Source organism: Trichophyton verrucosum (genome assembly GCF_000151505.1).
Source record: "Trichophyton verrucosum HKI 0517 chromosome Unknown contig00255_1.f1.exp, whole genome shotgun sequence".
Classification (NCBI taxonomy): Eukaryota; Fungi; Ascomycota; class Eurotiomycetes; order Onygenales; family Arthrodermataceae; genus Trichophyton; species Trichophyton verrucosum.
The window spans coordinates 1-59,916 of record NW_003315485.1 but is presented as its reverse complement, the minus strand read 5'-3'; the positions used below and the strand labels follow the sequence as shown (position 1 = coordinate 59,916).

Genomic DNA, 59,916 nt, shown 5'->3' with positions numbered 1-59,916 from the left:
CTTTCTTCTTCATCTCGTCAACAAACAAACAAAGAAAAGAAAAGAAAGAAAGAAAAAGAGGAACAAATGGAGCCCCTTCTGTTTTTCGCCTCTTTTTTTCTATTTATATCCCTCTCGCTCGCCATCACATCACATCAACAACAAATAATAATAAGGTAAAACTCGAATTGCTCTCTCCACGCCCTCATGCCATGTGGTTTTTTTTTTTTCCCTACCCATCCTTCTCCCGCCTCGACTCGACTTGCCCGACCCGATGGACACCCAAAAAAGCAACGGTTTTAAGGGGGTTTCGATGAACAGATGTGAGTAATAATAATAATAATCATAAAAAAAAAAAAAAAAAGATGAAACAGCCTCCAATCTCTGCCCTACCCCCTCCCACCCCTTGCTTGACCCTAAGACTTTTTTTTTTTTCTTTCTTACATACTTGCTTCTCAACTTCCACGTGGCGAGGGAGCTCGTCGTTTCGGAAGTTAATGGACCGGGGGGGGGGGGGGGAAGGGGAGGGCAACAACTTTTAAGACTTTTTTTTTAAGATGAAGAAGGGAATTCCATACGCGGAAGCCCCCTTTTGTTGACTACTACTCTATACGACTCCTCCTAGTTACATACGGAGTACTACTAGTTAGCATCTACTACTCTCGACGGGCTGCATGTCAAAAAAACTATATGGCATGTCGGTCGGCGTCTTTCGGAGGTAAGGAGGCGGATGGTCCGGACATAAGGCCGTACACCAACAGTAAAATCGAGAGAGAAGAGATAGAGAGATAGGGAGATAGGGAGAGAGAGAGGCGGACGGTCGAAGGAGATCTGTCCGTCCGCCAGAGTCAGGTCGCCGACCAGAAGGGGCCCTTCGAGGGAAGTCTATCTCACCGCTAGCCTCAGCCTTAGCCTCTTTACCTGCATCATTATTACTTACTTACTCTTACGGAGTACTACCACTGTACTAGCTAGCCTCATGGCGAGTCCCGTCCTCTCGTCGGATTCTGTTCGGAACTGGGTCGGCGCGGTGGCCCTGCATCATCCATCCATTCCATGGGATGCATCAAATACAGAACTTCCATTACTAGTTGTTTATTTACATCTCCGTACTGTATGTATATTCGTAACAATAACGACAACGACAATAATAATAATACTAAGACTAAGAAACTGTTGATATCAGACTTAGTCTCGTCTCGGCAGCCTCTGCTTTAAGGTATATCCATCGAACACTTATGTATATCCAGCGAGTATTGCTGGCGTCAAGGCTAACTCGCCAACGGCCCCCTACCCAAGCCAAGGCATGCATGCTCGACCACATGGTACCCTGGTCGGCCTGCCTGCTCCCCTGCCTGCTCCCCTGCCTGCCGGCCCTTGTCTCTCTTCTCCCTCCTGCAGTCTCTGGGCCCTTTCTTGGTATTCTTCAGGGCGTCTCCATGGGTTGGTAATCAGTTCGGATTCTTCGCCCTCCAAGACTTCGCGGCGCCTTGGCTGCGCTGCTCGGTCATCATCATCTAATCCTTCCAAGACCGCAAAGAAGAAAACATCACGCCAGGACGCGCAGGACTTCACTGGACGCCCGGCGGACGGCGACGACGATCAGCCACGAGGAGTGGCTCAAAGGTTGCCCTCTTACTCAACACTCGAGTCGGTCTTTTGTCGGTGAGACCAGCTGTGGCATGACTGATGCAGCCCGGTCTGTCTTGTCGACATGTTTTGGCGGCAGGGCAGGACATCGGCAGGGGAGCATCATCAATAATATTCCTCACATCGCATCGCATCGCATCCGGCGGCTGTTTTTTTTTTTTTTTTTTTTGTTCCGGCCTGGCTTGTTCTAGATGTTTTATACCCTTGATCGCACAAACATATTGTACCTAGCCCATGTTTACATATTTTATTTACCCCCTTCTATCGGACGAATAAATAAGTTGCCATGCCTGTGAATAATGATTCTTTGAATAATAATACCTTACTTACATATGTATACATAACCAGACGACGAGACGACAGGGTCCCCTGCCCTGGTCCCCCTTCTCCAGACTGACCATCATTCGATGCATCTACCGAGCCCCCCTCCCCCCTTCTTCCTCCAAGATGCGTTATGCGTCGATCATCGTCAGTGAGTCAGACTTTTCTTCTTTTCTTCTTCCATGCTGCTGTTCAACCACGCGGTGATGTGATGTGATGCTCGCTCCATGGTTGTACCGTGACATATGAACATCCCATTGGGACAGTTCTTCTCTCCTGCTGTGCGATGGTGACGGTGACGGTGACGGTGACGGGCCAGCCCACCATTGCATCAACAGTACATTCATACCCATCATACCCACGAAGTACCAAGTACACATACCAACTCAGTACTTGGACGGTACTCCGTACTTCCATACCCAAACTTGAGATGCCATGATTTCTTCAACGTCATGCCGGCCAGGATGGAGATGTCGTCACCCTCTCGTCTGAAATGCTCAATTTTTCAGCCAGACATGGGGCTTTCCAAGTTCGGCCAACCAGTCAGTCAGTCCTCCGTCAGTCGGTCTGTTCGTTGGTGGTGGCTTGACCTTTGATCGACTCTTTGAACGAACACCCATTCCATCATCGTCAGTCGACCGGTGATCGCAGGCCAAAAAGCAAAAAAGGGCTGGCTGTGTATGTGTATCGAAGCCACGCGTCAGGTAAAGAAAGCAAGTAACGAGAGAAAAGAAAAAAAAAAGAACAAGCATTATTACTTATTCTTTAATTATCATTATCATTATTATTATTATTTTGTATAGTTATGCGACTATTCGAGTGTTGCTGCTCATCGTTCGCCGAGGGTGATACAGGTCACCAAGAGCTGAATAATGCTTATTATTCTTTCCTTTTTGCCCTGGAGGGGGGGGAAACCAACAAGTTCAATTATTGTATTGGCTTTTTACAGAGAAAGGAACACGTTCCATTGAGTTTCTGTCTTCTTTTCTTCTTCTTAAAACCGGCGTTTGGGCGGCACTGATGGGCCATCGATCGTGGCTGGGGCTGGGGGCAAGCGAGAGAACTGATCGACCGCCCGCAAAAGTATGTATCAATCACCGTTGCCCCAATTCAACCACCTCAATTGCGTTCCTACCTGCCTCCAAAAGCGTGGAAAGTGGACGGGAGTTTTGACGATCATTTTGCTATCTCTTGGGCACGAGATGGTAGAGAGTAAATGGGCCAAAAAATAAAAAGGGGGAGGGGGCAAGCCAGACGTCATCGGTTGGTGGGACGGAACTTGGGCTGCCAAAGGAAGTCTTTTTTGCTCTGTCCGCTTGCCTGGCCTGCCTGTAAGCATATTGATACTGTACATACGGCAGGGGTAGGCGCAGGTGGTGGTACAGTTATTTACGGTTCGGTGCAATGACTGGAACGGCTGGGTTTGGGTAATTCGTGGGTAATATTATATCGAGGTTCCAGAAGTTACCAAACGGTGCCAGAAACTGTTGGACCGTAAGGAAAAGAATCGCCTGGCTAGCCCCCCCCTCCCCCCTTTCACCTACCCGTCTCTCCACCACCTGCCCAATGCCCCGGCCCCGGTAGAGCCTAGAGCTGCGACAGCCTCTTCAAACGACACCTCGACCCGGAACATTTTGCCGTCTCCCATCCCATAGCCATTGACAGGCAGCACCAAACCCCATTCAACCAGCTTCTCCCACGCTTCTTTGGCAGCCTCTTTACCCCATACCCGCCCCGGCGTTGCCGCTGCGCCAGAGGCCGATGCCGATGCCTTGGCCACGGTGAGCAGGCGCACGTACTCGCTGTAAACGGCCGCAAAGGATAGGCTAAGTGAGGCTGCCGTTGCCGTGGCCGTTGCCGTTGATTCATGCAGCGCCGTTAGCCGGGTTGCCGTAAGTAGTAGCGACAAGGGTAGGGAGACGTTGCTTGATGAACCCGAGAGCTGGGTGAAGGGAAGCGGTGCTGGGTCTGGACAGGCCAGCGAGTTTGATGCAAAGGACTGCGTGCCGGGGAGCTCCGCTTTGGTGCCTGCCACGGAGCCTAGTGCCATTGACGTTATCGGGACCAGCGCACTGCGGAAGAAGTCCCGCACACTCTTGCTTTGGTAGTATATCGGCTCGAGATGACGTGCAAACTCGGCATCTTCAAATAGGTCCTACCAAGCAAGTTATTATTTTAATATATTATTATATGTTTATATATATATATATATATGTTCATATATATATACTATGTTTTGTTTGTTAGATTGGGACAATCGCGTCGACGTACCTGGATATAATCGTTCCACCCCTTTAGGAGAATTGGTCCCTTCTCGCCGTCCAACGGACAAGAATCCACCTCATCACCTTCAACCTTCAACGAAGCCATGCATATATCCACAAACTCAACAAAACTCCTGGGCCGAGGGAGAAACACATGTCGATGGCTGAACCTGCTCTTCACCCGCTTCTCAAGGTTCTCAGTAACTTCAACCTTCGTAGTGAGCCCCAACACCGCAACAGGGGCCTTCTTTGCCTGTGCAATGTCAAACAAGTTATACAGCAGCGTTTGTCGCGGGTGATACGAAAACAAGTCAAACTCGTCCAGCACGATCACCACCGATTTCGTAGTTGTCATGCCATTCTCCTCAGGCAAGGGACCCGTTATTTCTTCCGGGTGGGATAGCAACGCAAGCAGCGACGCCATCGTGTCAGCGTAGCTTGACGGCTTTTCCAGATCCTCCTGCGGATCTATCTCGCGCCCCAGCTGCTGCCATATCTCCCGCAGAGCAACCTTGTCGTCTGTGTGCAGGAATCCATTCAGACGAACAACGTGGAAGTCATCGGCATTGGTTTTCGACAGAGCTGCTAGAGCCGTGTTTACCACCGCCGTTTTCCCACTCCCTCTGGCCCCGAGTAGCAGGAGTGAGTTCCCTTCGCCTGCCACAACGGTCTGTTCCAGAAGCTGGAAGACTGTCCGGTATTCGTTGTCTAGTCCCTTGAGTGGTATCAGGCGTTTGCCGTTTAGCTTTTCTAGAATGAACTCGCCGAGCGGTGCCAGCATTGGTTCCAGACCGTGCTCTTCGCATAGTGATATGAACCTCTCAGCATAGGCAGGTTGATTGACTGTCTCAGGAGGCACTTCTATCCGCTCTCCAAGCTCCGTCTGAAGCTGAATCGCCGCATCATTAGCCACTAACTGCGCTATAGCCAGCTCGTCCTCGTCCTCGTTCTCACGATCACACGGAACTTCCCACACATCGTCTGTACCACTGACGCCCTTTTTCTCTTTTTTCCCTTTTAATCGACCATCTCTTTCGTCTTTCTTGTTCTCCTTCTTGTTCTTCCGCCCAGTCGTAGTTGTAGTAGTGGTGGTTGTAGTGGCAGCGGTTGGTTTGCTTGATTTCCGTGCCAATTTCTTCGTTGACGACGATCCAGCTATACTAGTCTTTGTCTTTCTGCTTCTCTTGCTATTCTGTGTATCCTCTTCCTCCACAACCCTCGGTCTCGGTGGGCCTGCACTGGTGCTCACGACGGAATTCCCCGTCACCCTAATCCGGGCACTTCGTCTCGTCGACTGTGACGGCGCTTCATCGTCTTTCTTCTCGGCTACTTCTTCTGTACCTGTATTGACAGTACTCTCAGGATCAGTAGCAGGAATATTATTCTTGCGCGACTTTCGAGTTCGGGTTGGACTGGGAGATTCTCTTCTCTCTGGTTTGGGGTCAAGGTCTGGGTTGGACACTCTTCGCCGCTTTGACGGACGAGAGTCGGATTCCATCACGACTGGATGAATGGCGGTCTATAAATAGATAAGCATCTACAGGAACGTCATGACTCGAGCCATCAAGCTGTGGTACCTGTTTGATTGCCGACCATGAAGCTTTCCTTCTTTTATTTACATGTTTTCATTTCAACCTTGGAAAGCTCGAAGTCTTTTTAGCCGCAAGCGCTGGTCACGTGAACAGGAAGCCGCGAGTTAGATTTAACGTTAAAAATGTTGCCGATAACGACAGGAAGATGTTTTTGATAGACGACGATGGGCGAGAAGGAGAAGAAGTAAGGACAAGAAACTCTTTTCAATAATAACATTGCACGCAGGCATGCATACCATACTCTCGGAAAAGAACAACAACCACTCAACCAACCAAACCAGTACCAGTCAATTGATTGATCAAGATCAAGTAATTTAACCGATGAATCAGGCAATCAATTAAACGTCTTTTTTTTTGGTCACGGATTCATCCATCCATCAATCATCGCCTTTCACTTGCGCCATAAATTAAAGAAACAACGGAAGGGAACAAGGTAAGAGATAATTTTACACACGGCGTTACACAGGGATAAGATAGGGGAGGAGAAATAAAAGCATCAAGATCGAGGAATAGATAGGGAGGTTGGGGGAAAAAGGTGAGAGGGAGGAAGGGGAGTTGGGTGATTAGGGGTGGGGGGTGGTGAGGAACAAAGTGAAGCTGGTAACTCGAGATAATCCACCGGCCAAAAAAGATTTCTTTAAAAATATGACGAGATAAGATAGGTTAGGGTGACGGAGCAGTTGAGTCACTTCGGTCCAGGGGGGTGGGAACAGGAAGGATATAAGAGAGGAAGGATATTTGTTATAGGAGAGGAAAAAAGCCCAATATAACGAAAAAGAAATAGAAATAAAAGGAAGAGAAAACAAACCAGAACCAGCACCAGCACTAGAAACTAGCGCGTTAACGCTTCCCATTAAAACAGAAATAATCCCATATACGACTCGAAGGAAAAAGTAGGGTAGGAAAAGGGAGAAGGGAAAGGGAGAAGGGAAAGGGAGATATAAAACGGAAAGTATAGAGAGAGGTAGTGGGAAAACCGAGGTAAAAAAAAAAGACAACACTCCAGATTCCTGTCCATCCATTCCAGTCAAAGATAGAAATGAGCAAACTAACAAATGAGATAGGAGAAAAAAAAAATAGAACGCCGATTTAAAAACACCTCTTACAGATCGAGTACCGGAAACAGCATCACATGTACAAGACATGGGATAGTGTCAACCTCCCCCAAAAAAAGAGGATAAGAATAAAACGGAGCTAGGACCAAGCCTGGTTGGTCTTTTTTGTTCTCTTTCATTCACTTCATGTGGGATATATAGACGGAGGAATAAAGAGAGAGGTGGAGGGGTAAAGCAGGACGGACAAGGGTTAACCACGATCAAGGAGTCGTGGATCTCGGGAACTCAGATCCTGGATGGCATTTGACTTTGCGCCGTTGCTTGTGGAGGGAGAGTCGGTATGAGATGGTGGAAACAGGGTTGAAGGGGATTGCGGAGAGTCCTTCATTATAATGTCCGTTGAAGCGGGTGGATTCTGACCAACGCCATTTGTCTGAGTCTGGGTCTCCGCAAACTTGGTGAAGGGTAACTGTGTTGTGGGACTTGGATCTGCACTACCCGTTGAAGCCGCGGGACTTGTACTGTTGGGCAGAAATGGGTTGGGAGCCTTTTCTGTGGTTGGGGTTGTCAGGGTCCCGCGGCGACTCATGTAGTCATTCAAACTCAGTTTTTTCTTCACGGGGCTTGGAGCTGTGAGACTTGATGTGGGCGTTAGAGTAGGAGTAGCAGCCGCAGGTTGGCCGGGACTGGTGGTCTCCAACTTGGACGACTGAGAAGGTTTTGTGACGGCAATGGGAGGAGCGGGCTTGGATGCTGAGTCCGGCGAACCCACACTGTCAGTTGGAGGAGGGAGTTGCGGAGGAAGGGGTATTCGCATATCCGGCTTCCCTGGAATCTTGCGAGGAGTAGGCAAGTTGTGTGCGACTGTCGAAGGGAGGTGGAAGAGAGGGCAAGGAGGTGGCGAGGACAGCGAAACGGAGGAGGTAGTTGTAGGACTGGCCGAGCTGACCGTAGCATTGGGAGGTGTCATCGAAGAGTCCGCGTCCTTCATCTCAATGTCCGATGCATGCTTTGGTGAAGGGGCTAGCCTTGAGTTCACTGGCGTTGACGGAGGGAGCATGGTGCCCGCACTGGCGGTTTCTGAAGAATCTAGACTGGGTATACTGTCTAACCGGCCATCTTCTTCCATCTTTATGCGATCTTCGAGACATCGTCGCAGCAGTCGTTGCGAAAGAGTCATGAACCGTGGAGCAGGGAACGGTTTTGGTGGAACATATTGAGGGTCATTCTCATCAGGATCAGTCTGGATAGAACGGTCAATGTAGACTGGTCTGCTCAACGGCGACACTACACGAGGTGTGCTAGCGGCAGATGTCTTCGGAGGAGTGAAATGGCCATCTCGACGTTGAGACGCAGACTCAGGAGACATCTTGGCTGGCGAGTGAGATGACCTGCGCGAGTTGGGTATGTCAAGGTGCGGAGGCTTCGCTGACTTCTAGAAAGATAATTAATTAGTATTATAGTCGTTATACGATCAACAGTCAAAGGGATCTGGAGACAAAGAAGACCAGGCGGGGACATACCGATAGATTAGGGCTCTGACCACGCGGAGGATGAACCCGTTTCTTCTTCTTGGGATGTTGCTGATCATGTTCGAGTTGCTCAAACTTCTTCTCTGCAGCCGCTATCTTCCGCTTCTCACGAGCCGACAACTCCCCGTTATCGCGTCCAAGAGCACCAGGAGTTAGATCTCTGTTGAAATGGTGATCCTTGAGGGAGCCAGACGTTGATCGTGCATCAGCATGGTCATCATCATCTTCTTTGCGAACGATCTCGCTGCCTGACCGACTGTGGGCGGCAACGTATCCCGAGCTATCAGGTGAAGCAGCAGTTTTTGTCTTGGCCTTCTTCCTGCGTCCGTTCGCCTGCTTAGTGTTGGACTCCAGCAGCGACTTTGGCTTCATGCGGCAGTCAATATTTGCCAGGAGACATGGTTTTACTGAATCATCACAGGCACAGCCACCAAAATGGGCAAGAACGTTACTTATTGAGATGGCAGCCGCGTCTGGTGACCCATCCGGCAACCCTTCTTCCTTGACCAGGCCGTTGGAGGGAAACATCTTGGGATCGAGATACCAGGTGGTCGATATCTCGGTGTCCATGGGGATATCCTGGTTTGCGACGAAGCAGAAATGGTACTCTACCTGGTTTGTGATGTACGTTCGCATTGTGACGTTTGGACGACAAGACCGGCGGATGTACCGGAGCACAGTGCCTTCTTCCCTGCTGTCGATGTATATTGGTAGCTGAGGGTGGAAAAAGACGAACGGCTCAGGGTGGCGAAGTTCCTGCCACCTACTGTCCGGGTCATGACAGTAGTCTCTGAAGTGGCCAACTTTACCTCTGACCTCGCCTACGATCTCGTCCTTGCGCACGTTGCTCTGTACCTTGAGACACTGCCAGGTTGGGTGCCTGCCGTCGATTTCGACATGATTGTCGACAATGGTCTGCTTTGTGAGAGGTGGCCAGGTTGAAGGATCGAGCGGCTGATCGGTGTGATTGAAGACTTCTTTGGCGCTACGACCGTTTGCAACCTGAGCAAGCGCAAGAGGGTCCTTTACCCACGAAGCCAGGTCGTTGGTGAGACCGATGGTACGGAAAAGGTTCCCTTGCATGTCGAGGCTGGCATTGTCGTTGTCGTAGAGATGAAGAAACTCGGGAGAGTAAAGCGGAATCTGGGGGAAAGAAGAGCCTGGAGACTTGCCGTTGATGTTGTTTCCACGCTTACGAGAGTCACCACCACCGACAGAGCTTATAGAGTTAGAAGAGCGGTGGGCTCCTCGTTGCTTCTTTGTCTGTTGGAGTTGTTGGCCTTGGTGGTGATGGTGACCGTTCTCTTTCGAAGCCGTGGAGCCGGCTCGTTCGTGCGAAGACCATCCGTTACGCTGGTCGCCACCGACGCCAGAGGGTGAGCCGATATCCTTTGGCTTTTTCTTCTGGCTCTTGGAGCCGGAACGACGACTTTTCCTCTGTTCATCGGTGGCATTGCTGTTGGAGTCGTTCTGCTCCCGCAGCTTGCGCTGGCGCTCGGTGGCCCGCTTGCCGTCGAGGTGCCTGGGCTCGCAGTCGACGCAGTTGTGGATGTCTGGCACATTCTTCTTGTCGATGTAGTAGCAGGCGATGTGTTGCCAGGTATCGCAGCGTTCGCACAGGACGGTGCTGCCGTCGTCGTCCTCAAAGGAGCAGATGCACTTGATGGTGTAGGGCTCATCTTCTTCGGCTTCGTGGGTCGAACCAGTTCCGTTGGCGACCGGGGAGGGCAAGGGGGAGGTGGTGGCCGGAAACGGAAACGGATTCGCCGTTGAATGTGCGTGAGCAGTCGAGGAGGTATCTGTCATAATCTGACAACATACCTCCTCCGAGGTTCAACGATGGGGTGATGAAAGGGAGCCTCGACGCCAGCGAGGGGACATATAGAGAGGAGAAGCGCTTGAATCTTTTCTCCTTTTTTTTTTTCTCTCAGCTTTTTGCTCTTTCTGATCCTTTTTTGTTGATATTTTTCTTAGCACTTTTGTCGTAAAGACGCAGCTGAGGAGGTTTGATGGCCCAGGGGGATCAGGTCAAGGTCATCACGGTCACCGCTGGCTCAATCGCAATCCACACCAAACGTGGACGGGAGGCGATCGCCACGAGATGTATATACTGGCCGGCTCAGAGGCAACTGGCACGCTCGATAGAGACGATGCTGCCGATGGCCGTCGGGTGCTGGGTGGTCGACGGTCGTCCTTTTTTTCGTCTGTCGTCTGCCGTCCCCTCTGGCGGTCCTGTTTCGTGTTCCAAGGGTCGTGAGTCGTGAGGCGACAGCGCAAGGCCTGGTCTTTACGCAGGTCGCACCGGCTGCTGATATACTGAGGATGGACTCGAGGCTGTGCTGGCCGTCAGCGAGACAGAGGGCGAAGGTGAGGTCGAGGTTGGGGTTGAGGTTGAGACGAGAGAAAGAAGAAGAGAAGAAGAGAAGAAGCAAAAAAGTCACCAAAAAGAGCCAAAAAGGGCGAGAAAGGCGCAGAGGCCAGAAGCGGACTAGCGTGGAGTGGAAGAGGCGCTAGTCTGCTAACGGACTAGTGCATGCTGTGGCAGGCTAGACTCAAACAGGACTAGCGCAAGAGGTAAAAATAGAGCTAGTTTTATCTTTGCTTAGTCAGAAGATGAGATCACCTGATGTTAAAGATGAGTCAGAAATTAGTCATCACGTTTTAGGCTTTGCCGCGACTCAAGCTGAAACTCGCGATGTTAGAAAGACGAAGAAGAAGCAGATGAAAAAAAGACGGTGATGATGATGATGATGCTCATAGCTCTGGAGAGGATCGAATGACGGGAGAGACAAGAGGGGGAAGGCCGGAGGTGGCGGCGACGGCGGCCTCTGGCCCTGGTGCATGTTACATCCCTCGTTGCAGGCATTTATTAGTCATGGATAGGTAGAAGAAATAAGGGGCTCGCCCTTTGCGGCGACTCCTCCGGTGTCTCTCTCTCTCTCTCTCTCTCTCTCTGTCTCTCTGTGGATGTCTGGATGTCGAGCTCTCACAGGTATCTAGCATCATCATTATAATCGCCCGCTATAGACTCCGTAATCGTCGTCGCTGGCTGCTCTTCCTCTGCTGCTCCGGCGATCTGCCCTGTCCGTCCGTCTATCTATGCGTCTCTATCGCGGGTGGATCGAGCCTCGACTATCTCCAATCGGGCAACTCGACCACACGAACTTCTCTGCTCCAACTCTGCGCTCTCCTTTACACACTCCTTCACTCCTCCACTCCCTTCACTTCTCTTCACTTCTCTTCAACTAGGCCGTCGTCGTCAATCTTCACCCTAATCCTCCCTCCAGCTGTGTCGGCCTCTGATTCCCAGCAACCCCCGGAAGACGCTCGCTCGCTGCCTCTCCCTGCCATGCCCGGCGCCAGCTAAGGCCCCGTCCCGCCGTACCGTACCCGCTTCCCTCCTAACTAGCTACCCGGCACAAAGGAGAACGCTCTGCAACTACGTAACTCCTGCTAATAAACCACCCTGAGCGCCTGCGCCGTGCCCGCATTTCCCCTCTGCCCATCCCAGCTGTGCAGAATTCTGTGCGAGAGACACAGACAGAAGCGAAGAACGAGCAAGCCATGTCTGCCCTGAGCAAGCGTCAGCAGGCGCGCAACGAGCGGACGCTGCAGGATCTGATCACCTCCGTGCCCGGCAACGACAGGTGTGCTGACTGCCAGGCCAGGAACCCAGGTCGGTCTCACCTCCTGTTATTATTACTATTATTTTTCTTGTTGTTTTTAGCCATGCTAACGATGGAATCGCTAACAGGATGGGGAAGTTGGAATGTAAGCCGTTGACTCGAGTTCGCCGCCGCCTTTTTTTTTCTGCTCACGTCTAATAACAAGCCGTTTTGGTTAATATAGCTGGGGATATTCCTGTGCATGCGTTGCGCAACATTGCACCGTAAACTTGGCACCCACATTTCCAAGGTCAAGTCTCTGACCATGGACAGCTGGACGGCAGAGCAGGTCGAGGTGGGTTCTCCCTGGTGACACTTGCTGCTGCTGGCGTCGTACTGACACTTAACGGGCTCCCAGACCATGAAAAAGAACGGGAACGTAGCTGTCAACAGGATATACAACCCGCGGAACATCAAACCCTCCATCCCCCTCGACATAGACGAGGTCGACTCGGTCATGGAACGCTTTGTGCGCAAAAAGTACGAGCTCAGAGCCCTCGAGGATGGTAAACCGAAGCCGCCCAGCAGACAGGACCCGAGCTACACTTCAAGGCCTGCCGCAGACCTCTCTCTGCCTTCTCCTTCCTCCCCGCCTTATGCTACGGCTACTCTGCCTTCCAAGCCCAAGTCGAGGTTCGCCTTTGGTCTGCGCTCGTTGTCTTCCTCTCACTCGTCCTCGCCAAGCTCAAGCAGGTCCGCCACTGTAACCCTCCCTTCCCTACGCCGGAGAGAGAGTCTCGAGACCTCTCACGTTCATTCAGTCCCTCTACCGAACAACAAACAGTCCAGGACACTGGGAGTTAGCATTGCAGATCGTAATGGGTCCCTGGAGTCGAAGCTCGAGAAACTACGGGAGATGGGCTTCATGGACGAGAGAAGGAACATGACCGTTCTCAAGGGGCTGAACGGTGATGTAGAACGCTGCATAGATACGCTGACCAGGCTTGGAGAGAAGTCGTCGATAGGCGGGCCACGGTCTCCTACCTCACCAACCGGCACACAGAGCGGCTATAGGACCTCCTCAGGCTCGACAGACATGTTCACCCCTCCCTCTAGCTCCTCGAATCCTTTCGATAAGCCGCCAGCGAGCGTGGCTGCTGCTCCTCCTAACGGGAACGTAGGGATATCAACCAATAGATCGGCTACTGGGGGTAACACTCCTACAGAACAGAAGCCGGTCTCCCATAACCCATTCGATGCCCTGGACCAGTCATTCCAGAACCTCCAGGTTTCCTCCCAACCCTTATTCCCCAACATGACGGGCGGCTATCCCAGCCAACAGGCCAACTTACAGCTGTCTAGAGCCCAGCAGACCATGACACCTCCTGTTCCATCGATCCCCCATCAGCACCAATTCCTACAACTGCAACACCAGCAACAGCAACAGCAACAGCAACAGCAAGGCTACGGCTCGGTGGCTCAATCACCTATGCACGGACACTATAACCCGTTCATGTCGCACTCTACACCAGCAACACCGTATGCAGGAACTCCCACCCAACCGCTGTCACCTACAAACCCTTTCTTCACGCAACCGCAGCCGCAACCGCAGACGCAGCAAAATGGGCTTCAGCAAGGAAACACTTCACCATTCACCCTCCAGCACCATAATACCATGCCAGCCCTCTCTCCTCCTTACATGTACCAACAGCCTCAGCAGCAGCAGCAGCAGCAGCAACCAATCTATCCCATGCAACAACAGCCTACTCCTGCTATGCCTGCATACCAACAGCTCAAGCCACAACAACCCCAGCAGCCAAACAGGATTGATAAATCCAGTATTCTTGCGCTCTACAACTTCTCTCAACCTCCCCCTACCATCCCCGAACAGCCACAACAGCAGCAACAGACCCAGCAACAACCTCAACTGTCGCACCTACAAACAAATACCCCATTCTCCACAAACCCATACCAGACCACCCCCAATGCGAGCCCGATGGTCCAGTCCGCCCCCGCAATCACCACAGGCACATACGCAAATCACAATCCCTTCTTCGCCCCTACCAATGCAGCTCCCAGCCAGCCAGCCAGCTTCGTCCCCACGGCACCAACCCAATCACAGGACCCCGCAGCTCCCGCTCCCGCTCCAAATAACATGGGATTTTCACGAACCCACGTCAGCCAGGAATCTATCGATATCAGACAGGCTCACAGTGGGCGCCACAGCCCTGATATCTTCGCCAGTTTAAGCGCCAGATATTAAGCACTCCCCTTTCAAGCGTACCGTACATACATGAAATTCATTGCATACATACATCCATACATAAACCATTGAATTGCCAGCGATACCACGAAAAAAAAGAAAAAGAAAAGCGCATCGATATATAGCCTGTCAGTCAGTCAGCAAGCAACACTTGAATTCCTCATTCGAAAAAGACCATCGTTACCTTCCGCCGGTCTCGTCGCCCTATATGCATTTTTTTTTTTTTCGCCCCTTTCCACCTGATAATGAAATGAGCTTGTGGATCCGTCTCTTGTCTCTCTTCTAATCTTCTACCAGCCTACCTTTTCTTCTGGGGGGCCACTTATCTGATACCATTCTCTCTTCTTATTCTCATATGTTCGTTCACTTCCTTCTAACACCATCGCATACACTGCAATGCATAAGTGGATGGATGATGGGACCCGACACTTTTTTTGTTTTTGTTTTTTTGGCTTCTTTTACTTGAAACTACTTTTATTCACTCCTTGTTTTCACTTTACGTATAGGAGGTAGCATACCGATCCTATCCTTTCTAGTTTCCGTTGCTATTCTACATGAACAGTTACCCTCGTTCTCACTTCTCTTCTCTTCTCTTCTTTGTATAACCAGCACCCTTTGCAAATCTGGCTATTTATCTTCTTCCGTTCTGGTCTTACTGCTTTTATTACAATGTTTGAAAAACTCGTCCTCGGTTTATTCTATCTGCTTGCTTATTTGCTGCGGGGACACTACAGTTTCAAGCTTCTTATTACAGATAGACCTTATACTTAGTTAATGATATGAGCGTTTTGCTATGCCGTGTTATGACTTTACTTTTGCTCTTGTTCGTATGCGTGGGGGATACAGTGAGACAACTGTCTGCCTTACGGAGCAAAGCTGATTGAATACCGGGCTAATATCAATTTATGTATTACAAAAATTAAACGACTATCTAGGTATGTTCATCCGCTTGTATGTATGAATGTAAAGCCAAGCCGGGAAGGGCTGTTGTATGAAAAGGATAGCTCCAGGGACGGAGAAAGTCTAGACAGCGCCAGGCAGTCATAGCGATTTTTCAAGACCACAGATCGCGCTGTGCATTCGTTGCTTGCCGTCGGGCGATTATCCTCTGGTACATTGAGACAATGTTGTCTTTCAGCTGAAAGATTGGAGCCTTGCGTCGGCGCTGCCACGGCCAGTTCCATTGCTGAGATCGTCGTTTACTCAATGACCATGACGAAAATGGAGATGAGAGCGAAGGAAGCGAAAACGAGGTCTTGAACGAGGAGAATATGTCTTGTGTCTTCTTTGTCTCTGGTGGACTGCTGCTGCTGCTGCTCCACCAAGGAATCCATGATGAGTCTGACTGTGGCTGGGCAGCACTGTCTCGTTCTCTGGCTAAGACATCGATGATCCGGTCGAAGCTACGCTGTTGCTGCTGTTGCTGTTGCTGCTGAGAAGCAGGTTTCTCGCTTTTAGGGATAGTTTTGCGAATCTGGCTGGTCCGCCAGTCCGATTGGATCTTCGGATCACGGCACCAGACTATCACGTCTCCCTTTCGGCGTGCGTCGTCATGCCAGGCCGTGTTGAAAGTGCGATAGCATTCGGCGTATGAAGATGAAGAGCGAACATCTTGTTTAAGTGTTGGCTCTAGATGGGAGAAGAAGACAAGGTAGTCTGGCCAATCATGCTTGTGAGTAGAAGCAGATGAGAAATGTTTAGAGAGTATTCCAGTGCTAGCCATATGTTGGGATAGGAATTCAGAAGGATTGTTGTAGAATTGGTCCGCTTCATCGACGTAGGTGGCTTTTTCCTCTGGGGAGAGATTGACAGGTGGTTCACAACCCAGAGCCCAGGCGCGGATGTGAGGAGATACCAAATGTGACCGCCAGGGAGTGCTATGGCATGGCATGAGAAATCCCGCAGTAAGGCCACGGGAGGGCTCATACTGGTAATGGGTATCCTGTTGTACGCGGAGGTATCCAAGTACATCAATGACACCTGAGGCGTGGATAATGGACGTATATGCGGCAATGGTAACGTTGACCAGCACTAGGAATATTAAGAGAAGTCTCCGCGGGGTATATGATCCAGAAGCGGAAGATATGGAGGGAGTGAAGAAGTTGGATACTGGAGCGGCAGCGATGATATGAAGACAAGGTAATAGGGGGTATATGAAGCGGACTTCCTTGTGAGGGACAAGAGAGAGGATTGCCGGCATTGCAATGCAGGCAAGTGATAGCTGCCGTCTGACTGTTGTGGCCAGACTGGTAGAGCAAGATTGTTCCGATGCCATGAACAATGACTGGAACATGCCGATGAAAGCAAATGGGAGAGCAGTGATGAGTAGAAGAGGGTATCCCTGTGAGAGATAGTAGTGCCAATCATTTCTGCCGTAGAAGACGGCAAGGGACTGGACTACATTAAAATAGAGGAACCTGAAGGGTGGAAGTGTCCATGTTCCATAATAGGCACGATCCGCTAGGACGGAGATAGCCAGGATGGAAGAACTGCCTTTTGCGTCAGCTGATGACATCTACATGTTGGGCTATGTCAAGACTTACCCGCAGAGGATGCATTCTCTAAGAAGAATGATGAGAGGTTCTAGGGACTTGGTCCACGAGAGCCGTGATGTCTGGCTCTGGCGGAGAGTGGTATATACCAGATTGGCCGCCAGACAGAACCATATAATGGTATTAGTCGGGCGTAGGACACACGCCAGCGAGGCAAGGATCAGGCATATCCTCAGGCTAGACCTATTAGTCTGGGTACATACTCCGTATGTTCGAGATATATGGGTGTAGCATACCGGGTAACGTCTCTAGTGGTCACCAGCGGCCACCTGCCAGGGAGAGACCACTGCCATGGCCAGAGATACAGGGCAGTGACGGTAAGCGTGGTCTCCAGGCAGTTTGATAACGTCCGAGTAGAGCAGAACCACTGCCAGGGACTCAACACCGTCAAACCTAGCTGCTCGCCCAGTCAGAATAAAAATGTACATCCTCCCGTAAAGCACGGCAAAAAAAAGGGGGAGGGGGGAGGGGGAAGTCTCACGATCCAAGTGCTTTCTGGTCTGCCATTGTATATCCGCCTGCCCAAATTCCAGGCGTAATAGTCCCCCACGGCGGAGATGATGCCCTGAACAACCTTGGGCCCCGCTATCAGGAGGTCACCCCGTAGTAAGGGGGAGAGCTGGAGCACGTTGGCCACCGCATCTACGGCTTTGTAGACGGCCGCAAAGAGGTAAGGGTGAATCGACGACCGCAGCTGATGCTCCCATTCCTACAGAACGCCCCAAATTGTCAGCCAGCCGCACCTCCCGCATCTTCCTTTCTTTTCCATCCTGTCTCTGTTTTTCTCTCCTCTCTCTCTTTTCTCTCTGTTTCTGCCCTTCCGGGGTGGGGGGATGCATACCCATGTAATCCAAGCGCCACTGTCCCGGCCAAAAGCAATCCCCCATGCGGGCTCGAGCGACTGGAAGAACTCGTCTGGCTGGAAGAACGTCCGGACAAGCAGGCCGTTAGCGATGCGCAGGGCCAGCAGCAGGAGGAAGACGTCCGCCGCCCGCCGTCCCTGCTGGGCCCCCTGGCTGCTGCCGCCGTGGCCCCTCGAGGCAGCACCAGCACTCCGCGCCTTTGGCATCGTTCCGCGCGGGAAAAGGAGGCGAACCACTCGACTCGCTACCAGCGTTTCCCTCCCTTGGCCGGCGGAGGAACTCTGAGCAGCGTCAAGGGAGTTTAACTAGGTTAACAGGCTAGGAAAAGAAACGAAAACAAAGCACCAGCAAGACGAAGAAGAAAAAGACAAAAAGAAAAAGACCCGAAGATGTCGACCAGAGGGCGCGATGATGTCAAGATCCATGTGACCCGCCGGTTTTCTTACTCACGGACGGCCTGATTCGCCGCCGCCGCTGCGCTTCGTTGCTTTTTTCTTCTTTTCTTCGTCTGCGGCCCTCGAGATGGAGCAGGACGGTGGAGTTGCTGGTGCGAGTCACCTTCACTTAACGGCATAGCGTGCTGGACGGGGAGGATACCGTCGGGGGAGGGGGAGTGGCAGCGTGCGCCAGCTCGGGGCGTATATAAAGGCTGCGCGGGACGCCCGGCGGGGAGGGAGGAGGAATTGCATATCCAGACATCCAAGACGAACAAGAGATACCCATACCCATATTATTATTGCATTGCACGGGACAAGCTACAAGACACAAGACACAAGATACAAGACGCAGTGACAGACAGAATGGCTCCAATGGCGACTCAGGTGGTTCCGGGCGGCAAGGACGTCTCGAAGTACCACGCCTCGTCGACCGAGTCCGCCATCGCGGAGGAGGCCCAGTACGCCGCCCACAACTACCACCCGCTGCCGGTCGTCTTTGCGCGCGCATCAGGCACCTCCGTCTGGGACCCCGAGGGGAAGCACTATCTCGACTTCCTGTCCGCCTACTCCGCCGTCAACCAGGGCCACTGCCACCCGGAGCTCGTCAAGACCCTGACCGAGCAGGCCGCAACCCTCACCCTGAGCTCCAGGGCCTTCTACAACGATGTCTTCCCCAAGTTCGCCAAGTTCGTCACCGAGTACTTCGGCTACGACATGGTCCTGCCCATGAACACCGGTGCTGAGGCCGTCGAGACCGGTATCAAGATTGCCCGCAAGTGGGGTTACAAGGTCAAGGGCATTCCGCCAAACGAGGCCATCATCCTCAGCGTCGAGAACAACTTCCACGGACGTACCGTAAGTGCTCATTTGATAATAACAAGGATAGGGGGTCGGGAGGATTCGTGCTAATTGCTCTGTGTTTTTGTGATAGTTCGCTGCCATCTCCATGTCTACTGACCCCGAGTCGAGGGAGAACTACGGCCCTTACCTGCCAAACATCGGCAGTGTCATTCCCGGCACCAACAAGCCCATCGTATACAACGACAAGGAGTCTCTCCGCCAGGCCTTCGAGGCTGCCGGCCCCAAGATTGCTGCGTTCCTTCTCGAGCCCATCCAGGGTGAGGCTGGCATCATGGTCCCTGACGAGGACTACCTCCGCGAGGCCAAGGCTCTCTGCGAGAAGCACAATGCTCTCTTGATCTGTGATGAGGTTCAGACCGGTATTGCTCGTACCGGAAAGCTTCTCTGCCAGGAGTGGAGCGGCGTCAAAGCCGATCTCGTCCTCCTTGGCAAGGCCATCTCCGGCGGCATGTACCCCGTCTCCTGCGTTCTCGGACGCAAGGACGTCATGCTTACTGTCGAGCCCGGCACACACGGCTCCACCTACGGTGGTAACCCACTCGGCTGTGCCATTGCCATCCGTGCTCTGGAGATCATCCGCGAAGAGAATATGGTTGAGCGTGCTGAGACTCTAGGACAGCAGTTCCGTGCTGGTTTGAACGCTATCAAAGACCCTATGATCCAGACTGTTCGTGGCAGAGGTCTGTTGAACGCTCTCGTTGTCGACGAGTCCAAGACCAACGGACACACTGCTTGGGACCTGTGCATGCTGATGAAGTCCAAGGGCCTTCTTGTAAGCCATCCTCATTATCTCCCTGGAAGTACGATATAAACCTATTTCTAACTGATATCTCCTAGGCCAAACCAACCCACCAGAACATCATCCGATTCGCTCCTCCACTCGTCATCACCGAGGCGCAAATCAAGGAATCCCTCCAGATCATCGAGGAGGCCATCAAGGAGCTCCCAAACTCCCCAAAATAAACGCCTAGCCTCGCCGCTCCCCTCGCAAGAACCTTCTCCACCTTTCACGACCACGTCTTACTACCACCGCATTGCATTCTTCTTTTCTCCTTTACTCTTTCGGATGAAACTTAATGATTCTCCAAAAACGATTTTTCTTTTCCAACTCAAAGCATATCTTCAGAAAAGCAACAGCGCATCATGTCTTCATGGTTTATTTAAACGGCTAAAGGGAATAGTCACTCGGGACTATAGGAGAAAAAGGGGGAAAGGAAACACCCAAAAAAAAAAAACAAGGAGGAAGAAGGGGCCTAACCATGGCCGGGGCAGGCTTCTTGTCATCTTTTGCTTTACATATATACCCCTTTTATTACCCTCGCGAGCGGACAGTTAGATACTATCTGAGAGGAGTTGTGTAGGGTCATACATATCACTTCATGGCGAAGGGAGTCTTCTGTTTCCGGTGTATTCCATGCCGCAGGGCACAGTGTAGTGAATACTTTTTTTGCTGAACTAGGAATAGACTGTATGCTCAAGGCCCTGACCTTCACTATTTCTCTTACTCGATCCATTCGTTCTCCGTGAAGTAATTCATTAGCATCACAGACACGAGCCCAATGTCAAGATACACTGCACAGCAAACATGGAATTATACGCGGCAAGCTCGCCAAACGGTTGAATCATGCAGGCATCCGGACACAAGGATGAAAAATAACTAGCTAGACAAAGCCACCAGGTCGGGCCTTCATGCTTCGTATCATGCATGAACACATCACCCTGTCCTTCCATCCGACACCCAGGCCAGTATCTCCCTACTCCTGCCCTAAGAACACCCCCCTTCAACCATCACCAACATCCATAAGTATATATATCTCCAGGTCGCGGACGTCGGAGAAATAACTCGGTAGCTATAACTAGGAGAACGAGCCATCTGCCAGGGCTCCCTACTTTTAGTTAAGGTTGTGGGGCCTCGCCGGCCGATCTCCCAGCAACTTTGTTCCGACCGCCAAGCTCGTTAAAGATAGTTAACAAGGCTGGGACGACCCGACGACATCAAACACAGACACGCCGGACAGACCTCAGGGTGCAGCGGCCGGAGCGCAGAGTCCCGATATCCGGCCTCTGATCGGTCCTATGATACCCGTTAACTTACCCTGCAAGTCCGGGATGTTGTCGGGATTCGAGAAGCTGCATGGCTGCAGGCAGCAAGCAGATCGAAGAGCGGCGTCAGCATTACGATGAGATCACGGATATATCTACGTCAAAGGACTCAACAGGCCGCCGTTCCTGAATAACTGGATATCCAGTTCTAGTTGATACTACAAATCCCGGCGATAGGCTTGTCTCTGGATGCACTGGTTGCTCGAGTGTGGCAGTTCTGTTCCTCAGCCTAGGCAAGACAACTTATCTTTCCTTTTTACCGGCTCTTCTGGTCTCAGTCTGACAGCAGTAGACACTCGATAGGAGTCTCACTACGAGGCACTTAAGGATGGCGTCTACCTGTGGGAAATATCACGAATTCTTGGTTAAATATGGCGAGAGCCTACGCCAATGCTCTAACATGGTAAACTATGTTCTAGGGGATAGAGGGCTCGAATCACGAGAGTCAATCCATTTGGGCTTCATATTTGAGACTGCAATCTTTATCGGTCAAACTACACTGATGATGCCTGGCATTTGAGCGAATGTCCTACCCTGCTGTTGCTACCACTTATACCATATCAATGAGGGTCTCGCAGCAATTGACCAAGATCAATACCATCCATGAAGAGAGCTATTAAAATCATCCTTTTAGCAGCCTGTTGTCCCTAACTTTGAGCTAGTTACCTATAATCACATACACGGCCTTTTTGAACTGCCAGGCGAACGGTTCCGGCCACAAAAACATGTTAACTTGCATTTCGTGCCATCGCCTTACGGTCAGCTCATATGCTATCCCTGCTGTAGCATGCCTTCTTATTGCACAATTGAAGATCCTCAGCTTGGTTTACCGCATCTTCATGATTGCAAAACTGCCCATAAGGTTCAAGTCAATCATTGCCAATGCCTTGAGCGACTCTGGAATTACGGTAGAGAGGGTGGTGCTGGACTGGATACAGATGAGGGGGCTAGAGGCTATTTTGTGGAACAGACGCCGCTGGTCGGTTACCATGTTTAGTCCCTTGCGAAACCCTCAGGCTATTTGGAAGCTATGTGACGAACCAGGGGTTTTGTCGACGAGGAGAAAGCTGTGTGGTATACTATTCAACCAGAAAGTCACCAGTACCAGGTATTCAAACTTACAATCCAATTCATTCTTCCCCTAATAAATGCTGATCATGAACTGCAGGGTGCGAGCCAACGTCCAGCAATGGACCCCTGAACTCGACTCTCGCGTGTTTTTCTTTATAAAAAAGCCCACGAGTACAAGCGTTACGGTACTTTATTCCAAGAGGGGCAGATCAGTCTGAAGATCATCGTTGGCCTTCCTCCAAAGGGTATTGTTGATACACTCTTATGCACCTGTCAACCAATCAACGTATTTGTTCACACAGACCTTGCTATTGTTTCCAATCTTTTCATCTTCAGTCCCAAACTTTGGCTAACGAAAGTCGAGCAAGCTATCAAATCGGATTGGTTCCTGGACTCTTTTATTTAGATTAATCGTCGATGTGTGGGGGTTTGCCCTCGCATCCGTCCAACTACGATTCATGATCGCCGACTAGTCATTTGGCATAAGGAACTCAAATGACTGTTCCAGGAGCTTTCGAAATCTATCATATTCGCTACCTGAGGCATGGTAAATCAGGATATGTCAAGGTCATGCTGAATGAATCTCTTCAACTGTTACCTAAAAAATCCAACTTCCGACAATATTATTGTTGATGGCCGTCTTATCCTGTCCATGGTCTAATCGGATGTTCAATTATTGACGCTCGATTCTATCCAATTTCAAAGTTTTTGGGCTGACAGCTTATTTATACTTCTTCATCTCCAACTTGAATCCAGCACTATACTACACATATATTCATATATCTTGAAAATGCACGGCCTAAAGGTTCCAAGCTTTCTCTTCGACCTCGGGCCAGGGAGCCTGGATACTAACTATGCATTAGGTATACACGAGATTATTTTAACTATAATCAAACCTGTTGAAATGTACGCATCTATGTTGGCATTACCTACGGCTCATTTCTTTCACGAGGCGGCTGGGCCACAAATAGATAATTCAACTGATATGAACTGACGATATGGAGTATCAGTAAACTAATTCTTTCTCAGGTGTTTTCGACTTATTGTTGATTCACTCTGGTTTGCACCAGCCACCGAGTCAAATGCGGCATCGGGATGACCAGACAAGGCTCCTTCTAACTTACCATGAATGATATGCGTTGGTAGTAACTAACTCGAGATACCTAGCTATCCTTCGGCGGATACTTTTCACCTAGCAGCAATATATTGAACACTGGCCAGAACCCTCACGACCCATACAAGGTTTCCGCCCTCGGAGTTAACGAAAATGGTGACAAGCCGCTTAACACCAATAATAATGTCTTCAAGGGTCATGAACGGATGAAACTCATCCGAGTTTATAAACCCGGGAATACGAGCTACTTGATCACGGACGAAATTGAATCCCAACAGGGTGCGAATTACTAAGCTTAACCAAGCTTTGCCGCTCACCGTACGGGACCGTTTAACAGGTAAAAGCAGAGAAGCGACGAAAAGAATGACCGAGCTCAAATTCGGCTGTAAAGGGCTTTTCGGACTTTGATGACTCCAGTGGCCAGGGTGGAAAAGCTGACGCCCAACAGTTTCCGAGACGGTCAAGCCGCTTTAGTCATTTATAATTGCACTCGTCTCCCGGTCGGTCTGTCATTGCGAGGATGAACGACATGCACCGCCCACACTGTATAACATTTGTGAGCATCATGAAAGGATAAGAGAAAGCCTATCTAGAGATCGAACATCTTTAACTGTTTATTTATACTGCCTGACATGCCGTCAGCAGTGGCTGGCAAAGATAGCGGCCGCCACAGTATGACCAACAAAGAGATCGACAACGACGGCAGAAATGGCGACCAGAGTGAATCTGATGATGGAGGAAAGGGAGTAGACTCAGCCTATGAGAATAAATTGCGATGGTATCAAAAGTTGAACCCGATCAGACTTCAAAAACCGCCGCCTGTGCCGACAGAGCGAGCAATTTCAAAGGAACATGGAGCCAGCTTGCTAAGTGTCATCACATTTCAATGGATGCACCCATTGATGATGGTGAGCTTTCTCCCTGGTATAAGTAATATGTTGCATTTAATAACGAAGTGCTATCTAGACGGGCTACCTCCGGCCCCTCCAGTTACAGGATATCTGGCTGGTAAATCCAGACAGGTCAGTCGAAGGACTTTCTGCGAAACTTGAAGCTTCGTTTCAAAAGAGAATTGAACGTGGCGACAAACATCCTCTACTCGGAGCTGGGTATGAAACATTTAAACTTGAGATATGGATCGGTGCATGCTGCCAGATGGTTGCTTGCGTTCTCCAGGTTCTCACGCCTTATACCACCAAGTATCTGATTGCATTCGCAACAGAAGCATATATTGCACGGCATAAACATGCTCCTGGCCCTCACGTTCGCAACGGAATTGGAATTGCAATCGGCATTACTGTTATGCAGATCGTCCAGAGCGTGACTACAAGCCAGTTCTTCTTTCGAGGAATGATGGTTGGCGGACAGGCTCGGGCTGTCCTTGTTAGTATGATATTTTCCAAAGCAACGAGATTATCTGGTAGAGCCAGAGCCGGTGGGAAGGCTATCAGCCCGGAAGAAACGGGAGCAAAAGCCGCCGGTCAAGATACCGAGCTTCGAAAGGCTCGTGATACCATCTTGACGTCAATCTTCAACAAGAAGAAGCATGTTGGACCGACAAACGCAGTCGCTGGTGTGATGGGCGATGGGACCGGATGGAGCAATGGTCGTATTGTCACGTTGATGAGCGTGGATACCGATCGAATAGACAAAGCTCTGGGCCTATTTCACCTTCTCTGGACGTCACCTATCATCATTATCCTTGCTCTTATTCTTCTCCTGGTAAATATTGGGTATAGTGCTCTTTCGGGGTATGCACTTTTAGTTGCAGGAATCCCGTTATTGACACACGCTATAAAGTCCCTTATCAGAAGACGAAAGAAGATTAACAAAATCACCGATCAGAGAGTATCACTCACCCAGGAGATCCTTCAAGCTGTGAGGTTTGTCAAGTTCTTCGGCTGGGAGCAGAGTTTCTTGAAACGCCTTGACGAACTTCGTAAGAGAGAAGTACGTGCAATTCAGGTTGTACTCGCTATCCGCAATGTTCTCCTTTGCATTGCATTGTCTCTTCCCGTCTTTGCCTCTATGCTCTCTTTCATCACATTCTCTCTCACCAAGCATCCCCTTAACCCAGCCCCTATATTCTCCTCCCTGGCTCTATTCAATACCCTTAGACTGCCATTGAATATGTTACCCTTAGTACTTGGCCAAGTGACCGACGCATGGACTGCCCTGAATCGAATTCAGGACTTTTTACTTGCCGAAGAACAAAAGGACGATATTGAACGGGACGATTCCCTGGACAATGCACTTGAGATTGACAATGCCTCGTTTACCTGGGAACGTCTTCCATCAAGTGAGGAAGACTCACTCAGCAAAAAGGGAACCGGAAGCCGCAAAGGAAAGGTCAAGTTAACCAAAGACATGGAGAAAGAGAATGCTGATTCGGGTCTTCAAAGCCCTACGGAGCCATTTCAACTTACCAACCTGTCCTTTACTGCCGGCCGAAACGAGCTCATTGCCGTCATTGGTACAGTTGGGTGTGGTAAGAGTTCCCTGCTTGCGGCTCTTGCAGGAGATATGCGAATGACAGGAGGTCATGCATCTATGGGAGCGTCTAGAGCCTTTTGCCCGCAATATGCCTGGATCCAAAACGCAACAGTGAAGGAAAATATCTTGTTTGGTAAAGAATACGACGAGGTCTGGTATAACCAAGTCATCGATGCTTGCGCCTTGAGAGCAGATCTCAAAATGTTACCTAACGGAGACCAAACAGAGATTGGAGAACGAGGGATAACAATTTCTGGAGGTCAAAAGCAGCGGCTGAATATTGCTCGTGCGATATATTTCAATAGTTCGCTGGTTCTTTTGGACGATCCTCTTTCTGCTGTGGATGCCCATGTTGGCCGTCATATCATGGATAACGCCATATGTGGACTTTTGAAAGACAAATGCCGTATTCTTGCTACGCATCAGCTCCATGTTCTTAGCCGATGTGATCGAATCATATTGATGGATAATGGCCGCATTGAAGCTATTAATTCCTTTGACAACCTCATGCGCCACAATGATAGTTTCCAGAAGCTCATGTCCTCGACCATACAGGAAGATGAACAAGACAATAAAGGGGCTACAAGGAACGCTACCGGAGCCGCTGAGGTTGCGGGACCATCACAAGGGGAGAATGGAGCATCAGGCAAGGCACCAGGTGCTTTGATGCAAAAGGAGGAAAGGGCGGTAAATTCCGTCAGCTGGAAAGTTTGGCGAGCCTATGTTTCAAACTTTAGCTGGCCCATAAACCTCCCTATAATCGTCCTCGGCCTAATACTTGCAAACGGCGGTACAATCGTCAATGCCTTATGGCTCTCTTACTGGGTATCCAGAAAATTTGACTTTTCCACGGGGGCATACATTGGGGTATACATTGCTCTGGGTGTTGCACAGGCGCTCTGTCTCTTCATTTTCTCAACCACCTTGACAATAAGCGGAACAAACGCGAGTAAAGCTATGCTTTCTCGAGCTATCAATAAGGTCTTGCGAGCTCCAATGTCATTCTTCGATACCACACCCCTAGGCCGAATGACCAACAGATTTTCAAAGGATATACATACCATGGACAACGATTTGACAGATGCGATGCGCACGTTTTACTTGACCTTTGGCTTAATTCTTGCTGTGATCACTTTGATCATTGTATATTTCCACTATGTAAGTCCTTGGATTTTGAATATCCGGATTGAAACGAAAGTATCATCGTGCTAACGCTAAAATAGTTCGCCATTGCGCTGATACCGTTACTTATAATATTTTTATTCGCAGCAAATTTCTATCGGGCATCCGCAAGGGAACTAAAACGTCATGAAGCTGTGCTTCGATCAGAGGTATTCTCGCAGTTCACTGAAGCCATATCGGGGACAGCATCCATAAGGGCATATGGACTCCAGGATTATTTCACAAAACGGCTTCAGAAGGCAGTTGACAATATGGACAGTGCATACTTCCTTACCTTTTCTAACCAGCGATGGCTTACCGTCCGACTGGACGCCGTTGGTTGGCTAATGGTTTTTGTAACAAGTATATTGGTTGTTACATCGAGATTCAACGTGGATCCAAGCATCTCCGGGCTAGTGCTTTCGTTCATTCTTTCAATTTCTCAGCTGCTACAGTTCACCGTCCGTCAGCTCGCCGAACTAGAGAACAGCATGAATGCGACAGAGAGAATTCATTATTATGGAACCAAGTTGGAAGAGGAGGCCCCATTGCACCTACGCCGCATGGATGAAAACTGGCCACAATCCGGCCAAATAACTTTTAAGAATGTTGAGATGAGATATCGTGCTGGTTTACCGCTTGTGTTACAAGGACTTAATCTGGATATTAAGGGAGGGGAACGGATTGGTATTGTCGGGAGAACTGGAGCAGGCAAATCTAGTATCATGTCCGCCCTGTTCCGCCTAACCGAGCTTTCAGGGGGTTCGATTATGATTGATGGTATTGATATTTCCACCATTGGTCTGCATGATTTGCGCAGCAGATTAGCCATCATCCCACAGGACCCTGCCCTGTTTCGTGGAACGGTACGATCCAACTTGGATCCTTTCAATGAACACTCTGATCTTGAACTTTGGTCTGCTCTGCGGCAATCCCACCTTATCAACGAAGAAAATGAAAATAACAGCGACACTGAGCGCAATGAAAAGAGTACAGCGTTACTTGAAAGCGATCACCAGCCGCAACAGCAACAAAAGATTCATCTTGATACTGCGGTAGAAGAAGAAGGATTGAATTTCTCTCTTGGTCAAAGACAGCTAATGGCTCTGGCCAGAGCCTTAGTGCGTGGCTCACGTATTATTGTTTGCGATGAAGCTACTTCTTCCGTCGATTTCGAAACAGATCAGAAAATACAGGAGACGATGGCAGTTGGGTTTAAGGGCAAGACGCTCCTATGCATTGCGCATCGTCTTCGAACAATTATCAATTATGATAGGATATGTGTAATGGATCAGGGACGAATAGCTGAAATGGACACTCCCCTTAATCTATGGGAGAAAGAGGGGTTATTCAGAGGAATGTGTGAGCGGAGTGGCATCGTCAAGAGTGATCTGACAGTGCGTATAGAAAGCTAGTCAAGCCAACCAACCTCATGGGATATTTGGCACACTTAAGTATATAAATCCTCTCCCGAGGCTATCTCGAGTAATATAGTGGCGATGGCATACATTTTTCACTTCCAGTTACGTTGATATAGATTTGATACCCTTAGGGACACATCTGACAAAAAAAATATTGAGAAATACAAGAATTCCCGTAAACAATACTCCCATCTCATTGCTGAGCCTCCTTATACCACTATATTAAGCTGTTAGTACTATTATTAGTGGCTTGGTCTTCGTCTTCTGAAAGCATAGCATGCTCAAGGTTGACTTTAGGCCCCTTGAACCATTTCCTTGCACTAATAATCCACCACAAAATAATACCAGCCATGGGGCCACCATATACCACACAAGTCCAGTTCATATCCGCTAGCCTGTTGACACGTTAAACTCATTCCTCGAGACTGCAGGAAGACAATGGGGACTCATAGACTTACGTTAATTCAGAACCGGCAACCTCTAGGAAGCAGACGATTGGCAGCATTATCACCACAAAGGATACACCAGATATCCCTATGAAGGCTGTATACTTTCCTAAGTTCCACGGTCCAGCGCGGAATCTTTGATTGACAAATAAAACCCGGATAGCAATCGGTATTGAAAATGCGATTAACGCTGAAATACCACCAATGGAAAACAATGCACCCATTGCGACATCACCAGCAAATATGAGGAGCGTAGATAGAATCCCTAGAACGCAGTTGAACCACACCGCATTTACTGGAGTCTGGGTATATGGGTTGATCGTTTTCCAGATGTTGGAAAAGGGAAAGCAATCGTCACGGGAATAAGCATAGGTTACGCGAGAAGCGGATATCATACACGCTTGACCCATCGAAAAGCCACAGATCACAGTTCCAGCAAGAATTGCAAGGGCTAGTTTAGTTGGCATGACCTGGAATACGTATGAAGCCCATGGCTGTCCAAGCTCCGAGTCGATAACTTCATCTATATCTCTCACTGTGTAGGCAACCACGAGCTGAAGGAACCAGCCCATGATGCCACCAATCCCGGATGTCATGACGATCGCTCTTGGAGAAGCAATGTTGGCATTGGAGCATTCCTCGCTCAGATGGAAGGGAGAATCGTATCCGGACATGATCCAAATAACACTTAAAAATGACATCATAACTGCAAACCAATCTGGGTAAGAGGTACGGTTGTGGATCGTTCCCCAGACGTATTCTGACGAATTGAACCTAGGAACATTACTTGTTCCCACTGGTATTGCGATGAGGACAAGGATCAAGCAAATTATATTGAATGTCGATCCGTATGAGTTCAGTTCTGCTAGCCACTTTGTTGACATACTACTCATTATTCCATGGATTATCATCAATAACGTTGTCAACAGAAACGTATGAAAGGGTTGTGGAACATAACCTGGATGGGTAACTGATACGGCCGCTAGAATCATCCCGGATATGCCGTAGTTCACCGACGGCGCAGCCGTCACCTGGGCCATCCAGTTCGACCACCCTGTTATCCAGGCTGCGAATGGGCCCCAACCAGCCGGAGCGAGTACTGCAGCGGCATAATAAAGTCCTCCGCTGACAGAAAGGTGTCAGCGGAACTTCAACGGGTATAAAAATCTTTTGGTAAATGATATTCGGATGGAGGTTATTTGCTATACCTTGTTGGCATCGAAGAGCATAGCTCGGCCATGGACATGGCAACACATTGGAGAAATATCATTGCGATGAACCAGCCCCATACCATTGAGTTGCCGGCATATCCCATCCCTAGTATTTCAATTTAACATTTAGCGCACTCACGGGCCTTTGCAAGGCAACCAGGCAGGAGGGTGCCTTGACGTACCATAACTCATCGTACTCGCGTACGAAGGTAGTAGCCCAAGTATTGAGAAACTGACACAGAAAGTTGTCCATAGGGAGAACTCGCGCTTAAATTCCTGCTTGTACCCGAGGGAGACAAGCACTCGTTCATCATCATCCAGCTCATTTTGGCGGGCTGCCTCAGCGCTACCTTCAGGCGATATCGATGTTGTTTGAGAACCAGTGTGCTCCCCGGACAGCTGATCTTTGCTTAGAGTCATGGCTGGTGTATATACGCTCGGTATTCAGCGGTGACCCAGTCTATCAGCAAAGGAGAAAAGAGAGAGAGAGAGAGAGAATGATAGGAACCCGACGATTCCAGAGCTGCGAGACACTCGAGGGAGGCCACATTTTGTCCCACGCAACATGCGAGGACTCTGTGTGACCATAACTACCACCGGACAGGGAAGATGCCGTTTGCACGGCGTAACCCTCTGGGCCAAAGTACACTCCTCGGTATTTTGTGCCCATGTTGACTTTGCCTGGCATTTTAACACTAAGGAAGAAGCAATGGGAAACGGCCCCCCCTGCTCCAAAGAGGTAAAACTCCATGTCACTAGCGGACAAGGTCGCTGATAGTATCTGGAATAACCCAATTACAGGGCCAGTCCAAACTAGAATAACTAGTTAGTGACTGTTCCTTGCGATCCAGCAATCAAACCAAGCTTGTCAGATTGCTCACAAGAGGAAAAGGTAAATCATTTAGTAAGGTAGGCAACAGAGGAGACGCAAGCAGGCTAAGAAGCCCGGCTCGACGGCCGCTTGACCATAAGATATCCTCCTCGGCCACCATCGTGTGTACGGTTGTATGAAGTGCAGGCAGGCTGTGGCGATGTCGTGAAGGGACGTGCTCAATTAACTAGTGTTATTACATAAGCAGCTTATCTAACTATCACCAAGTCAAATGTCTCGCTCGTCTTTTCTCTCCAGTTCTAACTTCGCCTAACCATTAGATATGGATAGGAACAATTGTTTGGACGGCAATAACCCTTTAGAATGCAAATATTAGTGGCCGGTGGTACCGTTCTGGGATATATAACTCATCATTTCTCCGGTCAGCCTGGGTGTGGACCTATAAAGTAGTTATGGTTGGGCGTGATGGGGGCCCGCCTCCTTCAAAGAAATTGAAAACATCCAGCAATGGATATCAGGCGAACTCTTCGGGCTCTGTTCGTCATGATCATGAAAGACTCTTGTCTTTGAACAGATCTATAACCCCTCCGCTCTCTCGGAATCAACAGCCTCGGAAACCTGAGAGTCCTTCGGGACCAGGGTGGCCATCCAGACAGAAGATTATTCCATCACCAATCCAACTCACTCATATCCGTGATATCAGTGATTCAACGGGATATAATGAAGGCTGCATCAAGCTCCGGGACATTCTTGGAGATCCCATGATTAAGGAATGCTGGCAATTCAATTACCTTTTTGATGTGGACTATATCATGGGTCAATTTGACCGTGATGTGAAGGATCTTATCCAGCTGAAAATAATTCACGGATCTTGGAAGAAAGAAGCTCCAAATAGGATTGCCATCGATGTAAGTGGATGATGTGATTCATGCACCAGAGCCCGTATCTTACCCTGGGATAGGATGCATGTAAGCGATACCCAAACGCCGAGGCAGTTGTGGCATATATGCCTGAGCCCTTTGGAACTCATCATTCAAAAATGATGATTTTGATTCGACATGATAACCTAGCACAGTAAGGTGCATCCCAGTACCTAAACTGACGGTGTCGAAATACTAAAACAACGGTTCTTCTTTTTGCAGGGTCATAATTCATACTGCAAACATGATACCGAGAGACTGGGGAAATATGACCCAAGCAGTTTGGAGATCTCCGTTGCTTCCTCTCGCCCAGCCCCAGGTGGGTGATACCTGTGGGGTGTTTGGAAGCAGCACCCGTTTCAAGCGAGACTTGCTTGCTTATTTGGAGGCATATAACAACAAAACGATCAATACTCTCATTCGCCAACTACAACGATATGATTTTGGAGCAGTGAAAGCCATGCTAATTGCTAGTGTTCCTACAAGATTGCCGGTCAAAGAATTTGACTCCAACAAGAGGACACTCTGGGGTTGGCCTGCACTGAAGGATGCCATTAGCTCCATTCCTATAGACCGCAGCTCATCTCAGGCGCAGAACCCCCATATCATCGTTCAGGTAAGTGAGTTCAATGTAAACCACGTTTATTGTACCCGTTTTCCCTGACACACATAGGTATCGTCCATAGCTACGCTTGGACAGACTGATAAGTGGCTGAAAGAAACATTTTTAAGCTCACTGTGTCCTCAACCTGAAGTTAATCAGAGCCGTTCCACTTCCAATGCGAGGTTTTCTATAATCTTTCCTACGCCTGATGAAATAAGAAGATCATTAGATGGTTATGGTTCCGGGGGGTCTATTCATATGAAAATTCAAAGCCCCCCTCAGCAGAAGCAGCTGGCATATTTGCGCCGCTATTTGTGTCACTGGGCAGGGGACGCTGAAGATCCAAAGAACTCTGATCCTGCCACAAAATCCGACAGGGTACGGGAGGCTGGGAGGAGGAGGGCTGCGCCTCACATAAAAACTTACATCCGGTTTTCCGACTCAGACATGAACAGCATTGACTGGGCAATGATTACATCCGCTAACCTCTCGACCCAGGCATGGGGAGCTGGGGCTAATACCCACGGGGAGGTGAGAATCTGCAGCTGGGAAATAGGGGTTCTCATGTGGCCGGACCTTTTCCGCGAGAAAAATATAGAGGAATGCAGTGACAGCTCATTAACCAACTATGTCAAGATGATCCCTTGCTTCAAGCGCAATGTCCCCTCTGAGAAGCCACCACAAACATCAGAGAACGACTCCACAAAAGTGACCTTGCATTCGGACGCCACGAATATGACAAGGGTTGGACTGCGCATGCCGTACGACCTTCCACTCATTCCGTATACCCCTCAAGAAGTTCCGTGGTGTGCCACAGCTGTCCACCGGGAGCCGGATTGGATGGGTCAGACCTGGGAAGAGAGCGATTAATTGCATACACGGCAATATAACCCCGCAAATTGCTCGAATGTGCATATTATACCCCTGCCGACATTAACGTTAACTTCAATAAATATATGTAAGCCCAACCCTTTTAACAGGGGAAGTAAAGAGGGGGTTTGACAGCGCAGATATGAAACGCTGAACTCTATTACTTGGGTATGTCGGCTCTAGAGTATTTACGCGATGAGACATAGCAGGAATATAGAGACACAGATGAGCACGAGAAGAGGACAAAAACAACGACGAAAACAAAGGTAACCAGAGAATACCACCCGTGCCGATGATCTTTTCACACACGGCAGTCAAGATGATATCATGTCCCATTTATGAATTTATGTACCCAGCGTTAATATCATTTTACATGCCCCATGTTCATGGCTCCTCTTGCCTCTGGACTCCTTTATGTATGCTTTATTCTTTTTCTATTGAGCACCAACAGATTCTGGTTGCTTGGACTCATCATAGCCATACTTGGCCTTTAGTTTTTCGACAAGCTCAATGTATCGCTCTTGCGCTTGCTCTGGGGTAACTCCTTCTTCAACAACTGACTTCCACTTGCCATACTTGTATTTCCCCTACCAAACAACGTTAATATATTATCGCGAAGCATTGGATTAATGGAGTAGGTACCTTCAAGTCGAACATCCCTGGAGCAGGAGCCTGGTCGAATGGAGGTTCTTGTTTTCCTTGCTTGAAGAGGGCATAGAGCTAGTTATTGTGACGGCCGTGTTAGCCAGCTGTTATCCTTTGTAACCGTAGATGTTCATAGTTGGGGGATATAGCAACAAAAGGAGGTTGAGATATGGCATACAGTCAAGAGTTCATCATCACTTGGCTTAGCGAGGAGTTTTCGGCTGGCTTCAGCGGCGGCTAAGAATTCTGGTGAAGACATGGCTGTATCTGGACCTTCTGCTTTCTTCCTTTCTTTTTATTTCGGCGTGAATCCGGGTGTTTCTCAGGTACGGCTGACTCGGCAGGAGAGCTATTCGATCAAAGGAGGGGAGGGGTCTTTTTCTGTCATTCGATAAACCCGCGTCAATTAGTTTACTAACTAGATAACTCGAGCTCGTTGTCGGGGACAGGCTAGCGGGGGAATATTCTTCTCTCTCTATTGGCGACCTACTCACTCTTCTGTCCGGCGGTCTCGTTTCTTCGTCTCTTCTTCTGTTCTCCTTTTTCTGGCTGTGTTTTGTCTGGCGAGAGGAGGGGCTTTGCTTTTATATTTATAGTCCATGGATCACGGGGAAGCAAGTGGCCCTAGCGCAAGGGTGGTGCTTGGGCGGAGTTACTCGGAGTTACCTAAGCGCACGGCGAAAGCGACGAGGGCTGAAAGTCACTGGAAGTACTCCGTGATAGCCCTCATTGCGTCATGGCTGCAGGGATAACGGTGGTGTCTGGGAACACGGTGGCCTTCAGGTCCAAGGGACGGGACAGAGGGGCCGTGGAAGCTCACCAGCTTGCAGGAGAGTGCAACGCCCACCGTTTGGTTTCTTTTCTTTCTATCTTTCTACCTTTCTTTCCTTTTTTCCCCCATATTTTTATTTCTCTCTCTTAATTTTACATTTATTCTCCCCTCCTTCAATACTTGTGGGACAGTTATCATGGGCAAAGGAGGCACAGCCTGTTTGGCTTTTAGCGAAATAGGTTTTTAACGTCTTTTCGCCTATATTCCTCTTTCTATTAACTATAGCACAAGTTCTGATAATAAGCGCTAGCACTGCTGACTAAGGCATTATTTTAGGCCGATCGCTTACATCATACTCGATGCCAGCTCGATCGTCCCAGTACATATCCAACGCAGGCTGATGTTTTGACTCTGAATTCAATGCATTTCTCGCAAGACTGGCTTTCTGAAGTATAATCTAATATGTGGACAGACTGTGTACCGAATTTCAAAAATGCGCTAAACCGACCGACTCCAACAAGCATGCAGGATGCAAGAAGTAACAAGCGATGGAGAGAACCACCATGTCTACAAAGGGAATAAAATAAAAGGCACAAAAGCTAAGGAAGACCAACCATATGAAGGGGAAAAGGTGCAACGAAAGAGAACATGAAGAGGCATAAGCTTCGTTAAGACGTTAAGACGATAACCGGCTTACCAGTCAACGGCCCATCCGTTCTTCTCCAGAAAGTCTTCACAGGCCGCTTTGAGCGCATAATTGGGTCGGAGGTCGCTGGTGGTCATTGGTACACGAGATATGGGGTCAACCTCGGACTGCTGTATATGTTTCAAGATGCTTGTTCTTTCGAAAGAGTGACCTGAAGGTGTAATAACTGGATCATGCATAACTTCAAAGGTAATGTTGTCGATCAGGTATTCTGGCATATGCTGCAGACAAGGGTTAGTTACTGGGAGCTATAAAAAGCCCGCGGAAAAGGGAAGAATAAGAAGGGAATTGAGGAAAGTGCTGGAGAAGTAACATACCCTTTCCTGGAGCTCCGAATCCACCGAGGCAAATGCTTCTCGCACATCCTTCAACTTCTTCGCATATTCTTCCTCCAGCAACTTCCTGTCTTCTTCGTATCCAACCTTGCCCATCTCTCCTTTCTCAAATGCGTTATGCAAGGCAGCAATTTCTGAATTTAAATCCGCCTCCATCAACATTTCTACCTGTTTCAGAGTCTCATTACGTTCTCTGATACGAGATGTTTCCTTCGCTGCCCAAATACTCTGCTTTGCACGAAGTATAATCCTCGACAGGGGCTCGGAGTTGGGATTCTTTGTCTCAAGACTGATCTTGTATGCGGCGAGCGCGATTTCAAGCGCTTCGGCAGGTCGTTGTAGCGCCAACAGAGCCTGGGAAAGGTAATAATTCGACTTGACACCTGCGGCATTCTTGGGCCCGTAGAGGTCCGCGGCGATTCGTGAATCGTGTTCTGCTCCTTCCCATAGTCCCAGCTTTATTCGGACGAGCGCGCGGTTATTGAAGAAGGTCGGGTCATTGGAATTTTTCTGGATTCTATTGACGGGGATCGTGAGCATTGATTCTTCGCCAGGTTCTCCTGAAATGCTATCAACCAAGGGACTGTCATACGCTTGAGAGTATAACTCCTCTGCACCTTCATAATCCCCTTCCTTATACCGTTCATTGCCTCGAGCCTTTAGTTCATAAGCCATCGTTGATTACTCGGGGTATTCGAACAGCCTGTTTCCAAGTGTGAGGTGTGTCAAAGAAACTGGCCAGGCTTAACCGCTGGCCTTCTCCAGACTCATAAATACTCAAGCTTCGTGTAGTTAATGAAAGCGCTGCGCTAAAGGTAGGAAGACGACGTTCGATGATAACACGTGAATATACATAGTAGTAGAATCGCTGGAGATAGAACAAGAAGCGTAATAAAGGACAGGCGAAAGAAAACAATGAAAGAGAGAGAGGCGCCGGGCTGTATTTGCGCAAATGGCGAAGCGCACATCGCTCCGCCCACCGCAGGCGTCTTTTCCTCTCCTGGACGCAGGAAGAAGCGGGTGGAAAAACTTGATTAGTCATACAGGCACAAAATTATCCCGGTGCCGAGGCAGCAGAGCCCGCCGGAGATACGAACGAACAATGCATAACGCCGAGGAAGGGAGAAAAGAGAGAGCAATTATTTGATACAACCACTATATCATAAAGGCTAAATTCAAGGATATAGAGCATGCAGAAATCATTAAGTCGTGTGGGGAAAAAGTCAGATGCACCTGGAGAGCTGCCAGCATTCACAAGGTGCTCAGTCCAACTCTGAACCGTTGAGTGTCAGTAGCTCAGGACGTTCCCTAGTCAGGATTATCACTGAGCGCAGGCCGGAGTAAACGAGAATATAAAGCTTTGCCGCTTTCTTCCAGCTCATCCGTGGCTGACACTTTTGACAAGCCAGAGAGTCTCACAGGAAGATGTCCAGCTGCTGCCAACCAGTCTTTGGTCGAAGCATCATGCATGCTCCGACTCTCAGGGTACTCTGAGCTAGCTGCAATACGCCCAACGCTCGTATCATTCAAGAGCTTCTTCAGACGTGTAAAGGGGTGTCCATCGCTGACTGCCATAACAAGACTTGCAAGGAGAAGCAGCAGCCAGGATAAAAGGAAGAATATTGCCGGGATAGCGAATCGCAGGTCGTAGGTCACTTTACGCTCATAAGCCCTTACAGTTTGAGTAAATGGTCCATCTCCAGTTGCCCTCTTTTCTACTGACGTACTTCCTCTCATGTTAGTGCCGACAGTATTGCTGGCCATTATGTCGGTCCAGATTAGACGAAGAAGCTTCGACGCATCGTCTGCGGTCTTGGATAGATTACGCCATTTGTTCCCAAGACCAACATTGCTTGCTCCAGAATATGAGATATAGTCGTCACTAAAACGACCGAAAAAGTTGTTGAGTAACAACTTCCCCATAATCCCATATGGCATTGACGCTCCCGCAAGGTTGTCCAGAGGCCCACTAAATGAAGATAATGTGAGGCTATAATAACTGAATGGCAGGTAAAACGAAGGGGCTCGAGTGAAGTTGTAACCAGGAGTGCCTTTATATGAATTGTCAACGATACCCCAAAGCGGCCCTGTGAAGGCACCTTCGGACCCTGGATGCCACCAGTCTTCCAAGGCCCAGAGCGGGTGGTCGTCTGAGCTAGAATATTTCTTGTCTTCAATTTTCTTCACAGAAAGGGACTCCAATGAGGCTGTTCCATTCATCACGAAGGAGACAGTCTTCACTGATGATTTGACAGCACCAGCGCAGGTGTATATGGGCTTTCTCCATTTTGACCCAGCCTCTTTGAATAGTGGATTTCCCTCATCTACCCTCGATGCTGCTCCAAAAAAATGGCCACACTCAACGTTATATTCATTTCTGATGGAAGCATCATTATATTGCCCTAGGCATCTGCCCTTCAGTTCGGAAAAGAGCCCAATGGAATACCAATAAAGATCGTCGTCAGCACTTTTAATGGTACGGTTGCCCACGGTCAGGGTTCCATTATTGTCGAACGACACGCTTGGCAGGTTTAGCCAGGCACCATTTGGAGACAGAGACTGAATATCCAGGGTGACAAAATACGGCACGCTACCAGCAATAGGGTAATGCTTTCCGCGAGTAACGTTGAAGCCGTATCCCACTGCACTGGAATTCCCATCTGTGAGGTTATATGTAATACCAGCCAGGAAATTGTTAAGCCAAGCTGATCGATCTGCCCGAAGTTGAGGGTCCGGAGATGCATACGTGATGTTTGGCCAGCCTTCATAAGGATCTCCATGTCGCAGATTGGAAAACCCGCCTTCGTCTACGAGTTCTATTGAACGGATAGGCGGCGAAAAGGTTCCATTTCGAGTATCAGCCAGGGTAAGCTCGTAGGTGAGATTGGTATTGACACAGGATATTTCGGGCTCCACCCATAGAATATCTTCCTCCCATTCAGCGCCAAAAGGCATTCCTGACGGCACACTATGGTTCCGAAAACCAATGCCGCCAGAGTGCATATCGGCAATCACGCCTTCAACTAAAGTTATATCGTCTCTTGAAATTAGGGACTCAAGAGATAGCAACTGCCCTCTAGGGTAAGGTTTGTGATCATCAAAGTATTCGGAAGTATACGGCAGCCAAAACCGGTATTGGATATCTAGTATCCCGGCTATGCTTGATTTCTTAGAGACGCTTGAGAACATTTCCGTGATATTCTCAGGAATCCTCGTGGTGGCAGTAATATCAGGGTTTGCAGACCGGTTACCCTCGCCCTGGTTAATGACTGCTCCAGGAACAATGGCTCCGGGGCAATAAGCGCTGGTGATAATGCAATCACGAGATAATGGCATATCAGGACGACCTATTGTGTTCTTGCCGAAGTTGGAGAGATCGGGTGCGTAGTGGAAGCTGACATCACGACTCTCTGCTGGGCGAATATGGTCACCAAGTCCCAAGGGCGTCACAACCCCAGATACAACGCCAAGGAATGCAAGCCCAATATTGGTGTAGGCCAAGGTCGAAACACTCCAGTAAACATGTTTACCCGCAACAGAGTCCGTCCGAAGTATGCTCGGCCATAATGTTGAATGTAGCTGACGGGCTAGCACCGACCTGGCGCAGTTTTGTTAGGATATAGTAGGAGACGAAAGGCGTGGGTGTGGTAGTAAACGCTGGATGGCTATTCAAAGCTTACCAGGATGCCGCAGATAGTTTATCACTCAGACGGTGAATCAGCACGACAGCTAGAAGCAATGGGAACGTGACGGTAACTATGAGAGGCCAGTGGATTAGAGAACTATCCTGGAGACGCAGGAGCAGTTAATCATACGAACAAAGTTTCCAAACGCTATCAGACCGGAAACCCGACCGACTGTTAGCGTCGTGATACTTTCCATATTGCACAAAGCCTTCCGGGGATCTTGAATCCCGCTCAGAACCCCCAGTTGTTTTTCGAAAGAGCCTCAAGAAAACCCATGAAAAACGAGGCTCTTTATGAGAAAAGTTGTCTCCTCCTATTTATTTATATCTCTCACGAGGCCTAGGTCCACCCGATGCCGATCGGGCCACTATTGGTCTTGGACCAGGAATCGAACCCGACAGCGATTGCATTTCAATTGGAGGTATCGATTTGTATTTCTTAAAACAAATATGTGCTCCAAATAAAAGAATATTTGGAGCATGAATGCGTCGCCCACGTCACAAGATATCGCACTGAAATCTTGTCACAGCACAGCATCAACATATGGCGTACTGGGTGTGCAACCTGTTGCTATTATTGAGCTCAAAGCATGTACATTCTGAGGTTGCCTTTGAATTGACGGTTGAGGCCGAGAAAGCCTCGTATTGAGCCGCCTCGAAGGCCAGAAAAAGGAAGGAGGCTGAGATGTTGTTGCCCTTGCTGCATTCGGCTAGTCAGTACCAATTACATAAGCTGTTTAGATAATCATAGTCATGATTACCTCATCGTCTCGGAAATTTATGGGTTTCACGTGATAAAGATATGATTATATAATAAAGGGAGGGCCAAACCTTGGAAAACCACAAGCGAAGTCCTTGCAGTTATTATCATCATCGTCAACCACACAGTCGTCTTTTCCATTCTGATAACTTCTTGCTGGCCATACCTGGCCTTCAACTGCCAGTTAAGGTCTTCCTACCCTACAATACTCTACATCCCCGTTCATATTCGGTAGGGAATGTACGGAGTATGCGCCGTTCCTGGGAGAGACAATGGTGGCAGAAGATGGTCACAAAATCTTCGCTTAGCTGAGGCGCTGAGAAGTTTAGTTGCATAACTACGACCTATTTTTAAAACAAGGACTCGGCTCTAGCCAGCTCTGAAGTCAGGGTCGAACAAGCTCAAGCCAGCCTAGGAGACGGGAGCTGGGAAGTTTAAATAACAGCTATCCTTTGGTTGGTTTGTTGCTGTGGCTCGTTGAGTAGTAGGCTGGCATGCGGAAACAAAAAGCCACCTCAGGGGAGCACAGTTGGCAAGGCTTGTGGTCTGACTCTCCAGACAGTTGAGCTTTGGCTGGCAGAGATGAATGGGCAGTTGTGTTGGGATGCATATCCCAAGCCTAGCTGTACGGAGTAGCAACAAGCGAGTCCTGACTGAAATGTTCACAGTTTTGATATATGGGGCTCTTTGATCACGAATCGTTTAGCGAACTCCAACGACTCGACAGGGGGTAAGCAAACCGTAAGGTGAAGCGAGATATGCTACCTATGTAGGGGTACAGGCGCCTGATATATATAAATAGCTATATATATGAGAGCTAGCCTGTCTAGCCTTCATTTTGCTCTCTATGTTCTCGTGAGACAACCATCGGTGAGAGCAGGAGTTTCCTCTCTGAATGATTCGCCATGGTTTCTAGTTTTGTTGCTACCACCTTGGCTGTTGGTCACAATGCGGTCAAGTCGATACTCTTCCGAATCGCAGGTCTCTGCCTGCAAGTGGGCGTGTTTAAGTTCTTTGCTCTCATCGCATCAGTCAAAAATGCTTTCACAGCGTATCTGATGTTTACGGAAGACTATATTCAGAGAACACTCTTTGTATTTTCTCGAGGATTTACGCATCAAGCTGTCATCGTTTTCTCCTTTACTATTCTTTTACTCACCTCTGGGCTGTACGACACCTTACTCTGGGGCCTTGATTCCCCTGGCTACATCCCCCTCAAACGAAATGTCACTGCTTCCACCCTTAAGGACCAACTGCTTAGGAGACCCGGGTATGTGGTGTTCTTCTCCACAAGACCAGAAGATTTCGATACACTTGACCGTCATTTCGCAGATAGCATGAACGGAAATTTGTTTCAGTCACATCTTAATTTCTCATTGACCGGCAACGTCGACCTGGGTAAACCTGAGCCCGTACCTCCAACCCAAAAGTTCAATCTACAGAAGAACATCGGACCACGAATATGGCTGGACAGCGAAGGGTTCTCAGTTTCACCCGATACCTACGTCACTACCAGCTCGATATCCAATCTTGAGAGAAAGGAATACTATACTTGTCCCTGGGTTACAGTAACGGAGGGTGAATCTGCCTCGTGGGAATGCTCTTTTGACAATATCCATGCAGGTCAGTTTGTCAGAACTCCGCTTGGTCAACCCGAAATCCACTGGGATGATGTTACAGACCAGAATCACCTATCTGAATATATGCGGCCCAATCGAGAGGATAACCCTTGGTCCTTCTTGGGTTCAGGAGGTGACACCGCCATGATGAAGCAAATGTTTACCGTCACCAAGGGCCGGAGAAGACATACCTTCCTGGAAAACGTGATGAAAGTATCTGCGGTGTACGATCACAACCAGCCTTTTCCCAGAGACTCTGTACATGATCTGGTCAAGCGGACCTGGTCTCTAGATCCGAGTCAATGGGATGATCCGTATATCACCAAAATTACGGAGAAGATCCGACACGGCGTGTCGAACAACACTAGCTTCCAATTTGGCTCTGTTCAAAAGTCCGGGAATAACACCGTCCTTCAGTTCCACTACGAATATTTGAACCTAGTCGCAACCGAAAGCGTGGTTGTATTTTCATTATTCCGTATATCTTTGATCAATATCACCATCATTCGCTCGGAGACACTCCCTGAACCTGTGAAACCTCTGGAGGCTTGTGACCATTACTACCATAACCGAGCAACAGGTGGGAAGGTATATGGTACCTCATGCTATGAACAAGGGAGTTCAAACAAGACCGGAGCTCGATTCTTTGGTCAAATCGATAGCTCCTCTGTTCTCGTTATTGGCGGAACCCTTGGAGACGGCAGCACCAATGTTAGTTCTGTGGCACTCAATCAAAAGGGCTTTCAATGGGTCGCAAACAATACGGAGAAGCTGGACAACTTTGTCCTGTCAAGAGGCTACATAATGGCCATTGACCCAGGCCTGGTCACGTTGGAGACGAGCAGGGTGCAAGCAGCCATGTCACCCCTTCAAGTCCTTCTTGTTATCCTGCCTATAATCTTCTGTGCTGCTATTTGGATCTGGCTATGGCTTCAAGTAGACCCTCATTACTCCAGTTCGCTTCTTGCCAATCTTTATGCGACAACGAATGTCGGGGACACGAATACTAGCGCTGATCCAGGGTATATACACACGATGCCTGACATCGGTTTGGTCAAGAAGGATGGAAAGGTTCAGATGGCTACTTCAACGGGGGTTTTTATACATAACCACTCGGAAACTGTAGGGGACGTGGGTATAGAGCATCAGCAGACAGATCCCCGGGGACACTATACCCCTATCCAGAATCCATGAATAATGGGTTCATAAAATGCAGTAGTGATACTCTATTTGGTACACTCTAATAATCTCTAATCTTGGTTAATTCCCAGTCCCTTCAGCCATAGTGTATGTAGTAAAAATATGCCGATAAGCAAGACCTAATATGACATGAGATGCCTTATTCAAGGCTCTCCTCGACCTCTCGGACTACCTTCCGTACTCCCTCGATTTCATGCGCAAACCGGCCCAGGAACATGCCATCGACAGCCTTCCCTAGCCCGCCTTGCGCCCAAAGCCCCGGCCCTGCACTGCCTCCATATATCACTCTGATCTCCCCTCTGCTCGAGCCGCTGCGCACCCTGTCGATGACGCTCCGTATCCCCTGAACCACGGCAGATATATGGTCGACGCCAGCAGGAACTGGCTGTCCAATTGCCCATACTGGCTCGTAGGCAAAGATACACGGCGCATCCTGCGGAATCGCATCAAGCACTGCTCTGACCTGAACTTCACACTCTTTTACCGCCACTCCAACAGCCTCTGACATCACAGGCCCAGGGACGGGTATTTCGCCCACACACACAAGTGGGACCATCCCCTGTGCGCTGACGGCTGCAGCTTTCCGCCCGACCTGTTCGTCTGTTTCCTTGAAGATTGCCCGGCGCTCTGCATGGCCCAATTCGACTATCGACACGTTCATCGAGCGTAGACTGGCGGGCGACACTTCCCCTGTATACGGGCCCGCAGCCTCCCAGAAGCAATCCTGGGCTCCGAGCAGGAAGGAAGGTGGTTGCGACAAGGGTCCCGGGACAGATTCCGCCGTCGACTGCTGCGCACCGGGCTGCTTGGTGGTGAACTCCTTGACCACCTCAGAGCATGGATAGACGGTCAGGAAGTCCGGGATGAGGGCGAGTAGGAGTTTTGATCTGTTTCTGGCGCAGACGATCTCGTTCCGTGGCTCAAGCAATTCTCGTAGGTATTCCAGCGTCCGCGAAGGGGTGAAATACATCTTTAACGAGACTATTAGGAGTGTCTTCGGGAGAGCTGGGTATGTCACCCCCGTTGTTGCTGGACCGGCCATGCTGCTGCCTCTGTCCTCGTTACCTCAAAGAGTCCTCCCTTTCGCGCCGCCTGGGGGCCATCCGGGCTGCCCGGTCTATATACAAGTCTCATCCGCCTGCGGCAAAGCTGCCAGCTGCCATCGGCGTCGCTCCGGACTGCCTTATGACTACGGGACGCTGCCATTAGCTAGTGAAGCCCGAACAAGCTTTATCGAGAGGCGGTTTTACTGGATGCAGTATCCCGGTGGCCATCAATACAAAGGAACGTCGCCCTAAGTCTTCTTTTCACCCTCTAGCTGCGCTGGCGCCGTTGCCCGTCGCTTTTGCGAAGACGTTCCTCTCACTGTCACTTGTCGCAGGTGGCTGAATCTCTTCCCGTCGGACAATGGTCTGAGCTACTTTTAATATGACGGCCTGGGGGTTGACGTCGGGTTCCACGTCCTTGGCCGCTGGCCAAATGGAAGCCTGCATCTGCTTGCCTATCAGAATCCCCTTTGCCTCCATAACCATTAATCGGCCCATCTGCGGTATTTGTCCGGTGGTACAGATTATATAACGGCCTGGGAGAGCGAGTAATTCTGCGTACGCCTTCCGATGTGCAGCGTCAAGGTGGAGATGGGATTGTCATCATAATCTCCATATCACTCCACTATCAGGGTGTAGTCGAGAGAACGGAGCCCAGGACGGCTATTTTTCCTTTTGGTTATGATGGAGACAAGTACCTATGACGGTCTGACCCGCGAGAGAGGTGACAGTCAAATGGTTCTCTAACACAGGTTGACCCGAGGGGATGTTACTTGCTGAGATATAAATACGGCCAACAGCCCCCCTCTATTAGGCCATACTTCTTCCATACTTCTTCCACCACTATATATACAAATCACCTACAAATCAAGAAGAGACATACCCCCCTCCGCAATCGAATACCTGACGCAAAAACAACCTATCATTCTGAAAAGATGGCTGCCTCTCTCCCACCTCTCCGCATCGCCATGTGCTGCGATGATGCCGGCCACTCCTACAAGGAAGCTCTTAAATCCCATCTCGAGAAGAACCCTCTCGTTTCTTGCGTAGTGGACGTCGGTGTCCCATCTCCCTCCGACAAGCGAGCATACCCTCACGTCGCCGTCGAGGCTGCCTCCTTGATCAAGGAAGGAAAAGTCGACCGTGCCCTTATGATTTGCGGCACTGGCCTCGGAGTTGCTATTGCTGCCAACAAGGTGGCTGGCATCAGAGCCGTCACTGCCCACGACCCCTTCAGCGTCGAGAGATCCGTCCTCAGCAACAATGCCCAGGTTCTCTGCATGGGCCAGCGGGTCATCGGTATCGAGCTGGCTAAGAAGCTGGCTGCCGACTGGTTGAACTACAGATTCGACGAAACCAGCGCCAGCGCAGAGAAGGTCAAGGCCATTGGGGAGTACGAGGCCAAGTTTGGAGAATCAAAATAAAATGGACCGGATGTCATGACTTTCTTCTTCGGCTCTTTTTTGGGATAGACATTGGGATATACATGTTTTACTTATGCTTTGCCCTGCCATCATGTTGTGTTAAATTAGCCTGTAGCGCCTGGGGCGCAAGCAACAAAAGCAAGCTTGATTCGGTTTGCTGCCCACAAAATGTATATACCACCTGCATGTGAACATCACTTCCTTCTTCACCCTATCCTGATTCCTCTGATGGTGAGATGTCTTTTGCAAGGTTGTTTTAGAAGTCCAAGGGACCCATGGCTCGGTCGGATTACGTAATATTTAGCCCTGTTTTCGTGATCCACCAACCATCACACCTTCACCTCGCTCGTTAGTTACAAGACGGCCAGCGGAACCAAAGGGACCTCTGCTTTGCTGATGAAGTTATAGCGAGCTCGCAGCCTCCCTTGCAGCCAGCATGATTATAAAACAGCTTCGCCTTGGCTCAATGCCAATGGCCGGATTCCGCGCCTCAGCAACCTGCTCCTCACCACGATCACGCGTAATACAGAGCTACTCCCTGCCGCGAACTCATCTCCTACGTTCGAGCTGTAGAAATGCATCTACTGCTGCAAGTGAATCCACGGCGAACACGGTGATAAATGCCCCACCACGGCCCAGACGAAAATCCAGAGGTATTGTTTGGACTACATTCATGGTGCTTGGGTTGGGCTGCGGATATATCTACATCACAGACACACGAGCTGGGGTACACCAATGGCTAGTACCACCTATGCTGCGATGGATATATCCAGATGCCGAAGACGCTCACCATTTTGGAGTGGACATGCTTAAATCACTGTACCGATATGGCCTGCATCCGCGTGAAAGGGGCAATCCTGATGGAGATGGCAAACTGGTGACCAAGGTCAGACCGAGCAGAGGCATCGCAGGACTCTTATCCGGCTATTGAATCACGCCTTCCTCCTGATGCTAATAATACGTTGATATAGGTCTTTGGATATACGCTGTGCAATCCAATTGGTATTTCTGGTGGTCTTGATAAGGATGCTGAAATTCCATCCCAACTATTCGAGCTTGGGCCTGCGATCGTCGAGGTTGGAGGGACCACGCCTCTTCCACAGGCAGGAAACCCGAGACCGAGAGTATTCCGTATACCGTCACAAAATGCGCTAATTAACCGATATGGGCTCAACTCAAAGGGAGCGGATAACATGGCCCTGCTTCTCCGACAGAGAGTTCGCGATTTTGCCTACTCCGCGGGTTTTGGTCTAGGTGATGCTGCTGAACAACGAGTCCTAGATGGAGAGGCTGGTGTGCCCCCAGGAAGTTTGACAGAGGGCAAGCTTCTTGCTGTGCAGGTAGCCAAGAACAAAACCACTCCGGATGGTGACATTGAGGCCATCAAGAGGGATTATGTCTACTGCGTCGATCGTTTGGCAAAATACGCTGATATACTGGTTGTTAACGTCTCTAGTCCAAATACCCCTGGACTACGGGATCTACAACGTGTTGAGCCTCTTACAAAGATATTGACGGGCGTCGTTCACGCGGCAAAGCGGACTGATCGGCAGACTAAGCCATTTGTAATGGTCAAAGTCAGCCCAGATGAAAACTCAGAAGAACAGATCAATGGTATATGTGATGCTGTGACCAAAGCTGGTGTCGATGGTGTTATTGTTGGAAATACTACAAACCGTCGACCCGACGCTTTACCCAAGGGCTACACCATGTCCAATGCAGAGCAAAACACCCTTCTTCAAACAGGTGGGTTTTCTGGGCCCCACCTAGTCGACAATACAGTGGCATTGGTTGCCAAATACCGTGCCGAACTTGACCGGCGTGCCACCCCTGTAGGCCCGGCTGTGGACGAAGAGAGTATACCAGCCACCGACATTATGGTTAGCCCGCCTCGAAAAGTCATATTTGCTTCCGGCGGCATTACGAACGGTGCGCAGGCACTTGCAGCAATCAATGCCGGCGCTGATGTTGCCATGCTTTATACCGGCTTAGTGTATGGCGGAAGTGGGACGATAACTAGGACGAAGGAGGAAATGCGAGCGGCTATAAAATCCAACTAGGGACCGCACTTTAATAGATTGCCGGCCACTGGTTTGTCTGGCATAACTATTAGCCACATGGAGATGGCTTGCTCAGTCTAGCCTTGTACACATATTTTGTATTGTACACTCAAGAGTCAAAAGAATGAAAAATAAGCCTTCAGTCGTAGTCAATTGCTCATTGCATGCATAATTTAAAATATAGATATATATAACTAGGCACTAGTAGGAGGTAAGGTTGAATAGCGTCAAATAAATTATTATTGGGAGAACAGGAATGTATCGGCAAGGGCAATTAAATCAAACTCGATAGCTGATCCGCGTCAGATATCGAGATCTGCTAAGCCTTCTCCCTCAACATACGCAAGGCCATAGCATTCTCTCCTCACTGCGTCCAAAACCTCCCTATCTCCATTTGTTAACCTTTTCAGATATTTCTCTAGGACATAGATATTATCCGTCCACATTTGTGCTTCTTGCTTCCATCTTGCAATATCTGTCTCCTTTTGCGCAATTGAACTCGGACCATCCCCTTCAGACCGTTGCTTGATGCTGCTCTCCAAACACGCGATTTCAGTTTCAAGCTGGTCCTTTTTCTTCATCAACACTATTCTTTCCCTCTCATTATCTTCCCGACTCCCATTATGGTTCTTTGCGTCCTCTAGGCGTTGTTCTTCCTTGAGCGCCATAATCTTGCTTTCTAGGTCCCCTGTTGACTTCAGCAATTTCTCTACCTCCTTATCCAAGGTGTCTATTGTTTTCTCGCGAGCTTTCTTCTCTTCACCGCCCCATGCCCAGTACCAATTCCCACTACCAATCTTTTCGACGTGGAGTTGGCCTTCGTCGCTCAATGCTTGGATATGCTCCTTGACCTGCATACCGTTGATTGAAGCTACTGGGGGGAGTGTTTTTTCCAAGTCCTTGAGGGTGTGGCATGTTCGTGATGCTTGAAGGTAGGCCAGGATACGGCATTGCTTCTCTGCGGCTGATACTCCAGCCTTTGGTGCCTAGTGGCATTATATGGTTAGGATATTACTGTTAACCTACCCCTGTAAATTATGGTACAATAAAAATGAAGAAACGCTTAACAGGCAATACTAACCATGTCGAGCAAGTAAATGAGTTGGGAGAAGCGTCGAGAACCTAATTATCGGAAAGATGAAGGGTATGCGGTTCACTGAGTGTCGGCGTAGTAGAGATGATGTATTTGAGGTTGAAAGCAGGAGACTTGAAGTTCAATTTAACTTGGTTCTTTCCCAAACACTATTCCACATTGGGACAACAATATCTAGCTTTCCTCTATTTTCCTTGCAAAACGGCTTGCGATGGTGATATTTTTCTTCTTGCTGGTGATATCAGGCACCGTAGATAATTTTTCAATACAAAGCAGATTGTAACTATCATGTGATTCACCTCACAGTATCGTCGTGGGAGAAAGCTCAAAGGTTTTGGTATCTAACGGGGTATTGACCCTACCGCAGAATGCGACCCTCCTCAGCTCGATATATTTCCTCACTCAATAGAAGAAGCTTGTGCGGATATAAATGCATAGGTTACCCAAGCCCTTTTGGACCTATACAAAGCACAGGTGATTGACACTTCGAGGACTTCTCTACGGGTGTTAAGGGCCTGTAACCCAACTTACACAGAATGGAGATACCCGTGACATCCAGGAACGTCTTGCCATAAGTCATGGAGAGGAGGGTCAGAGAAAGATGGCCTTCGGCAAACACCAATGAGACCTCATCTGCAAGCCTAATAAATGGCAAATCCACCCAAACCTGGTGTCATTTATCAGAGCAGGTCGGTGCGATGCGTGATGGTCAAGTAGCCGGTTTCTCTGACGCCGGCCGCATGGCGGACAAGCTACTTAACCGCCGGCGCTTTTTGCTCTTTCGCTGACGTGACAAAGTTGTAGCAACATCATCAAAACCCCCGCAACTATATCCATCGATTCGAGATCGCGTACTGAATGCGGAAACCGACGTTTCACGGGATCTGACAACCGGTGCTTCCGCCACCCACTCAGGATCACTGGGCACTGCACCCTCCACCAAGGCCATATCTCCTGTTTCTTCAAGAGCCTCTACGGCAGTCTCCTCCAGCAAGAAACCCAGCGCGATCAAAGCAGTTTCGTCCATGCTACGCCATGCTGACTGGCCACGATCGACCGTTTTATTTGCGTACAGGTCTGAAGTATATGCATGGATAGCCTTGAGCAGGTCAGAGTCTGGCAAGGGCTGGTCTTCGGGTATATCTTCGTTGGCAAAATAGAAATCGTTTTCCATATACCTTACGGGGGCGTTTTGCTTCCGAAATAGAACTTCTTCGGGAGTGACAGCTGGGAATATTCGTGTTGAGGTTATACCGTGATAGTCATTAGCTAGAGTCGAAGACTTATGAGAAGATCTATCTGTTGCGATGCGACCTTTCCACAAGCTGTTAACTGGGCTGAAAGTAAGTGTTTTTGATCGTTTAGGTTGCTAACCTGCAACAGCATCATAAACATTTGCATGCCGGTACTTTGCTCCCCTCCTGTCACTAGCATCTATGGGCCCAGGTCTGGCAGACTTCTCATCTATATCTCTATCCATCGGTGTCGTGCTTTTTATAATGACAACCTCATCGTCCTCCATGCGATTTTCTACCACGGCAAAATAAAAATAAAATAAAAGCTTAGTCATCTTCCGCTTGTGCTTTCGGTCTTGGCAAATTTTCATAAGGTTGTCAGCGATTGAGCCGCATTTGAAAGACTGAAACACACATCAACGCCAGAGTAGAGACTGACGACGACGAACCTGACGCAGCTGATCGACTCAGATGAATGAATTCATATATCCTCAATAGGTCTCAAGGATCTATCCACCCTTTTCAATTCCACTTTGCGCAATGTACTCGTCTTGTCCATGGCCTCGCCGCTGCTCCAGGCATCCGCTTCTCTGCAGGCAAGCAGCATAAATCCCAGCCGGGAGCTGCGGATATAGCCCAAGAGACCCCCGATATACGCCATTCAGATTTTGATTTTGAAGATATTTGGGCACATAAAGCCGGAGTTAATGTTTTGGCAATAGATCAATATGAAAAGCGGTAGTATGTTTCGCCACGATATCCCAAAGTAGCCTTTGAACCCATCAGCACTGAGAAGCTACAAGTGACTAAGAGAATCAACCTTAGTATGATTTCGGGCGGCGCAGATACCTCTATTCATTTATGGGATTTAGAAGGCCAAGGCACGGAACTTAATTACCTTCATCAACCAGTTGCTTCTGTCTCAAAGTACGTTCTGCCCAGCTTCCAAACTAAACTTATCGACTGTCACTGACGACAATTGTATAAAAGACAAACAAATGCATCAACTCATACCCATGCACTGACGTCTCTCTCGATATACCCGTTCGATCCTACACCATCAACCATCCTAAGTACTTCACATGACGCTACGTTGAAACTATCCAGCCTTGGGGAATCAGATATCGTTCCGGTTCATACATTCAATCTTCATTCAACGCCGTATTCTCATTCATTGTCTGCGCACCAGGCATCTCACTTACTTATTGCAGTTGGTACGTCAGAGAATGCTATACGGCTATTGGACCTTCGTTCAGGGCTATCAACCCACGCCCTCCCAGCCCATACTGGGGCTGTTATTTCTGTTCAATGGGCACCGCATAACCCTCATTTAATTGCCTCCGGCTCTAAAGACAACCGAGTCATCATTTTTGATGTCAGAAGGAGCGGCCGTAATTCGGCAATAGCTTCCTTTGATATGGACGACTCGATGGGTATACTGTCGCTTGAAAGATCCGCTAGCCAGCAAACCAGGCAGAGTGGAAAACTATTTAGTTCTAGCTCCCGTGCCCATAACGGTACAGTAACCGGGGTTCGATGGACATCAAATGGCAGTCATTTATTAAGTGCAGGTCAGGATTCGCGCATTCGCGTTTGGGACGCTTCCACTGGTGCGAACACCCTTATCCATTTTGGGCCTCGCATAAGGAATAGTGCCTCTCTGCACCTTGCTGAACGAGCCCCTCTTATTCTGCCTGAAAATAACAGTGTGGTGACCCTCTCACAAGGTCACGGCGCGGTTCTCTGGCCAAATTATAACGACCAAGACGACAGAGGCGAAATCTTCATGTTTGAAATTCACGATGGTACCCAAATCAAACACCTACGCGTACCAGGATTGATATCTAGAGAAAAACTCCGTGGAAGACCAACGGCTCTGAGTGCTGCGAGAATTAACGCCCTTTCTTGGCGGGGTAACGGAGCGTCTGGTGAAGGGATGGAGATGTTTTCGGCTCACGGAGATGGTACAATCAGATCATGGACCTCTCGAACAGAAGAAGACGAGGAGTTTGAAGCAGAGGCTGTACACAACGAACAAGAAGAGAAGAAGAGGAAAAGGGATATACTTGATGAAGTATACCGTGGTCTTATGCAACCGGGTATCACCTTCACCTAAGGAAGACGACTCTTGTCATTCTGGAATAGATAATAGTAGCCAAAGGCTATGCAACAAAAAATAAAATAAAATAAAAAATAAAAAAATACTGTGATAATGATCGACGCAGGGATCGAACCTGCGATTTTCCGCGCAACTTTATATGTAAGGCGGACGCCTTAACCACTGGGCCAGTCGATCCACATAATGGAAAAACGCTACTGTCTGCAAATAAGCCATTGCCACAACGCTTAGTAAGACACAAACCCCTTGCTCACCCCCTACATTCAGTAGGAAGTGATTGATCTTGGAACTCTATCCAAGGTTACCGAGTTGTGAGATACTACACATAGCTATTCTGTCATGAAACAGACCTACCGTGGTATTTGGGCTTAAATACTAAGTAGAGGGAAATAATCAGGAGCCTTTAGATCTGCGTGGTCAAAGTGTTATGAGTTAATATAGCGAATAGTAAGATAGCATTGTCCTATTTAGAGCTCTGGAACAAGATTTCCGAAGAGACTTTTCATTTAATGATGGTTTGTTGTTATTTATTTGCCAGTGAAGGCTTTAGCTAACTAATGTTGAAGCTAAATATAAAGGAAGTTTAACTCTTTCGAGTGTCCTTCAACCCTACAGATATTTCAAACTCACATATATCTATCCCAGTGACCAAACAATGCAGAAAGGTATCCTAGCTTAAATATACATAAAGTAATAGCTTCAGTAAGCATGAAGCAGGTGTTGCAAGGCAAAAGCAATAGAGATAGTGGTCCTCGCCCCCTTCTCCATGAAATGTTGCAACATCGCAGAGCATGAAAGGGGGAGATTACTCGGGCCCCCAATAATAGAAATGGCCCTTGCAGATCGAAAACGGCCCCCAAACTTATGCAAGCTGAAGCTCAGCCACCAAGGGATCTGAAAGTGTTTCAAACGCTAAAATATCCTCCAGGCTGGTGCTGAATGTGAAGGGGCAAGGAGCGTTTTGTGTAAAGCTAAAAAGGGGGTATATTGAATAAATATTATGTATATAGAAGGATTCATCATAATGCCTTCCGTTGAATAAAAATGTCGCCAACCCAGGTCCACTGGGTAGTTTAATGCTGTTGTAGTGATCGTAAAAGGAGTGCCGGCTCCTCGGCCTCAGTGATAGTATCAAACTAATCACAAGGCTGATAAATTGATAATTATCGTAAGACATCGCCTCGTCTTCAGTGTAACTTGAACAAATCCAGGAAAAGTAAAAATTAGATCAGGAGAAAATCCCAGCCGTTTTGTTGCATGACATCTCGCCAGCGGACAATACTGTTAGTTATCAGCGGAAGCTCCCCATTAGATCGCTGGGAAAATGCGGTTGGTTGTTCTGCCTCTATGAGAGCTTTCTCGTCTGCAAGGCGCCAGACTTCCTGAAGCACGCATATCATGCGGCCAAAGCTTCCTAGCTCAGCCTGCTGACCCATTTGCTCTATTCGTTTGCTGAGTGACTCGCGGAATGTACTTCCAGGAGTTGCAAGGGAGCCGCAAATGAGTAGTGGCCAGACAAGGGAGGTATCAAATCCTTCTGGCCCACTAGGAATGAGGTCAAGCAGTTCCGCAGCATGTGAGATCAGGCTAACGGTGCCTGGCTGGTCGCGCTTGGATCCAGGAACAAGACTGCAAAGATAGACACGCGCAGCCACTCTGAATAGGGCAGTGATGTTTTTAGAAAGCTGCTGGGGTAGCAAAGCCCCGTTCTCTGAGAATGGCTTGACGAGCGATCCCGCTGGTGGTTCAGTATGGTCAAGCTGTTGAGCAAGGTTTGTGACATGGCCACAAAGGCTGGCATGGTCAGTTCGGCCCTCGATGCACAGAGCATCGAGGCACGAGATTTCTGCAATCAGGTACATGACTCGATCTTCGCAACCCATTAGTTCACAAAGCCCGGCGCTTGATCCGCCAAAGAGTTTGGTTCTGTATGTATGTGCGAACTGCGGCATCTGTCCGAGCATCGTTGATCCCAAGATATCGATCCAGGCAGCTAGGCTCATGCTGAATGGTGGATGAACAGCGCCATGGTCGGATTCTAGAAGGCGGTGGGGAAGGTCTAGTTTGTGGATCAAGCCCGTGGCTGCTTGGAAATGTTGGTGCCACGGAACATCGGGGAGAGTGTCGTTTGCACGACCAACAGCGCATTGGAAGAACGCCATACTGAGAGTTGCCTCGAGAATTTGAAGATGATCAGTATCCTGGTTCAGGGACGAGCAAAGCTCGGAAACGGCTTGGAAGCGGTGCTTAAGGATGTCATTGTCGATGAAGTCGCTGGTGACATGCTGTGTTGACTTCAGATGAACAGCGGCGATGCTTAGGCAGCAGTGCAGATAGCACTTATTCGACTCGATGGCAGGTAGAATAACGTCGGCGAAGACACCTCCTCGTTTTCTGGTTTCCAGAATGGGGAATATTTTGCTAGATAGGTGCTCAAAGAAATGATCCAGTAGATGGCGGTCAGAATCGTCAACCTGGATCGAAGGAACACCCACGGGTATGTGAGAAAACTCAAGGCAGCTATGCTCTGGGAGAACCTTGGAATCGAACACATCATTTCGCGCCCAGTCATCCTCAGCAAATGAAGGTAGCATGGCATGGGCAAGAGGAGGCTGGAAAGTATTGAAAGTAGACGTTGACGAGTCCCGTCGAGTTGGGATATTATTGATGAATAGCTCGCTCTCTGTCTTGACATCTACCTCGTACGGCGTTGGAGCAGACCAGAATCCGTTAGAATCCAGATGTGATGGCTGATCTTGGGCATATGGATCATAAAATTCCTGGATGTGAACATGGCTAGGCTCTCCTTCAGCACAGTAAGGGGGCTCTAGAGAAGGGTCTCGAGTTTGCGAAGAGGTATCCGGGTACGCCTCAGGGGTTGGGGCTGAATGAGAAAGTTCGGGAGGGCTGTATGTGCAGCATGTTTGACGAGGACATGAAACTGTCTTTTCGTTCATCTTGGTGCTCTTGATGAGATCCTTGATGTACTCCTTTTGCGACTTTCTCTGTTCGTTGTTTCCCCACCACATCGGCCGTTCATATTCGCATCGGAGCTTGAGATTTTTGCAAGCACGACAGGCAGGATGACCTTCGTCGCACTTCTTGCGTCGCAGGCGGCATGTAAAACATCCTGTATCTAACTGTTAGTACGTGTGCACCAAGTAGGACATACGCTGAGAGTAAGCAAGAAGGGTTATCTACATACCAGAACGAGATCTTTTATGTAGTTTCTCTGCCTTCTTGATGCCAGGATTCCCCTGTGTTGACGAGCTAGAGGACGACTTTCCTGTAGGCTTGCGGGACTTTTTGGATTTGGAAACCGGCTTGACAAGTTCTATAGAGCTGGCCATACCTGGAGAAGAGGCGGGCGATTTGGGAGAGGGGGCGATAGTAGCGAAAGACATTTTGAACCGACAACAGTAAGCTTTTTAAGAGTAGAAACAGTTGCAACGAGAAAGAAAAACAGATGGATCCGTCCAAGGTAAATAAGGTCGAGGATGTACCACTGGAGGAAGTATTAGATAACCTCTTAACCTGGCCAGCAGGAGATTTATCAAAAAAAAAGAGTGTGATAGCGACAGCGGACAGGTATGAAGCCCTGAACAAAAGAGGGAACCAAAAAAAGGGGATTAATTATGTTCTTTAAAAGATTATGCTGCGGGCAAGGTATTAGTTTAATAATTGATATCAAAGCTGCGCTAACCGACCAGGTTGGACTGTTTCTATTTTTGACTACATTAATAGAAATCCGCCGCGAGAAGATCAAAAACTCAAAAACGAGAGTAAAGAAGCAAAGAACTCACTACGGGAGCTCAAGAATCATGCAAGGAAGGATCCTTGGCGAAAGATGACTGGCCAGTCCTCTTTTTCCGCGAGCCGCCCTGGTCAAATTTAGTTGCGCACAAGCATGCAGATGGCCAGGGTATGATGGGTCCAAGTGTGGAGCGGGGGTATGGATACCATGCAGGAAGGAGGTGTGATCGAGCGCCGGATAGGCTGCAAGCGTGCAGCTCAAAGATTGACCCCATTTGATCCCCAGCAAATCAGAGCCTCGATACCTGGTGTTTGGAGGAAGTTCCTCAGCACCAGCCTTTCCCAGTTTGAGTCGTATATTCCCTAAACGTGTCTAAGTATACACAAACTCAGAGGAGATGATCATTAGTGGGAATGTTTGGTGCAATATCTCATTTTATTGATTGCTACCCTGGGGTTGGAATAATCAACATTCTTACCCTTCGGGTCAGGCTATTAACCCAAGTATACTCTGTACCGGGAAGGATTGCAGTCATGGAGGCACATGTATGCAGGGCCAGATCTCCACCCACGTACGAAGACATGAGGGCCCCAGTTCGGCTATGGCTGGGGATGGGCAGCCGAGGAATCTTGGAGATATGCATGCTGACTGTACGGGGTACATTTAGAGCAGGGTAGCTTCATTTCGGGATCAAGTCGGTGTCCTCTGTTCGGCTAGGCTTGATCCGTCTGTTGCCATTCCAACCAGGCACAATGTGGAATGGTAGTACATTCAGCATTCAGCATTCAGCATTCTCATTCGAGAGGAGCGTTTAGTGACCCCTGAGAAGGAAAGGGGGAAACGCCAGATAAGCCTAGGACAAGTGCAAGGCACCCTTCTCCCTCATCGTTTAATCCATCACAGGCCCTGGTTGGGGATGTTTTTCGTTTAGTTGGCTAATATTTCATTGATTCATTGAGCGAGGGATCAAGCCGGTTGAGAAGGACGAGGGAGCTCTGAGGCGAAGGAGCAGATGAGGTTGAAGAGCAGCTTGCCAAGCTTCGGGAATGCGAGTCCTGATTCGTCAGCTGTCTCTGCCGCTAATCCTAAAGAAGTAAGTGTATCATTATGCTCGGTTCAGAGCGAAGTTTGGCGTGTCGAGAGGACGCGGAGTAATACGCAAGGACGCAATTATTGAAAGCCAATAACCTCATGCATGCATCGCGATGATTCAGGGTCCTCGTAGGCAGATGGGATGGATGTGACAAGGCGCTGTGGAGCCCGCTCGGGATCTTCATGCACGACAGGGTAGCCGGGGAGAGGCGAGATCACGAGCTGGTTGAAGGTATCCTGTACAGAGAGTACTCCATAGTACGGAGTACTAACATGGAATCTACTCGGTGATTTCACCCACGGCTCCACCAAGGTCGGAGGCCGCTGCAGGTCACTGTGACTCCAGGCGGCCCAGCTTGGCAGAGTGCACTGGCGATGTGACAACGCCGTTGGGCTTGCAGATTTCACACGTCACTGGGCCAATGAACGACAGCGGCCGGGGTCGTTGAGAGATTCAAGTGCAAAACCTTGTTCTGTCGATTTGAGATGCAGGACGGGAGGTAACAGATAAGAGGCGGGTGGGAAACACCCCATAATTAGCAACAATTTACCCAAGTTAATTATAGCAATATTTAATTCAACTTAATTAACTCTAAATTTAAGGTTAATATAGTTACCTTCCGTTTCTATTTATATAACCTGTGTTAATAAGGTTAATTAGCCTGTATTAACATTAACCTGACAAAGGGAGGTGTGATATGGGTTAATTAACCTGCACATGACAACCGCCGCCTCCCGCGACTTTTCTTCTTCAACGAGGTTGAGAAAGGAGCCCTCCCTGTCACAAGATACCTATCCAGGAGCCAAAGGGGAAAGTACAGTCCCGGCCGAGATGGTGTTCGCCGCCTGCTGTGCCGTCCAGCCTCCCCTTTTTCTTTCGTTATTATTGCTCTATGAGTAATCCGTCCTTACGCTTATGATTTTTCCAGGGTAGTCCGTCCAGCAAGGCATATTCTCCTGACATTTCGACGGCTGACTGATGGCAAATATTTTCTAGCAGGTAGCAGGCTAGCAAGCTCTCTGACCAATTCCTAGCACTTCCATCCACACACTCACTCCCATGCCTCAAGCCGCATGGTATGGCAGCCGAATTCTGCCGCCCCTGACAAAGATAATATATGCATACCCAATTGGACTACAGGGTTATACAACCTTGTGCCTCAGCTCCAGAAGCCGAAGTCAATTGCACATCGTTCTACATCTCTGAATCAGCATCACTTCCTACTACAATATATAATCGACTACGTGGTCTTGTCAGGAATCATCATGATCAACCAACCAACCTCACAAGTTGGCAAGATGAAACCTTTTCCGACCTCAACAGGCCACAAATATCCCCCCAACTGGCTGAAGGCATGTATGCGGACTGTCGCTACATACATTCATTTATCACACAAGCAAGGAAGCCCGCTTAAGCATCCACGGGTGGCTCTCAGCTAGCATTCCGGAAGATATATGTCGAGTTTTATACCATACACCGCTGGGTCTTTGGGAAATAATATCACGGCATCACGGGTCATACCCGATTCCCTGGCATCTAACTGAGGGGGAGAAACGCATATATAGCCATGGTTCTCGAGCTATATACCACACTGATGTACTCGTACAGTTCCTTAACTTCCAGGATTATCATCATTATGATGCATTCCCTTAATGCCAGCCACTCAGGCGGGCACCCGAGTTTCCGGAATCGAATCCCAATTTCTAGGAGCCCCTGTGTATGTGACAAGTATATCCTTATGTCATCGTGCCATGCATGTCAAGATGAACTTCTTCTGGCAGCAATTACATCTCGATGTCATGGTATGTAACAATCGTCCCACGAACACCTCATCAGCATTTCCTAGAGCATGTTGAGGGGGTGGGCTGTCAATTCTCGGTTTACACATGATGTACCTCATCATGCTTTGAAACAGTACATGATATTTGACAGCTGTAATTGTGGCTATAACTTATAGTGTCCTTGACATTCTGTCGCTCATGATATGAGATCCGTCATACTTAAGGGCAGGGCAAGGATGGACCAAGCATACCTCTGCGAGCTGCTTTCAGCTCTGGCCCATATCTTGCTTCTTGCCTTGCACATACATCCATTTGGTAACCAGTCACCGCGTCACATTTCAGCAAAAGTCTTTCATAATTATGGGTACATATCCAAGATGTAGGATAAGCTCTGCTCGGATATCCAAGCTCATCAAAAAATCATAAGCTCCAAAATTTCGTATGAGCAATTGATTTTTTGAATTACTCCATTTACGAGGATCTTGTCCTAATCGCAATTATGCCCCTGAGCAGGAGGAGTAGATAGAAAATGCTCCTGTGCGTTACGATGCATGCGCTGTACAGAATTTTTTTCTCGTCCCTGGTGTCCTGTGGGTGCGGAGCCCGACTTGTCCCTCTTGGCATATATATATATATACTGCATTCTTCTCATGCGAACGGGGTAGCTGCAGCTCTCTATATTGCCCTGTGGGTGCAGCCTATAAACTGCTCCGCGCAGTGCTGGGCAAGCGATAACTCGCACACTGTTGCGCTATACAATGCAGGCGCAATCTCGAGGAGCTGTGATCACTTCTCAAGCCATAGATCCCTGGAAGGCGAGGTGGAATGAAAATCCAGGTTTTCTTCAACTCTCCTCCTGTAGCGTGTATATACATCTATGTATGCGCTCCACATGGCTCGTATTGCCCGATGGTCAGAGAAGCACTTCTGGCCCAGACTATAAGCGATTCGTACAGGGTCCCTCAGTTATCGATCTCAGCCAGCTCAGACGTTTTTCAACGGCGAAATAGTTTGTGAACGTATGTCACTTGATCGTTACACCGCAACGTACTACAGCTGTGGCAAATATCTCCTATAATCATGCTGCCCCAGGGTGTGAGAGAGGCGACCGAGCCATCGGAATCCAATTGCTGTCCTCGGTATAGCCGACCTTTTGCTTTTCAATGCAAAGCGTTGGACTCGCTGTGTGATCAGCAGGACGTCTTAAGCAAACGCCACTGAGCTGACCGGTATCGCTCGCAGCCGAGTATGATGGTATCGATGACTATGGCATACATGGTAACGCAGCAGGACTCCCGTTATTCCATCTTTACAAAGTTTGACTCAAGCGGTGTATTCTAGCCTTTTGCTTCTTTTCCATCATTTCCCT

General features: G+C 48.9%; 20 protein-coding genes and 1 non-coding gene across 21 annotated transcripts; 8 read left to right on the top strand and 13 right to left on the bottom strand.

Moving 5' to 3' along the window:
- Nucleotides 1–3,490: 3,490 nt before the first annotated feature.
- On the bottom strand, nucleotides 3,491–5,712 carry TRV_02986 (origin recognition complex subunit Orc4, putative; the record flags this gene model as incomplete). Its single annotated transcript, XM_003022858.1, has 2 exons — nucleotides 3,491–4,105; nucleotides 4,222–5,712. The coding sequence occupies 2 exons, from the start codon at nucleotides 5,710–5,712 to the stop codon at nucleotides 3,491–3,493; spliced, it is 2,106 nt and encodes a 701-aa protein (XP_003022904.1).
- A 1,399-nt stretch (nucleotides 5,713–7,111) lies between these two features.
- Nucleotides 7,112–10,199, bottom strand: TRV_02985 (PHD finger and SET domain protein, putative; the record flags this gene model as incomplete). Its single annotated transcript, XM_003022857.1, has 2 exons — nucleotides 7,112–8,296; nucleotides 8,385–10,199. 2 exons carry the CDS (start codon nucleotides 10,197–10,199, stop codon nucleotides 7,112–7,114), a joined length of 3,000 nt encoding a protein of 999 aa, XP_003022903.1.
- A 2,220-nt stretch (nucleotides 10,200–12,419) lies between these two features.
- TRV_02984 (GTPase activating protein for Arf, putative) lies at nucleotides 12,420–14,261 on the top strand (the record flags this gene model as incomplete). Its single annotated transcript, XM_003022856.1, has 1 exon — nucleotides 12,420–14,261. The coding sequence occupies one exon, from the start codon at nucleotides 12,420–12,422 to the stop codon at nucleotides 14,259–14,261; it is 1,842 nt and encodes a 613-aa protein (XP_003022902.1).
- Nucleotides 14,262–15,315: 1,054 nt separating this feature from the next.
- Nucleotides 15,316–16,776, bottom strand: TRV_02983 (mannosyltransferase, putative; the record flags this gene model as incomplete). Its single annotated transcript, XM_003022855.1, has 1 exon — nucleotides 15,316–16,776. The coding sequence occupies one exon, from the start codon at nucleotides 16,774–16,776 to the stop codon at nucleotides 15,316–15,318; it is 1,461 nt and encodes a 486-aa protein (XP_003022901.1).
- Nucleotides 16,777–17,522: 746 nt separating this feature from the next.
- Nucleotides 17,523–17,882, bottom strand: TRV_02982 (uncharacterized protein; the record flags this gene model as incomplete). The annotated part of the gene is made up of 1 exon (XM_003022854.1): nucleotides 17,523–17,882. One exon carries the CDS (start codon nucleotides 17,880–17,882, stop codon nucleotides 17,523–17,525), a length of 360 nt encoding a protein of 119 aa, XP_003022900.1.
- Nucleotides 17,883–18,476: 594 nt separating this feature from the next.
- On the top strand, nucleotides 18,477–19,937 carry TRV_02981 (acetylornithine aminotransferase, putative; the record flags this gene model as incomplete). Its single annotated transcript, XM_003022853.1, has 3 exons — nucleotides 18,477–18,968; nucleotides 19,045–19,746; nucleotides 19,812–19,937. 3 exons carry the CDS (start codon nucleotides 18,477–18,479, stop codon nucleotides 19,935–19,937), a joined length of 1,320 nt encoding a protein of 439 aa, XP_003022899.1.
- Nucleotides 19,938–23,894: 3,957 nt separating this feature from the next.
- TRV_02980 (ABC transporter, putative) lies at nucleotides 23,895–28,331 on the top strand (the record flags this gene model as incomplete). The annotated part of the gene is made up of 3 exons (XM_003022852.1): nucleotides 23,895–24,170; nucleotides 24,259–26,913; nucleotides 26,979–28,331. The coding sequence occupies 3 exons, from the start codon at nucleotides 23,895–23,897 to the stop codon at nucleotides 28,329–28,331; spliced, it is 4,284 nt and encodes a 1,427-aa protein (XP_003022898.1).
- Nucleotides 28,332–28,554: 223 nt separating this feature from the next.
- Nucleotides 28,555–29,676, bottom strand: TRV_02979 (GABA permease, putative; the record flags this gene model as incomplete). Its single annotated transcript, XM_003022851.1, has 2 exons — nucleotides 28,555–28,732; nucleotides 28,796–29,676. 2 exons carry the CDS (start codon nucleotides 29,674–29,676, stop codon nucleotides 28,555–28,557), a joined length of 1,059 nt encoding a protein of 352 aa, XP_003022897.1.
- A 1,602-nt stretch (nucleotides 29,677–31,278) lies between these two features.
- TRV_02978 (uncharacterized protein) lies at nucleotides 31,279–33,220 on the top strand (the record flags this gene model as incomplete). The annotated part of the gene is made up of 4 exons (XM_003022850.1): nucleotides 31,279–31,734; nucleotides 31,788–31,900; nucleotides 31,969–32,362; nucleotides 32,420–33,220. The coding sequence occupies 4 exons, from the start codon at nucleotides 31,279–31,281 to the stop codon at nucleotides 33,218–33,220; spliced, it is 1,764 nt and encodes a 587-aa protein (XP_003022896.1).
- Nucleotides 33,221–33,654: 434 nt separating this feature from the next.
- On the bottom strand, nucleotides 33,655–34,124 carry TRV_02977 (Acyl CoA binding protein family; the record flags this gene model as incomplete). The annotated part of the gene is made up of 3 exons (XM_003022849.1): nucleotides 33,655–33,807; nucleotides 33,863–33,940; nucleotides 34,044–34,124. 3 exons carry the CDS (start codon nucleotides 34,122–34,124, stop codon nucleotides 33,655–33,657), a joined length of 312 nt encoding a protein of 103 aa, XP_003022895.1.
- Nucleotides 34,125–35,330: 1,206 nt separating this feature from the next.
- On the bottom strand, nucleotides 35,331–36,353 carry TRV_02976 (uncharacterized protein; the record flags this gene model as incomplete). Its single annotated transcript, XM_003022848.1, has 2 exons — nucleotides 35,331–35,591; nucleotides 35,661–36,353. 2 exons carry the CDS (start codon nucleotides 36,351–36,353, stop codon nucleotides 35,331–35,333), a joined length of 954 nt encoding a protein of 317 aa, XP_003022894.1.
- A 633-nt stretch (nucleotides 36,354–36,986) lies between these two features.
- Nucleotides 36,987–39,014, bottom strand: TRV_02975 (uncharacterized protein; the record flags this gene model as incomplete). Its single annotated transcript, XM_003022847.1, has 1 exon — nucleotides 36,987–39,014. One exon carries the CDS (start codon nucleotides 39,012–39,014, stop codon nucleotides 36,987–36,989), a length of 2,028 nt encoding a protein of 675 aa, XP_003022893.1.
- A 2,014-nt stretch (nucleotides 39,015–41,028) lies between these two features.
- On the top strand, nucleotides 41,029–42,936 carry TRV_02974 (uncharacterized protein; the record flags this gene model as incomplete). Its single annotated transcript, XM_003022846.1, has 1 exon — nucleotides 41,029–42,936. The coding sequence occupies one exon, from the start codon at nucleotides 41,029–41,031 to the stop codon at nucleotides 42,934–42,936; it is 1,908 nt and encodes a 635-aa protein (XP_003022892.1).
- A 145-nt stretch (nucleotides 42,937–43,081) lies between these two features.
- TRV_02973 (uncharacterized protein) lies at nucleotides 43,082–43,984 on the bottom strand (the record flags this gene model as incomplete). Its single annotated transcript, XM_003022845.1, has 1 exon — nucleotides 43,082–43,984. The coding sequence occupies one exon, from the start codon at nucleotides 43,982–43,984 to the stop codon at nucleotides 43,082–43,084; it is 903 nt and encodes a 300-aa protein (XP_003022891.1).
- A 939-nt stretch (nucleotides 43,985–44,923) lies between these two features.
- Nucleotides 44,924–45,412, top strand: TRV_02972 (uncharacterized protein; the record flags this gene model as incomplete). Its single annotated transcript, XM_003022844.1, has 1 exon — nucleotides 44,924–45,412. The coding sequence occupies one exon, from the start codon at nucleotides 44,924–44,926 to the stop codon at nucleotides 45,410–45,412; it is 489 nt and encodes a 162-aa protein (XP_003022890.1).
- Nucleotides 45,413–45,848: 436 nt separating this feature from the next.
- Nucleotides 45,849–47,472, top strand: TRV_02971 (uncharacterized protein; the record flags this gene model as incomplete). The annotated part of the gene is made up of 2 exons (XM_003022843.1): nucleotides 45,849–46,298; nucleotides 46,384–47,472. The coding sequence occupies 2 exons, from the start codon at nucleotides 45,849–45,851 to the stop codon at nucleotides 47,470–47,472; spliced, it is 1,539 nt and encodes a 512-aa protein (XP_003022889.1).
- Nucleotides 47,473–47,774: 302 nt separating this feature from the next.
- TRV_02970 (GAJ protein, putative) lies at nucleotides 47,775–48,556 on the bottom strand (the record flags this gene model as incomplete). Its single annotated transcript, XM_003022842.1, has 2 exons — nucleotides 47,775–48,458; nucleotides 48,554–48,556. 2 exons carry the CDS (start codon nucleotides 48,554–48,556, stop codon nucleotides 47,775–47,777), a joined length of 687 nt encoding a protein of 228 aa, XP_003022888.1.
- Nucleotides 48,557–49,274: 718 nt separating this feature from the next.
- TRV_02969 (uncharacterized protein) lies at nucleotides 49,275–50,135 on the bottom strand (the record flags this gene model as incomplete). The annotated part of the gene is made up of 2 exons (XM_003022841.1): nucleotides 49,275–49,834; nucleotides 49,940–50,135. 2 exons carry the CDS (start codon nucleotides 50,133–50,135, stop codon nucleotides 49,275–49,277), a joined length of 756 nt encoding a protein of 251 aa, XP_003022887.1.
- Nucleotides 50,136–50,275: 140 nt separating this feature from the next.
- Nucleotides 50,276–51,916, top strand: TRV_02968 (uncharacterized protein; the record flags this gene model as incomplete). The annotated part of the gene is made up of 3 exons (XM_003022840.1): nucleotides 50,276–50,541; nucleotides 50,587–50,727; nucleotides 50,791–51,916. 3 exons carry the CDS (start codon nucleotides 50,276–50,278, stop codon nucleotides 51,914–51,916), a joined length of 1,533 nt encoding a protein of 510 aa, XP_003022886.1.
- A 97-nt stretch (nucleotides 51,917–52,013) lies between these two features.
- On the bottom strand, nucleotides 52,014–52,096 carry TRV_02967. Its single transcript has one exon. It is a non-coding gene; the product is annotated as a tRNA-Val (tRNA).
- Nucleotides 52,097–53,142: 1,046 nt separating this feature from the next.
- On the bottom strand, nucleotides 53,143–55,323 carry TRV_02966 (C6 transcription factor RosA; the record flags this gene model as incomplete). Its single annotated transcript, XM_003022839.1, has 2 exons — nucleotides 53,143–55,049; nucleotides 55,125–55,323. The coding sequence occupies 2 exons, from the start codon at nucleotides 55,321–55,323 to the stop codon at nucleotides 53,143–53,145; spliced, it is 2,106 nt and encodes a 701-aa protein (XP_003022885.1).
- Nucleotides 55,324–59,916: the final 4,593 nt, after the last annotated feature.